The 70,939-nt window shown below is 44.9% G+C and overlaps 5 protein-coding genes across 7 annotated transcripts in view; 2 read left to right on the top strand and 3 right to left on the bottom strand.

Moving 5' to 3' along the window:
- LOC131729691 (vesicle-associated membrane protein 8-like) overlaps positions 1-4,209 on the bottom strand; it is a 6,570-nt gene extending 2,361 nt beyond the window's left edge. The window contains exon 1 of the mRNA XM_059019896.1: positions 3,839-4,209. Coding sequence (XP_058875879.1) covers positions 3,839-3,853 — 15 coding nt within the window. The 5' untranslated portion in view covers positions 3,854-4,209. The remainder of the gene's footprint in view (positions 1-3,838) is intronic.
- Positions 4,210-5,044: 835 nt separating this feature from the next.
- LOC131729690 (condensin complex subunit 2-like) lies at positions 5,045-22,834 on the bottom strand. The gene is made up of 18 exons (XM_059019895.1): positions 22,646-22,834; positions 20,848-21,099; positions 19,855-19,948; positions 19,391-19,483; positions 18,248-18,365; positions 17,207-17,349; positions 15,308-15,497; positions 14,680-14,771; positions 14,300-14,499; positions 13,515-13,660; positions 12,624-12,730; positions 12,102-12,221; positions 11,243-11,350; positions 9,918-10,094; positions 9,358-9,468; positions 8,532-8,602; positions 7,656-7,731; positions 5,045-6,250 (listed from the first exon to the last, which is right to left on the bottom strand). Exons 2-18 carry the CDS (start codon positions 21,090-21,092, stop codon positions 6,191-6,193), a joined length of 2,151 nt encoding a protein of 716 aa, XP_058875878.1. The 5' UTR covers positions 21,093-21,099; positions 22,646-22,834; the 3' UTR covers positions 5,045-6,190.
- A 2,167-nt stretch (positions 22,835-25,001) lies between these two features.
- Positions 25,002-26,510, bottom strand: LOC131729689 (inositol 1,4,5-trisphosphate receptor-interacting protein-like 1). Its single transcript, XM_059019894.1, has one exon. It carries the CDS (start codon positions 26,508-26,510, stop codon positions 25,002-25,004), a length of 1,509 nt encoding a protein of 502 aa, XP_058875877.1.
- An 11,922-nt stretch (positions 26,511-38,432) lies between these two features.
- Positions 38,433-49,929, top strand: LOC117397894 (pituitary homeobox 3-like). Its single transcript, XM_034912455.2, has 3 exons — positions 38,433-38,747; positions 45,724-45,926; positions 49,393-49,929. Exons 1-3 carry the CDS (start codon positions 38,684-38,686, stop codon positions 49,903-49,905), a joined length of 780 nt encoding a protein of 259 aa, XP_034768346.2. The 5' UTR covers positions 38,433-38,683; the 3' UTR covers positions 49,906-49,929.
- A 4,509-nt stretch (positions 49,930-54,438) lies between these two features.
- On the top strand, positions 54,439-68,619 carry LOC117966084 (protein transport protein Sec24C-like; the record flags this gene model as incomplete). Of its 3 annotated transcripts, none has more annotated exon segments than XM_059019898.1 (20): positions 54,439-54,711; positions 55,753-55,968; positions 56,692-56,892; positions 56,969-57,037; positions 57,297-57,408; positions 58,037-58,164; positions 58,370-58,508; positions 58,961-59,130; positions 59,559-59,674; positions 60,488-60,679; positions 61,344-61,437; positions 61,589-61,699; positions 61,893-62,060; positions 62,526-62,622; positions 63,716-63,867; positions 64,491-64,629; positions 64,777-64,898; positions 66,412-66,591; positions 67,058-67,237; positions 68,530-68,619. In XM_059019898.1, coding segments are annotated over 19 exon segments (2,466 nt in total), but the record flags the coding sequence as incomplete, so codon positions are not given.
- Positions 68,620-70,939: the final 2,320 nt, after the last annotated feature.

Below are 70,939 nucleotides of genomic sequence, written 5' to 3'. Positions count from 1 at the left end.
CGGACGGACAGACAGATGGATAGACAGACGGTCTTGTTTGTCTGCCTCCCAGGGATGCAAACAATACATACATACATACATACATACATACATACATACATACATACATACATACATACATACATACATACATACATACATACATATATATATATATATATATTACATGTGTCACTCTGCTGAACCAGAGATTCAACACCAAGACAGGCAGAGCATGTGAAGAGGAGCAGTGAGAGAGGGGGGTGTTTGTGAGATCCAGGCCAGTCCCAGATTCACAGAGACCAGCTAGCTGAAGCTTTCCTACCAGTACAGGGATGGGAATCAGACTCCTATTGCACAGCAGTGTCACCCATTCCAGGTTTTACTAGCAGCTTGATCAGCCCCAGTGTGTCTAGCTAACAAGCTCAGGTGTGTCTTATTATTAAACTCCTAGTGAAACCAGGAATGGATCTGCTATGCAATGGGAGTCTTATTTCCATCCCTGTGATAACCAACATTATTATTACAGGGATTGAAATAAGACTCCTGTTGCACAGCAGTGTCACCCATTCCAGGTTTTACTACTAGCTTGATCAGCCCCAGTGTGTCTTGGTAATAACAAACTTGTTAAACTCATAGTGAAGCCAGGAGAGGATGACACTGCTGTGCAACGGGAGTCTTATCGAGTAACTGTTTATTGTTCTCGAGTTAAACCATAAAACCCTCAACTTCCCCAAACCAGCACGACAAGAAAAAAACAAACCAGAAAAGACAATTTCCAGAAACGGTTGGTCTTCTAAAAAGGGAAGGAGCGAGTCATACAAGTTTGGGGAAGGTTTGACAGTTATCATGTTCCCCGTGTAGAGTGACACAGGCGGACAGGCAGACAGACGGACAGAGAGACAGACGGACAGACAGGATCAGTGCATCAGAGTCCCTAAAAAGACACAAGCTGCATAAAGACTTCTATAAAAGGGGCTTCGTTTAATACAAGGTTTGCAGTGCTGTCGAGTTTGGCTTTATGCATGGTTATTTCATGGAAAAGTTACATTGCTTCACTATAGGTGTATTATACAGAGGGAGTTCTTAAATCTTGTATTGTAGTCAGAGGTGTGTGCCAAGTGTCCCGCAGCGTCCCCACCCCCTCCCCCGTTTCTAACGCTCATGTTGTGTGTCCCTCGAGACCTGCTTTACAGCGAGGGAGCTCTGTGTGTGTGTGTGTGTGTGTGTGTGTGTGTGTGTGTGTGTATGAGGGGGATACACAGGCTGGCTATTTCTGTGTGGCGCTTTTGTAATACCTGGTGAAGCAACACACCCTCTCTGCTTAAGTAAAGCACACGTCAAACAAAGACAGAGTCAAACACTCGAGTCAGGGCTCCCGAGTGTCTTTGTGTGTGCGTGTCAGTGTCAGTGTGCGTGTCAGTGTGTGTGTGTCAGAGTCTCAGTGTGTGTGTGTGTGTGTCAGTGTCTCAGTGTGTGTGTGTGTGTCAGTCTCAGTGTGTGTGTCAGTGTCTCAGTGTGCGTGTCAGTGTGCGTGTCAGTGTCTCAGTGTGTGTGTTTCAGTGTGCATCAGTGTCTCAGTGTGTGTGTGCGTGTCAGTGTGCGTGTCAGTGTCTCAGTGTGTGTGTGCGTGTCAGTGTCTCAGTGTGTGTGTTTCAGTGTGCATCAGTGTCTCAGTGTGTGTGTGTGTCAGTGTGTGTGTGCGTGTCAGTGTCTCAGTGTGTGTGTGTCAGTGTGCGTGTCAGTGTCTCAGTGTGTGTGTGTCAGTGTCTCAGTGTGTGTGTCAGTGTGCGTGTCAGTGTCTCAGTGTGTGTGTCAGTGTGTGTGTGTGTGTGAGTGTCTCAGTGTGTGTGTCAGTGTGCGTGTCAGTGTCTCAGTGTGTGTGTGTCAGTCTCAGTGTGTGTGTCAGTGTCTCAGTGTGTGTGTCAGTGTGTGTGTGTGTGTGAGTGTCTCAGTGTGTGTGTCAGTGTGTGTGTCAGTGTCTCAGTGTGCGTGTCAGTGTGCGTGTCAGTGTGCGTGTCAGTGTCTCGGTGTGTGTGTTTCAGTGTGCATCAGTGTCTCAGTGTGTGTGTGTGTCAGTGTGTGTGTGTCAGTGTGTGTGTGCGTGTCAGTGTGCGTGTCAGTGTCTCAGTGTGTGTGTGTCAGTGTGCGTGTCAGTGTCTCAGTGTGTGTGTGTGTCAGTGTGTGTGTGTCAGTGTGCGTGTCAGTGTCTCAGTGTGTGTGTCAGTGTGTGTGTGTGTGTGAGTGTCTCAGTGTGTGTGTGTCAGTGTGTGCGTGTCTCAGTGTGTGTGTGTCAGTGTCTCAGTGTGTGTGTCAGTGTGCATGTCAGTGTCTCAGTGTGTGTGTCAGTGTCTCAGTGTGTGTGTCAGTGTGTGTGTGTGTTTGAGTGTCTCAGTGTGTGTGTTTCAGTGTGCGTGTCAGTGTCTCAGTGTGTGTGTGTCAGTGTCTCAGTGTCAGTGTGAGGTGTGTTGGGATCCTTGTAATGAAAGGTGATATAGAAATGCCAGTCCTATTGTAATGTAAAGTAGATCTGGTCTTTGTATTGAGTTTGACACTGTATTATACAAATTACAGCCACCAGCAAAGTGAGTTTAACAGTTTGAACAAATAAAAATAAAAAGATCTTCAGGACTGACAGTGGGGGGTACTGTGTTGACCCAAAAAGCCATACAAAACCGAGAAATGTGCAATCCTGGGTCGGTACAGGTCCAACCTAGTCTTGCTCGACAGGTACTGAATGCCAGCGCATTGTTTAGCAAGCGCGTCACACAAAGGCTGAGAAGGTGAGGCGATGACGTCATTCCTGATCATCACTAACAAAGCCACCTTTGATACAAGCGGCAAAGAGAGCGATAAACAACAGCAACGCTAAGGACGAATGCGCTTATTCAATGACGCGAAAATACACACACACATATATTTATATATATACACTTTATAACACGTCTATTTTTACACTGACTAAAGTATCTCTTGGTTGGATAACTGCCCGTACTAGGTGGCCACTTGTCAAACGGCCGTGTTTATAATGTACACACCCATTAATTAGGCTGCATTAATCAGGTACCTCTGAATAGGATGTACAGAAAATGCGTTGTAGAGTTACTTAACCAACACCAAACGAATATAAAACACGGATTTATTTTTGTATTAACCATCAACACCCTTTACCGTTGTTGTCGCAATATTAATGTTATTATTCACTGTATTGATACGTTTGAATAACGCGGTATTATTGTAAACAATTCATTATTTTAATAACAACATACATACAGGAAATGCATGCATCCAGTATTGAATAATATTAATTAATACATGCTGTAAATTTGTAAGGGGAGAATTTAGCCACGACTTTTACAATTTTGAATCTGCCGCATTTTCAAGAATAGCAAACAAAATATCAAGATTATGAATTATGCTTCAGTTAATAACAATATTATTATGAATAATAATAATAATAATAATAATAATAATAATAATTTTAGCATTAACCTCTCATCTGTTTAAAATGACACTTATTTGTACAGCTTACAAACTGATACTTAAAACTGCTTTTTAAAACTTTCAAGCGACTATCAAACTCTGTAACACTGCACATAACCGTCCGGTAAGTTCAATCCTCTTCTCAACGCGCGGCATATTGTATTTTGTATTGCATAAAAGACGCCGGCGTTTTGTCTAACAAAGCAGAGATCCGGATTCCGAAGAAACGTTTAATCTTTTAAGCACAGACCCTCCATTTTGTAAGTTATTATCACATTTCCTAGTTGACAGGCCGTTCTTAGTGTATCTTACCGCCCTCGACTTGCAAACACACATACAAAATGCAATATGGTGCTTTTCATAAACTAGGACTTACCGCTTTCCTCTCCATCGTCTTTATCTTAAAAACAGAAACTTCTTTCGAGTTATTCGCTCTGTTCTGCTTTCACAACACCGGACTGCTACACGAATCGATGTTCAATACTTCTTGTGTTGTTTTTTTTAAAAGGACAGACCCTTCTCGCTCGCTTGACTTCCTGGTACGTTTTATTTCAGTCGCATTCCTTCGTTCTTGCACGGCTCGATTTCCTGCTTCCTCAAACGCCTGCGTGAAACTGCCTTGTCTTGAACCCGGTCGAGTCACCTGTAGCGCGTACCAGCAACCGCGACAGGCGTGGCTTACCTGAGCGGCCAGGTGTGAGCCGCGCTCTTCCGTTAACACGCTAGGGGGCGCGCTTGCTGACTTAACGCGCAGGTAACGACTTCTACGCAGGTCACCTTCTGTTAAAAAAAAAAAAAACAGCAGACACACAGCTAGCCTGAATCCTGTTAGCTGAAGCATTTCACAAAACCATCAATAAAAAATTCTTCAACTATTCTTACCTCGGTCTCCGTGTTTAAAGTTATATTTAGCCTCATGCTTCCTATGCCGAGTGTTTGCGTGTTGTTTTAATTTCGCAGCAGTGTCCCCCCCACCTGGGATTGAACCCACGACCCTCCGGTCAAGAGTCCAGAGCCCTGACCACTACTCCACACTTCTGCCATGTATATATATTTTCATAATTCGCATAACCAGAGGTTTGATTACCGATGTCAAAGCTGCAAAACAAACGGCGCTGCGCGAATTATGACTTGGATGGATTTTACATCTATTTTTTAATTGTTTAAAATCTGCATTAAAGTCCATGGAAATGCCCCTCGCTAATGTGTTTTGTAGCTGAACACATTCTCATGAGCTGCATTGGCCGCGGAGTAGCGAGACGGACTGGCGGAGCTGGTGATGACGTCACGGCCAGGACCCTCAGCCAGGGTGCAGGGATGGGGGGTAGTATTTGGATCAGAACAGCTCCGGTATCTTTTGGATCTGCCGCTGCCCCGGTTTGCACAGAACAGAGGAGTCGGAACCAGCACAGCAGTCATTTTATTAGCAGGTTCTTTGATTGGGAAAGCCATTTAAATAATATCATTGCAAATCGATGATCTGAAGTCTGATTAACTGTATGAAGGACACGTGTTATTCAACCCCACAGGTACCTGGTTTAAAATGAAGGTTTAATAAAAATAATATTTAAAAAAACCACCATCACTTGAAAATAATTTTTATTAAGGGAGTAAGATGCTTTTAAGAGGTGAAATACTTTTAGGAAAACTGTACAGCTGAGAATAAAACTTTAAAAGCTTAAAAAAGGGGGGGGGGGGGCATTTCATACAAACCCGACTCAGAACAAAGCAGTCAAGTTAAAACACAGACATTAAAACAAGAATACAGAAAGTGAATTTTCTTAAATAAAAGGAGGACAGTCCCACAATATTGATCGTTTGCAAAGCGTTGATCTGGGTTATTTCTTTTAAGTGTCACCCTTTCACGCATATCTGTAATTCTACTGAGTGGGTGACGATCTCCTAATTAAGGAAGACTGATTCAAAAACATTCCTACAATGCAGAATTGGCTCTACAGAGCAAGTGAGAGAATGCAGGATTCGACCTTACAGAGACCCGATGCAATGCCTTTAACACGAACTAAACTATAATCACAGGCTTGAGAGACCTCAGGAGGTCTCCTTCAGGTCTAAGGGGCAGGATTTCACGCCAAGAGACCTTTGAGGTCTTGCGATTCCTTATTGTTCAGTTAGTTTAATAAAAAGGTCTCCTTCTCTTTGTCACGAAGCGTCTACCGTTTCATCTCTCAACGACCTTTTTGCTACAAAATACAGCAGAAACCGAAAAAGAGGAAAATAAAGATTTCAAACCAGACAAGAAACACGCATCTGATCTTGCTGAATGTGAGAATTGAACGCGGGTTTACCCTAGTGTAAAGAACGCAAGAATACAATAATAATCAATTAATTAAAAAAAAAAAAAAGACGGGAGAGAGGAGAGAGTTTGCGTTTCGAACATTAAAAAGATCTGGTTCTGTTCTGGGCTGTAACTTCACGATCATGGACCGCCTCCCTTTATTCGTTGTTTTAAAAGGGAGAAAGAGAGAGAGAGGAGAGGAGAAATGCTAAATCTAACAGATAGTAAGAGAGAGACTTCACGCGGTTTTATAGTTGGGTTATTTTTCTTAATTATATTTCGGAGAAGACAGCGATTGAAAAAAAACACATTTACGAAGACGTTAAAAGGTGTGTGAAAAAAAAGACATTAAAAAAAGTCATAAAATATTTAACATCCGTAAAAACAATTGAAAAAAAATACAATTCAAAAAACACAGTAATAAGACGTTTTTCAGTGGCCTTGTTTTATGAGAATGTCTGACAAATCTTCCACTTTCTGCAACTCCAGATTCTGAAAGAATAAAAATGAGAGAGTTAGCAGTGGGTTAAAACCAGCCTGTGTCTTACAGCCCCTTGGACTGGATCTCATCAGTATCAGGGTCTAGTGCTATATATTATAAAGACATTTCAGAGGGCTGGATCACATCGATATCAGGGTCTAGTGCTACATATTATAAAGACATTTCAGAGGGCTGGATCGCATCAATATCAGGGTCTAGTGCTGTATATTATAAAGACATTTCAGAGGGCTGGATCGCATCAATATCAGGGTCTAGCGCTGTATATTATAAAGACATTTCAGAGGGCTGGATCGCATCAATATCAGGGTCTAGCGCTATATATTATAAAGACATTTCAGAGGGCTGGATCGCATCACTATCAGGGTCTAGTGCTATATATTATAAAGACATTTCAGAGGGCTGGATCGCATCAATATCAGGGTCTAGTGCTGTATATTATAAAGACATTTCAGAGGGCTGGATGGCATCAATATCAGGGTCTAGTGCTGTATATTATAAAGACATTTCAGAGGGCTGGATGGCATCAATATCAGGGTCTAGTGCTGTATATTATAAAGACATTTCAGAGGGCTGGATGGCATCAATATCAGGGTCTAGTGCTGTATATTATAAAGACATTTCAGAGGGCTGGATCGCATCAATATCAGGGTCTAGTGCTGTATATTATAAAGACATTTCAGAGGGCTGGATCGCATCAATATCAGGGTCTAGTGCTATATATTATAAAGACATTTCAGAGGGCTGAATCGCATCAATATCAGGGTCTAGTGCTGTATATTATAAAGACATTTCAGAGGGCTGGATCGCATCAATATCAGGGTGTAGTTCTGTATATTATAAAGACATTTCAGAGGGCTGGATCGCATCAATATCAGGGTCTAGTGCTGTATATTATAAAGACATTTCAGAGGGCTGGATCGCATCAATATCAGGGTCTAGCGCTGTGTATTATAAAGACATTTCAGAGGGCTGGATCACATTTAACAAAACAATAACCCCCACACCACACAATGTACTGAGGGTCGTTTCAGTAGATTAATCCAGGGGAGTCAAACTCCGTTCCTGGAGGCCCACAGTGTCTCCTGGCGTTCGTTCCATCCCGAGCTCTCAATTACTTGCTAATTGCTCTAATTATTTGATTAATTGGGACACGTTTAACACTTCTCTCCAGGGATCAACATGTTTTCACAGGCAGTGTGTACCTTGAACGAAGTGCATTTTATGAACTCGTAAACTGTAAATGACCTTAAAAAAATATATGAACCGTGTCCGACTGAACAGATAATTAGATCAGTGAAGTTAGTTGGAGAGCTGCAGCTGGAATGATAAGCGGAAGAGCCCGCGTTCCTCCAGGGCTGGGGTTCGACGCCCCTGGGAATCATCTCCAGCACCCACCTTCTCGTTGGCTAGGTGCAGGAGCGCGGCGAAGGCCAGCGCTACAGACAGGTTCTTTGCCATCGTAGAGGGCAGCCTAGAGAGGAGAGAGAAACCAAGGAGACCCAAATCAGACAGCCAGGTTAGGCATGGGGGCGTCAGACTCTGTTTCATTTCCTAAACATTTAAAAACAGGACATCTCCCATCCTGGCCCTGGGTTTGTGTTCTAACTGGACACTAAAATTAATTACATTAAGTAATTTAAAGTACAGTTGGAACAAAAACCAGGAGAGACACCGGCCCTCATGGACCAGGATTGGATACCCCTGCATTAAAAGGAATAGCAAGAAGAGACTCCCATTCCATAGCAGTCTGATCCATTCCTGCTTTAGAGAAATGCATCAATGTTACCGTTTCAAAAAGTAAATAAAATCAAGACTTAAAAGTATTGGATAATAACACCTATATAAAATAGGGATATAAGTAAGACTCCCATTCCATAGCAGTTTGATCCACTCCTGGTTTCACCGAGTTTAATAAGACACACCTGAGCTTGTTACCTAGACACACTGGGGCTGATCAAGCTGGTAGTAAAGCCTGGAATGGGTGACACTGCTATGCAGCTGGAGTCTTATTTCAATCCCTGATATTTAAAAACGTTTAAACTTAAACATATCGCATTCATAAAATGCATCAACAGCTCTGGCCAAAAGCATTGCATCCCCCTATAGAATGAACTCATTTTGCTTCAAATGAAAGCTGCTGAATAATGTGACGTTAACATATTGAATTACACACCGCTTTGGAGTTTTCCAGATACTTAACAAAAAAAAACTGACAAAATGGAAACATGGTGACAAAAAAGTGCATCGACATGCTTTAAAATAAAGTCTTACCTGTGTAGAAGTCCCCTGGTTGATTTACCGAAAGTCTTCTCTCCCGTCACCTCTCTCTCCTCCTCGTCCTCCTGTTTCATACAGAAGACAACAGACTGTCAGGACAGACGCTCGCAAACACAGCGCTGAGATCGCAAGCCAGTTCGATCTCAAACAGCCTCGTCAAACCCCAGCCCTGGAGGAACGCGGGCTCTCCTGCATTTCACTCCAACTTCAGCTCTCAATTAACTTCAGTGATCAGATTTATTTGACATATTTAATATTTTTTTCAAGGTCTTTTACAGTTGATTTAAAAAAAAAATGCACTTGATTCAAGGTGTACTGCCTGCGAAACCGGCTTGGGAGGGTGAAGACGAACACACGCTGTCCTCCGAAGCGTGTGCCGTCAGCCGACCGCTTCTTTACACGCTGCAGACTCACCGTGCAGCCGCCTCAGAGCTACAGCGTCGGAGGACAACGCAGCTCTGGGCAGCTTACAGGCAAGTCCGCAGGCACCCGGCCAGACCACAGGGGGCGCTGGTGCGCGGCGAGCCAAGGACACCCTGGCCGACCTAACCCTCCCTCCCCCCAGGCGACACTCGGCCAATTGTGAGCCGCCCCCCGGGAGCTCCCATCCTCGGTCTGCTGTGGAATAGCCTGGTCTCGAACCGACAACGTCCAGGCTATAGAGCGCATCCTGCACTCCACACGGAGCGCCTTTACTGGATGCGCCCCTCGGGAGCCCCGTTAAAAGCTTTTTGAGGAGCGATTGATAAGCGGGGTGCGAGGGTATGGCACCTGAACCGAATAAAGGGTTTGTAGTTTGAACCCGGATCTCTTGTCTCACCTCCACAGCCTTGTCCTCCCGGTCTGTCAGCAGGCACCACATGCTCCTCTTCAGCCTCCTCATGTCCATCTTTTTCGCTGTCTTTGCGTAATTGAGCTCGATTTTATTCACCTGCACGGGAAAGAAAGAGGCTCATAGACGGAAGCATTCCCCTGTAGAATGAACGGATTGTGCTTCATGAAGTGGAATGAAAGCCGCTGAATAATGTGACGCTAACATATTGAATTACACACCGCTTTGGAGTTTTCCAGATACTTGACGAAAACCAACATGTGACATTTCGAAATCTCACACGAAATACTACTGTACAGCTATTAGGGCTTCCGGGAGACTTCATGCGATATCATTTTGTAGTTTCTTTTGATTACATGATAAAAAGATCTAAAATGATGTTCAGTTTTTTGTTATAATTTGATGTCTCAAATCATAATTTGACACAAAACTTTTGGCCACAGCTGTACAAACATCACAATAAAAACCACGTGTTGTTCAACACACTTCGCTGTGCTTTCACTGTGGGAAACTCTTCTAAGTGAAGTGCCACGCCTCCCTTCCAGTACCTTTTGTGGCTCTGCCACCAGGTTGTCCTCCCCGTACGAGGTGATGTCCTGCCCGCTGGCGCTGCCCGGCAGCCCGTTCTCTCCTGCGCTGGGGTGACCAGTCATCTCAAACATGCCGTCCGGACCCCTGAAGCCACTGTGGTCATCATCATCATCATCATCATCACTGTCTCCCATCTACACACAGAGTCAGAACTGAGCAATGCAATTTTTTTTCTGCCAAGGTATGAAGCATCTTGCTGTAAAAGTAATGACCAACAGCCATGGTGATAAGCCTGCTGTCTCTATTGTAATAGATTACTGCAGGGAGGGTAATAAGGCTCCTGTTGCATAGCAGTGTGATCCAGTCCTGGTTTCACTAGGACTTTAATAATCAGACACACCTGAGCTTGTTACCTAGACACACTGTGATCAAGCTGGTAGGAAAACCTGGAACGGGTGACACTGCTATGCAAGAGGAGTTTTATTATACTGCAACTCGTTTTAGTATCTGTGTCCGAGTTTGTGTGTGCGCAGCATTGCACTGCATATGGAAAAGGAAATTAAATCAGGGATAATAAGACTCCTGCTGCATAGCAGTTCCATCCGTTCCAGGTTTTATTACCAGCTTGATTCGCCGCAGTGCACAGGTAACAAGCTCAGGTGTCAAACTCGCAGCAAAACCAGGAACGGATCAAACTGCTATTAAATGGGACTTATTCCCATCCCTGTATACAGAAACCAAATCAGACTGCACTGCGCACTACCATGTAAACATAAAAGCTGCAACACCGATATTTGTCCAGAACATTTTCGATGACCGTTAACACTTTTTGTAAGAAATGTTTTCCTCTTGGATAATGTTTAACCTCTAAATTATTTATTTTAATTATTTTTTATTGTAATTATTACATTTGTTCGGGTTTTTTTTTTTTTACAAACTTTTACAGCTTTTTACCAAAGGTTTTCTAATTTTACAATTCAAACTACACTTCTCATCTCAATTTCTGTTTTATTAAATGTTGTAATACTGTTTTAATGTAATTGTTTAATTGTTCCTTGTCGAGTGAGTGAGTGAGTAAGAGTGAAGTGAGTGAGGTGAGTGAGAGTGAAGCAAGTGAGAGAGTGAAGAGAGTGAAGCGAGTGAGTGAGAGAAGCAAGTGAGTGAAGCGAGTGAGTGAGTGAGAGTGAATGAATGAATGAATGAATGAATGAATGAATGAATGAAGCTCTTTGGGTTCCTTGTGATGAAAGCCGTTACAGAGAATTATATTGTCAATTATTACCACCCCTGACGCTGATAGTGCAGCTAAATAAAATCACCTAATCCCCCAAAATCAGCTCACCTGCACCCCTGGACAGAAGTTTGACGTGTCGTTGGGGTTGTTATAGTCGTACTCCCCGATCCCGTCCTCATGCTCCCCAGAGAGACGCTTTTTCGACAATTTCGAGAGCTGTTTAAGGAAAAAAAATTAAAAAATAAGTTTCATCTTTTTTATTAAACAGCCAGTGGAAGAACTAGAACTGAAGTAATTTGCTGCCACTGTGAGAAGCTCATTCCGGAAATGTCACATTTTTAAATTCCGCAGTTTTTCATTAAGTATACAGGAAAGCTCCAAAGCGGCGTGCAATTCAATATGTCACCATTATTCAGCAGCTTTCACTCCTCTTCATGAAGCCAGATTAGTTCATTCTATAGGGAGATGCAAAACCTTTGAAGCTGTCTCCACTAAATTGACTACTGAAGGTAATTCACCCTGAATACACAATCACTAAGGATGGATTGATGCAAAACTTTTAGCCATAGATACAGCTATATAAACTGTAGAGTGGCGTTGAGGAGGGCTGGGGCTGGCTACAGCCGCGTTGAGGAGGGCTGGGGCTGGCTACAGCCGCGTTGAGGAGGGCTGGGGCTGGCTACAGCCGCGTTGAGGAGGGCTGGGGCTGGCTACAGCCGCGTTGAGGAGGGCTGGGGCTGGCTACAGCCGCGTTGAGGAGGGCTGGGGCTGGCTACAGCCGCGTTGAGGAGGGCTGGGGCTGGCTACAGCCGCGTTGAGGAGGGCTGGGGCTGGCTACAGCCGCGTTGAGGAGGGCTGGGGCTGGCTACAGCCGCGTTGAGGAGGGCTGGGGCTGGCTACAGCCGCGTTGAGGAGGGCTGGGGCTGGCTACAGCCGCGTTGAGGAGGGCTGGGCGGTCCCCTCTCACCGTGCTGGCTGGCTTCAGGCTCAGTCTCAGGAGCCGGTCTGGCTCGTAGTGGAAGTCTGCTGGCAGAGTCGTCTTCTTGTTCGGCTTGTCCAGGGCAGACTTGGCGAAGGTCGTTGCTGCCTGGAGGGATACAAAAAAATAGAAACTCCTGTCTTTACATGAGAAGATACTGGGACGCCATCATCATCATCATCATCATCATCATCATCATCATCATCATCATCATCATCATCATCATCATCATATAAAAGCCAGACACTTTTACACTGTAAAGCAAAGTTGCAGGGATGGGAATAGACTCCTATTGCACAGCAGTGAGATCCATTCCAGGTTTTACTACCAGCTTGATCAGCCCCAGTGTGTCTTGGTAACAAGCTCAGGGGTGTCTTATTATTAAACTCACAGTGAAACCAGGAACGGATCAAACTGCTGTGCAACGGGAGTCTTAATTCCATCCCTGAATACGGCGAGTATAATCTCCTGCAGACTTGTCCCAAAACAGGAGGAAGTGACGACACTGACCCTGGTGACCCGGAAGTAGACCTCGAAGTTGACGTCTTCGTCGAAGTTCAGCTCGAAGACTTTCTTGGCTTTCCTTTTCTTCTTTTCCTTCTCCGGGACGTCATCCTCTGGATAAAAAAACCCCAGAAAGAAACGTTATTTGTCTGCAACGAAAGAGTTCACGAAAAGATTAGCAGCGCAAAACTACGAGTGCAGCTGTGCAAAGTGTTTGACTGCCCGAGAAATAAAACTGACCTGACCTGACCTGGTGCAAGCAGGAGTGGTCTGGTCATACCGTTTGACACACAGAGATCAGCCAGCAACTAAGCTTTGCATGCAAAGTGGTGTCGAGACTGCAGGTACATTCAAAAAGCATTAAGATCCTCCACGAACACACAACAGAGCCAACTGCTTCGTCAAGAAATGAGAAACCAGTATAGTTGCTTAATTTCTGTTAATATTGTTAGTATTATTTGTTTATTTAGCAGACGCCTTTATCCAAGGCGACTTACAGAGACTAGGGTGTGTGAACTATGCATCAGTTGCAGAGTCACTTACAACTACGTCTCACCCGAAAGACGGAGCACAAGGAGGTTAAGTGACTTGCTCAGGGTTACACAGTGAGTCAGTGGCTGAGGTGGGATTTGAACCGGGGACCTCCTGGTTATAAGCCCTTTTCTTTAACCACTGGACCACACAGCCTCCTTATAATAACTAGCAGCCTTGTTATTGTGTGTAATAAGCTGTAAAAAAAAGTATTTGATTATTGGAATCAATGAAGGAACCTTGTTATTCTGTTTAAATCTTGGGTGCTCCTTCACACTCGGAGGAATGCCTATATAATTTAGTTTTCTTACACATCCCTAACTGTGCTGAACGGCGTTCAGTTCTGGACGGAACGAAAAGTCTTACGCTTGTGTCGCGGTTTGAAGCGCCAGTGGCCGGGGCCTGCCCACATCGACATGGTCCTGGGGCTGAAGTAGGAGTACTCCCCGGGTTTGGAGGACAGCTGCAGGCACATGGTCCCGATATCCCCCTCCCCGATGGGGATAACGTCTCTGGAACCACAAAAAAAACAAACAAACGAGGAACAGCATCAGACACCACGATAGGAACTGACATATCCCCCCAGGTCAGGGATTTAAACAAACACTGTGTTGCACATCAGTAACGTCACTGACGGTACGATAAAATACAGCTCCAGCCAAACGTTTAGCATCACCCTATAAAATGAGCTCATTTTGCTTCTTAAATTTGAATGAAACCTGCTGAATAATGTTCCGTTAACATACTGAATTACACACCGCTTTGTAGATCCTCCCCTCCCCCAATCTACTTAATGAAAAACTGACATTTTGAAATCTAACGTGAAATACTACTGTACTACTATTATGACTTCAGGTAATAAGAACATAAGAACATAGGAAAGTTTCCAAACGAGAGGAGGCCATTCAGCCCATCTTGCTCGTTTGGTTGTTAGTAGCTTATTGATCCCAGAATGTCATCAATGTAGACTTTTTGCAATATCAATTTCTAGTTTGATTACATGATTCTAAATAAAAGATTATGTTCATATAATATCAAATCAATTCAAGCAGGTTTCATTCGACTTCACGAAGCAAAACTCCTTTCACTCTCCAGGGCGATGCTGCAGGTCTGTCCCTGGCTGCGTGGGGGTTTGGCCGCGCGGTTCTCACCGGTGGCGCTCTCTGGCGGTGCAGCCCTCGCGGCGCTCCTCGTCCCGGCTCACGTCTCCCTCCTTCCCCTCCTCGCAGGCGTCGGCGTCGAAGTCCTCGTCCCCCCCGGGCCCGCAGTCCCACGGCTCGCTCTCCGGGTCCGCGTGGACGTCGAACACATGATCGCCACGCTTGTGCTTCTCCAGCATCTCCGACACGTTCTGCACGGCAAACAGAAACAGCGAGCCAGCGTTAACCAAGGGCTGGGAATAAAAGACTCCAATGGGTACATTTCCACCGAGATCGAGAAAAACAAAATACAGCCTAATGCATGATTTATAATTATTATTATTAATTTTATTTTTATTAAAGTGTTGTCTCAGGTGGTAGGAAGGACGCACCTGGTTGTAAGACTCGCTGGTCCACTGAGTGAAGGAGAAATCTTCCAGGGAGGGGCAGATTGAGGCTTTCTCCTGGGCTTGCTGCAGGGAGGCTGGGAGACAAATAAAAAGAGGCAAGGGTTGTAAAGCACAGAGGTCTGGTAAAGCACAGATAGGTATGGTAAAGCATAGGGAAGCATTGTAAAGCACAGAGAGGTCTGGTAAAGCATAGGGAAGCATTGTAAAGCATAGAGAGGTCTGGTAAAGCATAGGCAAGCATTGTAAAGCACAGAGAGGTCTGGTAAAGCATAGGGAAGCATTGTAAAGCACAGAGAGGTCTGGTAAAGCATAGGGAAGCATTGCAAAGCTCAGAGAGGTCTGGTAAAGCATGAGGAAGCATTGTAAAGCACAGAGAGGTCTGGTAAAGCATGGGGAAGCATTGTAAAGCACAGAGAGGTCTGGTAAATCATATTAATGAACAAACCCTGGTAAACTAACCCTCATAAAAGTAGCATTGTAAAGACTAACCAGGCACGTTAAAGCATATTAACAAACATGGCAAACCAGGCTAAACTATGCTAAATGCGCAGAACAACTACAGAGAAAAACAGTGGGGTAAAGCGCAGCGGTAAGCCTGCCCCGGGGGTACCTCGGAGGCGAGCCACAGAGACGCGGGAGACGGGGGGCAGCTCCCTGGACGGGCCGGAGCGCAGGGGCGTGACGTCGGAGTGGAACAGCAGCTCGCTGTAGCAATCGAAACTGCGCAGAACCGGCAGGAACACTCCGGCAGTGCTGGACTCATCGAACGAGGACGCCATCTTCTGAAACATGGGGTCCACCTGCAGGAAGATGCAACAGACAGGGGTGGAAACCAGACTCCCACTGCACAGCACTTTGGTGAAGTGAAACACTATTTTAGCTCTGTTGTAAGGTTTGGCGTGAATATGCTGGAACGTTAGTTGCAGGGACAGCAATCAGACTCTAATTGCATAGCAGTTTCACCCAGCTTGATCAGCCACAGTTGTTATTCATTTCTTAGCAGACGCCCTTATCCAGGGCGACTTACAATTGTTACAAGATATCACATTATTTTTACATACAATTCCCCATTTATACAGTTGGGTTTTTACTGGAGCAATCTAGGTAAAGTACCTTGCTCAAGGGTACAGCAGCAGTGTCCCCCACCTGGGATTGAACCCACGACCCTCCGGTCAAGAGTCCAGAGCCCTAACCACTACTCCACACTGCTGCCCTATAGTGTGTCTAGGTAACAAGCTCTTATTAAACTCCTAGTAAAACCAGGAATGGATCAACGGGAGTCTCACGGCCATCTCAAATCAGTCATCGCGGTATTATCCAGAATTTGTTTAGTCCTGATTATTTACCTTATTGAAAAATGATAAATCGATTATTGTAATAAATCAGTATTAAATCGCCTTTCATCTAAAGCGTTAGTGGGATATACTGGGCTGAATTAAAAAAATGTTAAAACTAATTCAACGACAAACGTTTAGACTAGAAGCCTTTCTCAACGTCTTCAAATCAACGACAAACGTTTCAACGTACGTTCTCAAAGACATTGAAAAGGACTTCTGGTCGAAACGTTTGTCGTGGATTTTTTGTTTCAAATTCAGCCTAGTAGATCACACCAACAGCCAATACGATGATCAATGATTTATCAATACAGTAACTGTCGCTGAATTTGAGTTTGCTTCAGTATTTCTAAACACAATTGCCGCGTTTAATAGTTATGGATGACATACTACAGCTGTAGCCAACAGCACTGCATCACACTGAATTACACACCACTTTGTAGTTCTCCCATACATTTAAACGAAAAACTGACCAGAAAAAAACGTGACATTTCAAAATCCAACAAGAAATACTATTTTACTACTATTATGGCTTCCGGTAGACTTTTTTTTTGCGATATCATTGTGTAGTTTCTTTTATACAATGTGGTTTTTTTTATATATAAATTTAGTCGTTGCCAATTATTTTTTATTATTTTCTCCCCAATTTGAAATGCCCAATTATTTTTAGGCTCAGCTCACCGCTACCACCCCCTGCGCTGTCCTCCGAAGCGTGTGCGTCAGCCGCCCGCTTCTTTACACTCTGCAGACTCACCGTGCAGCCGCCTCAGAGCTACAGCGTCGGAGGACAACGCAGCTCTGGGCAGCTTACAGGCAAGCCTGCAGGCGCCCGGCCAGACTACAGGGGTCGCTGGTGCGCGGTGAGCCGAGGACACCCGGCTTACAATTGGCCGAGCGTCGCCCGGGGGGAGGGAGGGTTAGGTCGGCCAGGGTGTCCTCGGCTCACCGCGCACCAGCGCCCCCTGTGGTCTGGCCAGGCGCCTGCCTGCAAGCTGCCCAGAGCTGCGTTGTCCTCCGACGCTGTAGCTCTGTGGCGGCTGCACGCTGAGTCTGCAGTGTGAAAAAAAGTGGTCGGCTGACGGCACACGCTTCGGAGGACATAAGCTAACATGCGAGGCGGAGCTGGTGATGGAAGGACTCTCCCAGGAGCCGCCCGGCTTCCTTGCTGCTCGTACCTCACACTTCCTCTCGGACTCCGAGCTGTTGATGTTGTTCAGGTTCTGCTCCACTGTCTTCTTATTGGAGGATTTCTTTCGTTTTGGTTTCTTCGCCCCCTCGGACTCCCCGCCTTCCTCCTCCTGGGCCTCTTGCTCCCCCTCTTAAAAAAACAAAAAAACACAAAATAAATCTGTTTAAACTCTTGCATCCCTCAGTAACTTCACAGTAACTTTCCCCGTTCCACAGCAGTCCGATCTGCTCCTGGTTTCACTATGAGTTTAATAATCAGACACACCTGAGCTTGTTACCTAGACACACTGTGGGCTAATCAAGCTGGTAGTAAAACCTGGAATGGGAGACGCTGCTGTGCAATAGGAGTCTTATTCCCATCCCTGTACAAACCTCTGCAACAGCTGGTCAAGTATTGATCGCCATAGCTTTTATTTTGCGAGCCAGATTGACCAATTAAATTGCCCCAGTGCCCTTGCTAATAATGTGTTACTAACGCAAGCATGTTTTAATTTGTATTTGAAGGCTTTTGTGAAGCCAGTTTTCTTTTGGGTTATAAAATATAAGAACACGTGCTCCCGAGAGGAGGTCGTTCGACCCGTCTAGCCTCGTCCGGTTCCGAGCGGCCGAATGATCTCAGAACTTTGTCAAGCCGGGTCTTAAAGGATCCCAGTGATTCTGTCTGATCAGCACGACTCTAACCTTGGTAATCCATTATCGCTATTAATTAGACAGTAATTTAGCAGACGCTTTTATCCAAAGCGACTTACAGAGACTAGGGGGGGTGAACTATGCATCATCAACAACTGCTGCTGCTGCTGCTGCTGCAGAGTCACTTCCAATAGGAGCTTGTTTGTTTTACGTCTCTTCCGAAGGACGGAGCACAAGGAGGTTCAGTGACTTGCTCAGGGTCACACACAGCGAGTCAGTGGCTGGGATTTGCACCTCCTGCTATCAAGCCCTTTTCTTTAACCGCTGGTACGCCACACCTCACATAGTTATCCTGTTGTAATTGTGCTCTGGACAGTGCCAAGCTGTTTGGTGCCCACCTGGCCCTGGTTTGGAGTCCTTTCCCAGTCCTCCCAGCACTCTGTATGTATCTGCGTGGACCGCATCGACCCGCACTGCGTAGATCTTCGCACTGGCGTCCAGGGTACCTGCAGCTACCTGCACACAGGCAACACACACACAGAGACAGAAGCAGGGCTGTAAATCCAGTTAAGAAACACAACAACCACACCAGAGATCCTGCAACTGTTTCTCTTAACATTTAACTACCTGTTTACTCTGCACTTCTAGATCTCCTGATCCGTCCCTCCTGCTCTGCACTGGACTCGCCTGACCTCAGCACCACGTTACTGGATCCTCAGCTGATGCGCTATCCTTGCACTATTGCACTGCTAACATGTCACTGTAGATATAACTTGCTGTGATCCTAACTGGCTGCATCCTAGTTCATTATTATTATTATTATTATTATTATTATTTATTTCTTAGCAGACGCCCTTATCCAGGGCAACTTAGAATTGTTACAAGATATCACATTATTTTTACATACAATTACCCATTTATACAGTTGGGTTTTTACTGGAGCAATCTAGGTAAAGTACCTTGCTCAAGGGTACAGCAGCAGTGTCCCCCACCTGGGATTGAACCCACGACCCTCCGGTCAAGAGTCCAGTCCCCTAACCACTAGTTCATATTGTATTCTAGCAGTATTATTATTATTTGCACTGACTGTAAACTACACTGTTTAAATATGAAGCTTGCATTGTAACCCTGTGCTGCCCTGGAACACCTGCGAGTTATCTTGGGTAAAGACATCTAAGTATTTATTTCTAAGCAGATGCCCTTATCCAGGGCGACTTACAATTGTTACAAGATATCACATTATTTTTACATTCAAATGCCTAATAATAATAATAATAATAATAATAATAATACTTATTCCAAAATGTAAAAAAAAACATAAATATGAATTGATCAGATTCTACACGCATGCAGTATTCTATTGCAGTAGTGCATCGAGTTGCTAGCAACGATTACAAAAAATAATTGAAAGATTCCCACACCTATGTTTTTAACGTTTAACCGTTGAGATAAAAAGCATTAAAAAGCGTTCAGCACTCCTCCTTGCAGTTTAAAAAACACAAAAACATAAAAACCAAGTTCAAAACACTTGCTCCTCCCACCTTGAAGTTGGTGAGCTCCGAGTCCTTCTCTCTCAGGATGTCGGACATGTAATCAATCAGGTGCAGCCCAAACGCATTCCGGGTGGTGATTTTCTAGCAAAAAGCGACACAGAACTTCAGGAACACGCAGGCAAACAGCTGACCTCGATCAAACACAATTGTCTGTGCAATTCGCAAACGAACCGCAACACCAGTGTAACTAATTGTAATGGAACCTCATCACACACACCTGCGTAATTGTAATTATACCATCCAATTACATTTCAATTACACCCCTTTCCAAGTGGAACCGTTCACATGTTTGCATATACTGTATGTAGTTGATTATGTATTTATTTTTAATTATATTCTGTCTCGTCTCAATCCTAAACTTCTAGTTTGATGCGAAACCTTTTTGGCCGTAGCTGTGTGTGTCAAATCAACGCTCCAAGTATATTTGTAAAGCAGCGCTCCACTCCACTCACATTCTCGGTTGACAGTTTGATGCAGGTAGAATAATGTTCAGAAATCTGTGCGTTGGACAGCTTAGGGACAGATGCAGGCGTCCCTGTCACACTCCTAAGAGGAGAAAATACAATAATAATAATAATAATAATAATAAGATTTAATTCCACCTAAACATACAGACACAAGTTGCCTGAACCCAGGAGAGTACAGGGATGGGACATCAGACTCCCATTTCATAGCAGTTTGATCCGTTCCTGGTTTCACTAGGAGTTTAATAATCAGACACACCTGAGCTTGTTAGCTAGACACACTGGGGCTGATCAAGCTGCTAGTAAAGCCTGGACTGGGTGACGCTGCTGTGCAATAGGAGTCTGATTGCCATCCCTGCTATCTGAGGTGTTGTTATTTATAGTACAATATACTCAGTCTCGCTTGACAAAGAGAACGGAAGATGTTTCTATAAATAAAATGACTAAAGACGCATTAATCCAGTAACTGAATTATCTGGTTAATTGAATTACTGAGTAGCACATTTTCTATACAGGGAAAAAAAAACTAAAATACTATTTTAACTCTGTTGTACGGTTTGACTATGCTGCAGACTCCTATTGCACAGCAGTGTCACCCATTCCAGGTTTTACTACCAGCTTGATTAGCCACAGTGTGTCTAGGTAACAAGCTCAGGTGTGTCTGATTAAACTCATAGTGAAACCAGGAATGGATCAAACTGCTGTGCAACGGGAGTCTAATGGTGTGTGTGTTTCTACATGTACAATGCACTGGGTCAATACACACCCATTGACAGATTAATGCTGTGTCTGTCTGATGCCTCTTACAGTATTCCCCTCCCTGACTTGAACAGATGCTGAACACGCTTATGAGCAAAAGCACATGCAATAGTAAAACTCATCCGGTGAAGGATTTTGGGGCAAATCTCTATTTCTGCGTGACTGTCTCTCTCTCTGTCTCTCTGTGTCTCTCTCTCTCTCGCTCTCTCTGTCTCTCCTCACCGCTGTGCCGGGGACTCTGCCAGCGAGGTGTCCAGGCTGCTGAGATGCAGGTCGATGACCCTTGACCTTCGCCGCTGCCTTCGCTCCAGCTCGTCATCGTTGCCGGGGAAGCCGGCGAGCAGCGGGGTGCTGGTCTGCTGGACGTGCCGGCGCTGGGTGGACGGAGAGACGAACCGCGTCTCCGAGACGAGATCGGCCACGACGTGCGAGCGAGGCCCGGACTGGGGCGTCGATGAGACGCTCATTGCAGCGCTGGGGGGGGGGGGGGGTGGGGGGGAGAGAAAATAAAACAAGAAATAGCATGAGAGAGCAGTTCAGGGATGACAATAAAACTGTGTCTCTCTGACTGTCTGACTGTGTGTCTCTGACTGTCTGACTGTGTGTGGGTCTGTCTCTCTCTCTGACTGTGTGTGTCTGTTTGTGTGTCTGTCTCTCTCTCTCTCTCTGACCATGTGTCTGTGTCTCTCTGACTGTCTCCACACATGGTGAACATGATAAGTCTTTCACTTTCTGGATGGCAATAAGACCCCTGTTGCACAGCAGTGTCACCCATTCCAGGTTTTACTAGCAGCTTGATCAGCCCCAGTGTGTCTAGGTAACAAGCTCAGGTGTGTCTGATTATTAAACTCCCAGTGAAACCAGGAATGGATCAAACTGCTGTGCAACGGGAGTCTTATTCCCATCCCTATCAGTTACAGAGTCCCATATATCTGTTAACTTGATCTGGGCAAATTCATGTCCAAGTCTAGTTAGATCAGAGATCAGCAGTCAGTGTGTGTTAATGTTTGAAGTCTTAGTGAGGTATGACGTCAAAATGCTGGATCGCTTATTGAAGTGAACCTTAGTTTTGCATCACCTAGAATTTTAAGATTGAGACAGAATTAAAAACTACATGAACACACACACACACATATATATATATATATATATATATATATATATATATATATATATATATATATATATATATATATATATATATCGCAAAAGTCTACCGGAAGCCATAATAGTAGTACAGTAGTATTTCATGTTAGATTTTGAAATGTCACTTTTTTCCATTTTGTCACTTTATGGGAAAGCTATCAAGCGGTGTGTATGTAATTCAATAGCCTAACATTATTCAGCAGGTTTCATTCGACTTCGTGAAGCAGAATTAGTTAACTGCATAGGGAGATTCAAATCATATGGACTTAGCTGTAGCTTAAAATGATCTTATTATTAAAACAAACCTATCCAAAATGAGCCGTGTGTCGATCCTGTTCAATAAATGCGCTGTCAAAGAGCTTAATACTGGTACCGCGATACTGTAGTACAAGTGCCCTATTTATAAACTACTGAAGAATTGTTTTCACAATTTCATTGTGCAATTAAAGACTCTTAATAATAATAATAATAATAATAATAATAATAATAATAATAATATATTTTAAACATCGCAGGCGGGCGTGTCTGAAATGAATCTGCAGCGCAGTAGAGTTTTATCGATGTTACACACTCTGAAAACACTGTTATCAATTAATATAAATCATTCACAAAGACAGACAAACGCAGGTAACACGAAATACTAAAATAATTATGAAGCGCGGTGCTACCGTACAGGAAGTTACCGTCAGATGGCGTTATTTATTTGTAAAACGGCAAAGTCTAGTCCAATATTACAACCGAAGTTGATTATAATATTGATTATGACCGAGCCACGTCTTAACCATGTTAAAAAATAAATAAAACTCTACGCGCCTGAATCACTTTTTATTTAAAAATGCGTAGCGGAATTTATCAACAAAACGCAAAGACTTACCTTATTGTTTCTGTCTTACTCGACTTCGGGGAATCTCGTATCCGGATATATATCAGTAAAACAATATATCACAACAATTAATAACGAGCGTGTTTAAATATAAACATACTGCTTTATTTAAGATCTCTTTTGTCGGCCACTGGCTTCACTGTTTTTAAATTTTCGCGCCGATACGTCTGCGCACGCGCACGCGCGCGTCAGCTCGACGTCGCGAATCGAACGCCCTGCGCTCGCTCTATTATAAAGCAGGATAGGACAGTCGATCCCGTGATGCAGTTCGGCGCTCCCTTTGCAGGCGCCATTTCTGGAGCCCACTCTGTCCTGAATATGCATTGCGGCGGTGCTGTGTTGCAGCGCCAGGGTATACCGGTAGTTGTTTTCAATAACAGTAATATAAAGAGACTGACTGTTATTCATGCGAATTAATGCTTGATTATGTTAAGAAACATTTTGCCAGGGCAAGCGCGCTGTTAAAGTTCTCTACGGGCTCCAGAAATGCTGCGCTGTTTATTAACTCCGCCCACTTGTGACATCATTTTCCTATCCTTCTTTATATCGTCCTAGGTCCTGAACCCCCTCCGAGCCCCGTGCCTGGACGTATACACGCACATTTTGGGCAAGTGAAGTGAAAACTTAGTATGGGAATCTCCCGAAGGGTCCCATGTTTACTGATGGCAAAGTGAACGCTTTACTTTTCGCAAAGCCTATGGTAAAGTTAGCATAATTCATTGATGATTTTTTTTTTTTTTCAGAAGAACAAAGGGTAAAAATATATCGAGTAAGAATATTATTTTTAAAAAATATTGAGATCAAGAAAAATAGTCAAAAATAGGGAAGGTTTATATAGTAATTTACCTTATAAACATGTCCTATAGTAAAAGCAAAGCAAAGTGTAATACAGCACAGTGACAGCATGGTAAAGCATAGGGAAGCATTGTAAAGCACAGAGAGGTCTGGTAAAGCATAGGGAAGCATTGTAAAGCACAGAGAGGTCTGGTAAAGCATAGGGAAGCATTGTAAAGCACAGAGAGGTGTGGTAAAGCATAGGGAAGCATTGTAAAGCACAGAGAGGTCTGGTAAAGCATAGGGAAGCATTGTAAAGCATAGAGAGGTCTGGTAAAGCACAGGGAAGCATTGTAAAACACAGAGAGGTCTGGTAAAGCATAGGGAAGCATTGTAAAGCACAGAGAGGTCTGGTAAAGCATAGGGAAGCATTGTAAAGCACAGAGAGGTGTGGTAAAGCATAGGGAAGCATTGTAAAGCAGAGAGAGGTGTGGTAAAGCATAGGGAAGCATTGTAAAGCACAGAGAGGTCTGGTAAAGCATAGGGAAGCATTGTAAAGCACAGAGAGGGATGGTAAAGCATAGGGAAGCATTGTAAAGCACAGAGAGGTCTGGTAAAGCATAGGGAAGCATTGTAAAGCACAGAGAGGTATGGTAAAGCAGAGGGAAGCATTGTAAAGCACAGAGAGGTATGGTAAAGCAGAGGGAAGCATTGTAAAGCACAGAGAGGTCTGGTAAAGCAGAGGGAAGCATTGTAAAGCACAGAGAGGTATGGGAAAGCCTCGCTCAGTGGTTAAAGACTGTTAGATTTATTGTGATAGTCTCGCATCAGTCTCTTTGTTGTTTGTTTGTCTGTTTGTGTTTTGCTGCAGCATGTCCTGTCGCGCTCCTCGATGATCGTCTGTCTGTCGCGATTCCCGACTCCCTGATGTTCTCATGAGGTAGATACTGAAATCTTCTGAGTTGACTGCGTTTTCCAACCTTCTCTGTGTTTGTGGTCCCTGAGTAACGGGGCTTGGAGGGGGCTGGAATGGGTGAAACAAAATACACAGAGCATCCTGCAGGGGGAGGTAGAGTGCGATATGAGAATTTAATGCCCACCCCGAGGGGTAGGATGCTACGTTATTCAATTGTCATTTATCACACACTATCCCATGCAGTATTGTTTATAATCTCTGGTGAGCATTTTTTTTTCCTGTGTTGCTTATTGTGGAATTCCTTTCAGCTTGACGGCTCGCTGGGGTCGCGCTCTGTTAATGAGCGCGTGTTTCCGTTATTACAGGAAATATCAACTGGAAGAGCCCAGTGAAAAGAATTGCTCACCAGTTATTATAAATAAATGCAAATTTCAAAGACTTGCTCTAGTCAGGCCTGGCTGGATTTGTATAATGAACTAAAATAAAAAATAAATAAATAACAAAGTTTCCTTTTAAAATAATTAATTAATAATAATAATAATAATAATAATAATAATAATAATAATAATAATAATAATTAGAAGATGAAGAATATGATGAAGAATGAAAAACAAACACTTCAAACTCCTGAGTGATTTCCTGTCACCTCATCCAGTCTCACTGTCTCTGCTCCAGCTCGCTGCGTTGCTTCTCTCCCTGCGGTACCAGCGCCTTCGCTCTCGACAGGAGCTCTCGATACTCCACCAGCGCCCGCAGGTACAGACCCCGGTCGTCCAGCAGGGGGCGAAAGAGATTGACAGGCGGGGCGCGTCGGAGGGGGTCTCCCATCTCCCCAGGATGGACCCCGAACTGATGCAGCCTCCTCCGGTCCAGACACCTACCCAGCATTAGCAGCACGTCTGCCAGCTGCTCCGCCAGTCGCCCGCGAACCCACAGAGAGGCCGGCCTCAGCAGAAGCAGGTGCAGCAGGACCGTTTTGAAGTGGTACGACGTCAGGACGGCGGCGCCCTCTTGTGGCGGGGAGGAGGAACTGCGGTCCCGGAGGGCAGCCAGGATTCGGAGGCACTCCAGGTGGCAGCTGTGTCTCGGCAGCCGCAGCCTTGCGGCGTTCAGGTAATGGAGCTCGTAGACGGCGAGGGACAGGAGCCAGTCCACCAGGGGGGCTCGGAGGGGCGTGGCGCAGGGGTACACTTCCGAACCGGGGTAGCGCACGGCCGGGGTGAGGCTGATCCAGAGGGAGCGGCGGGAAGGGTGGGTCAGCTTGATCCTGCAGGGGGGGGTGCCGCCACCGGAGAACGACACCTCGAAATCGTATCTGTGGGCGACTTCGCCCCAGGCTCTCCTGAGTTTAGCCCCGAACCACACTAGGACCTTGGACACGTCCAGGTGAATCCCAGAGCAAAGCGAGGACTCCAGAGAGAGCTCGGGCTTTCCTCTGAGGAGCAAGGCTTTTGTGTTCCTGTGCACCAGACACAGTGCCCCCCCCAGGCTGTTGCAGGTACAGCCCCGGTAGACCGCGATCCTGCCGCGCAGCTCCCCCCCACTCCCGCTGTCCACAGCTTCGTGTTTGAAGGCGTACCCATCCGGGGCTTCGAGGGGGACCAGGAGGTCCCAGCGGGGCTCTGAACGGGACCCCCACTTCTCGAACATGCTCCCCACCCCCACGCAGCCCCCCGGAGCCGGGTCGAGACCGGGCCGGCACAGCCCGCGGAAGGAACCCAGCAGGTCGTCCACGAAGCCCACCACGAAATCGCAGCCCCCTAGTGGCGGCCCATCTTCCAAATCTTCTCCTTCTTCTTCTTCTTCTTCTTCTTCCTCGCTCGACTCCGACGGACCCTCCTCTTGGGGCTCCTGCCTCCACACCTCCATCAGAAGGAAAGCCCCCCCGACAAGCAGAGCCAGGGAGCTCCAGGGGCCCCAGGCTTCGACGCGCGGCGGAGTCGGCCCGGTAGTTGTCTCTGGCTCTGGGTTCGGGGTTTCGGGGACAGGGTCTGGCTGGCTGTTGAGGTCAAACTCCTTGTGCAGCCGCGCCATCTCCGAGCTCAGAAACCGCTCCTGCTCCGCCTGCCTCTGTGAGAATACAGGGTTGTCATGCACGTCTCCCACCAGCAGGGGGCGCTGCAGCCCACCGGACAGGAGCAGCAAGAAGGTGGTGAGGAAGGCCATCTCTTTCACTGCGCTGCATGGGGGGGCAGGGGGGGCAGGTGGGCAGGGGGGGTCGCCCTGGGACACAGAAAGGAGGGTTAATACTTTGCCTAGGCTGTATTTTTTCTTACAAATGGATATTGTACAATGATATCTTAATATGGGCAGCAGTGTGGAGTAGTGGTTAGGGCTCTGGACTCTTGACCGGAGGGTCGTGGGTTCAATCCCAGGTGGGGGACACTGCTGCTGTACCCTTGAGCAAGGTACTTTACCTAGATTGCTCCAGTAAAAACCCAACTGTATAAATGGGCAATTGTATGTGAAAAAATAATGTGATATCTTACAACAATTGTAAGTCGCCCTGGATAAGGGCGTCAGCTAAGAAATAAATAATAATAATAATGTAATATACACTGGACTCGCCTGACCTCAGCACCACGTTACTGGATCCTCAGCTGATGCGCTATCCTTGCACTATTGCACTGCTAACATGTCACTGTAGATATAACTTGCTGTGATCCTAACTGGCTGCATCCTAGTTCATTATTATTATTATTATTATTATTATTATTATTATTATTATTATTATTATTATTATTTATTTCTTAGCAGACGCCCTTATCCAGTTCCTTATGCATCCTAGTTCATATTGTATTCTAGCAGTATTATTATTATTTGCACTGACTGTAAACTACACTGTGTTTAAATATGAAGCTTGCATTGTAACCCTGTGCTGCCCTGTAACAAAGGCAGCTGCCTAATAATAATAATAATAATAATAATAATAATAATAATAATAATAATAATAATAATAATAGCGTCAATTACCTAAAGCAGGTTTCATTCGACTTTATGAAGCAAAATGAGTTCATTCTATAGGGGGAGGCAAAATTGACCAGAGCTGTACCACCTACAAGCTATACTACCTGTATGCAAGCCCAGTCTAGTCCTCTATGTGGTTATGCTTACCGTTCCCTTTCCTAATCCCAATCTAACGTTATACGCCTCCCCGCGATCGCGGTTCAGCTATAGACCGTCCTCTTCAAACTGTTGAATGCTGTTCCCTTCACCTCACCTCGCACCTTGACTGCTGCAGTCTGCAAAGAGGCTGAGTCTGTGTGAGGTACAGGAGGGGGGCGTGGTCACAACACGTGCGGCGCTGCGGACAATCCATTCTTGTGATGTCACTCCTCGGGGCTGACGTGGTTTTGGTTCAGGGGGTCCGGGGAGGGGCTAGGGAGGGGGTAGCTGTCTGGTTTTAAGGAGAAAGTTGCTGTGCGTTAATTACTCATCCCCGAAACGACAATAGGAAGGCTTTATTGATTTTTAAATAGTATCTAAATTTTGCATATTCATTTTTAAATAGTTGCTTTAAAAACGAATACGTCCTATGCCCGAAACGTCCTGAAAAAAAAACTTCTAAACCTTTTGTGTACGTTTTTTAAAAACATTTTCTTTCATATGCCTTCAATTTTGTACACTGCAGTTACTATCTATCTATCTATCTATCTATCTATCTATCTATCTATCTATCTATCTCACACACACTATCCAAACACACGTTCAAATTCTGTGCTTCATTGAAGCGATCTTTCCTTAAGACGTTTCTTCCAAATGAGGCGCAATTCTTCAGTTTAGACAGCAGAGGGCGACAGAAGCCCACTTATTGCACGTTGGTCGGTGATCTATTTACAGCCTGTATCCGCTATCCTGAGCACAGTGTGAAATAATAACGCCTGCGCGCCACCCTTCTTACACAAACTCATTCAAACCATTCATAAGAAAGAAAAAACACTTCCATTTGGAAATAGGAAATTCCTTACTGCCCCACCCCAATGCTGTATCTACCCCCCAGCCTGTAAGTGGCTCTGCTAATGCACAGGACAATGGAACCTGCCCCCATGTCTAGCCAGGACAGAGAGGGGGGGATTAGATTTAGGGGGTAACTGTACACCTCTGGCCATTTTTGGATTAAGGACAAATTCTTGTTCAGAATTCTCTGTGGAATTAGTGTAAAAGTGGGGGTGGGGGGAGAGGGGGGGGGGGCACGCTACATCTTAATTATTCTGGAGCATATGAGTATTTAATCTGAGAATATTAGGAGCTAGCGAGATTTACTAATAAAAAGTATTTAAAAAAAAAAGTAATATTTTTGTGTGAGAACTGAGAATATTGTATTAGGGGATAGCTAGATTTACAGAGATATTCGCTTCATTTAAATTATTAAAATAATCTTTAATTATCCCCGGGCTAATTAACAGACAAAGGGACTAGCAAGATTAACTCAATTATTATTATTATTATTATTATTATTATTATTATTATTATTATTATTATTATTATTATTATTCTTTATAATCTTAATTATTCTGGAGCATATGCATGTTTAAACTGAGATATTTAGTAGCTAGCTGGATTTCCAGCAGTTTAGAGACCAATCTGCTAATAGGAACGAAGCGAGCCCTGATTGGCCGAACGCCCTCCTCTCGCTGGTACGTGCTCTGGGGTTTCCTGCCTTCTTCAGGGCTTTGTCCGTTTTTTCAGGGACTTTTTTTTTCAGCCAAACCCACTCCCATAACAAAAACAAATGGCCTTAAAAGTGTTTACTCTGGTTCTGTACATTAATTACAGAGCAACGTGGAGTAGAGCACACAGTGCAGGTGTGGCACACAGTGCGGGTATGGTAGAGCACACAGTGCAGGTGTGGCACACAGTGCAGGTATGGTAAAGCACACAGTGCAGGTGTGGCACACAGTGCAGGTATGGTAGAGCACACAGTGCAGGTATGGTAGAGCACACAGTGCAGGTATGGTAGAGCACACAGTGCAGGTATGGTAAAGCACACAGTGCAGGTATGGTAGAGCACACAGTGCAGGTGTGGCACACAGTGCAGGTATGGTAGAGCACACAGTGCAGGTATGGCACACAGTGCAGGTATGGCACACAGTGCAGGTATGGTAAAGCACACAGTGCAGGTATGGTAGAGCACACAGTGCAGGTGTGGCACACAGTGCAGGTATGGCACACAGTGCAGGTATGGTAGAGCACACAGTGCAGGTATGGTAGAGCACACACTGCAGGTATGGTAGAGCACACACTGCAGGTATGGTAGAGCACACAGTGCAGGTATGGCACACAGTGCAGGTATGGTAGAGCACACAGTGCAGGTATGGCACACAGTGCAGGTGTGGCACACAGTGCAGGTATGGTAGAGCACACAGTGCAGGTATGGCACACAGTGCAGGTATGGTAGAGCACACAGTGCAGGTATGGCACACAGTGCAGGTATGGTAAAGCACACAGTGCAGGTATGGCACACAGTGCAGGTATGGTAGAGCACACACTGCAGGTATGGTAGAGCACACAGTGCAGGTATGGCACACAGTGCAGGTATGGTAGAGCACACAGTGCAGGTATGGCACACAGTGCAGGTGTGGCACACAGTGCAGGTATGGTAGAGCACACAGTGCAGGTATGGCACACAGTGCAGGTATGGTAGAGCACACAGTGCAGGTATGGCACACAGTGCAGGTATGGTAGAGCACACAGTGCAGGTATGGCACACAGTGCAGGTATGGTAAAGCACACAGTGCAGGTATGGTAGAGCACACAGTGCAGGTATGGTAGAGCACACAGTGCAGGTATGGTAAAGCACACAGTGAAACGGGGAAACAGGGGGAGCTGCCAAAGTACTGTGGAAAATCACTGAGCAAATATACTGGATACTTTCTACAAGGTAAACCTGTAACTGCAAGAATGCAATTAACACACACACACACACACACACACACACACTGACACACACACACACACACACACACACACTGACACACACACACACACACACACACACACACACACACTGACACACACACACACTGACACACACACACACACACGCACTCACACTGAGACACACACACACACACACACACACACACACTGAGACACACACACGCACACACACACACACTGACACACACACACACACACACTGACACACACACACACGCACACACACACACACACTCACACTGAGACACACACACACACGCACACACACACACACACACGCACACACACACACACACTGAGACACACACAGATCTAAGCCAGACTCAGAAACTCTATACTCTAAATCGTGACGTTCCTAAAACAACAAAAGCCTGTCTGCGGTCTCTCCTGGAGGGAGGGGGGGGGGGGGGGGGGCGTGGCCGTAGCAAGCAAACCGATAATACCCAATTAAGTGCCTAAGCCTCTATTATTTGGGGGTGTGGCGCGCTGGGTGAGCGGGGCCAGGCTCGGTGGGTGGGCTCACAAGTTGCACGCATGTTTGTAAATGCCGTCGCTCTGTGCTGTAGGAGCCGCTTGCAGAAGCGCGTTGGGAAAGTGGGCGGGTCGATCGCTGAGCAAGGAAACCTGACGCGTGGCGTCGAATTGCAGAGAGACGAACAGCAGCTTTGTGGATCGGTCAGCGATCTCCTAGGATAGGTAATAATCGAGAATGATCCGTGCCTGGAGGATTCATTCAAAACCAAGCAATGTGTATTCAATTATAGCTGAAAATGTATACATATTATCCCTTATACAAGTGTCCCACAGTAAAAGCACAGCACAGTGGAATACAGCACAGTGGAATAAAGCAGTGTAATTCAGCACAGAGAGGTGTGGTAAAGCATAGGGAAGCATTGTAAAGCACAGAGAGGTCTGGTAAAGCATAGGGAAGCATTGTAAAGCACAGAGAGGTCTGGTAAAGCATAGGGAAGCATTGTAAAGCTCAGAGAGGTCTGGTAAAGCATAGGGAAGCATTGTAAAGCACAGAGGTGTGGTAAAGCATAGGGAAGCATTGCAAAGCACAGAGAGGTCTGGTAAAGCATAGGGAAGCATTGTAAAGCACAGAGAGGTCTGGTAAAGCATAGGGAAGCATTGTAAAGCACAGAGAGGTGTGGTAAAGCATAGGGAAGCATTGTAAAGCACAGAGAGGTCTGGTAAAGCATAGGGAACACACGCACACACACACACACACACACGCACACACACACACGCACACACACACACACAGAGGTACAGACACACATGCACAGAGACACGCACACACAGACACTCACAAAAACACAAACTCAAAGCCATTCACAAAGACAGAGAGGCACAGGCGCACACACATTTCCCTGCTCATTGATTGGCAGCTGTCAGTCAGTGTGCAGGGCTGCCTGGGGACTCGGGGACTCTTCCAATAACACTGCAGGAATGTGCCGTCGTGTCCGAGCGCCGGGGGGGGGGGGGCGGTATGGGGGGGGGGGGGGGGGGTGTCTAACACCAGGCAGGCTGTCACACTCACCCCTGGTTCTATTGAATTCATTATATATATATATATATAGATATATATATGCAGCATATCCAGCAGAGATCCAACAGCACTTGCAATAAAGCACAGCGAAAGCACAGCACAGTAATAAACACAGTGAAAGGATAGAGAGAAGGATGGAGGGAGGGAGAGAGCGATGGAGGGAGGGAGGGTAAAGGAGAGAGCGATGGATGGAGGGAGAGAGCGATGGAGGGAGGGAGGGAGGGAGGGTAAAGGAGAGAGGGATGGATGGAGGGAGAGAGCGATGGAGGGAAGGAGGAAGGGAGCGATGGAGGGAGGGAGGGTAAAGGAGAGAGCGATAGATGGAGGGAGAGAGCGAGGGAGGGAAGGAAGGAGGGAGCGATGGAGGGAGGGAGGGTAAAGGAGAGAGGGATGGATGGAGGGAGGGAGCGATGAGGAAGGAGGGAGGGAGACCTGCACGTCGCTCTCGCTAATCCCCTAAAGCACTTCCACGTGTTTCTAAAAGGCCCGGCTGACAGAAAGGAGTTTTGGTCTGTTTGTTTAACACAAGCCTGCGGATGGGGGGCTAATTGGGTGCAGATCGGCTGTCTTAATTAGAACAGGCAGCCAAAACAGGGGGAGGTGGGACCGGGGGGGGGCAGGTTGTTTTTCCAGTTAATTGCATCATTAGGGAGGCTGATTATCACTCTGATTAAATATCTCAGGGTGCAGCGAGGGAAGGGAAACAATAACACCTGGAAAGGGGGCGTGGCTGCAGCTGCATAGAAGAGACTCTCTTCTAGTTTCAGTGGCTGTTTAAATTTTTGGATTTCTTCATTTTAAAGTTCATATTGAACCTGCGGCGTTGTCACAGCGTGCAAATGAAGTGGAGGCAGGCTTAGGACAGAGGGAAGGAGATACTTCCTCACACAGAGAGGGAGAGAGAGGGAGAGAGAGAGAGAGTGGTGAGGGGATGGAAGGGGCTACCATGGGTTCCTGAGTCACGCTGTTGATGCTGAATCACTGGGATCCTTTAAGACCCGGCTTGACAAAGTTCTGAGATCAATCAGCTGCTTGGAACTTTACAATGCTTCCTTATGCTTTACCAGACCTCTCTGTGATTTACAATGCTTCCCTATGCTTTACCAGACCTCTCTGTGCTTTACAATGCTTCCTTATGCTTTACCAGACCTCTCTGTGATTTACAATGCTTCCCTATGCTTTACCAGACCTCTCTGTGCTTTACAATGCTTCCCTATGCTTTATCAGACCTCTCTGTACTTTACAATGCTTCCCTATGCTTTACCAGACCTCTCTGTGCTTTACAATGCTTCCTTATGCTTTACCAGACCTCTCTGTGCTTTACAATGCTTCCCTGTGCATTACCATACCTCTCTGTGCTTTACAATGCTTCCCTATACTTTACCAGACCTCTCTGTGCTTTACAATGCTTCCCTATGCTTTACCATCCCTCTCTGTGCTTTACAATGCTTGCCTATGCTTCACCATGCTGTCACTGTGCTGTATCACACTGTGCTGTGCTTTTACTGTGGTAAGCGTTTCTTGTTTGTGTTGTCCTTCCAAGGCTTTCACAGTGACGGATCATTTTATGTTATTTTAAAAACAGAAGAAAAAAATAAATAAACCAGTGCAGACTTGACTTAGCTAATCCAGCCAGCCCATTGTCATAGGAATCCAAAAGCAATACCTCTACCCCCTGCCCCCACCCCCTATACACAAACACACCCGCCCACCCCACTTAACAGAGGCGTTTAATTCTACTGGTCTTAACTGGGATTATGCTGCAATCATACCTCCGACAGAAGGGGGGGAAGGGGGTGGGGGGGGGTCCTGGAATCTTAAAACAACCCCCGTGTTTGTCAAACCCCACCCAAGAGTCCAGAAATAGCCAAAAGAAAGCTCTGCCGATTTCTGCTGCAGTGAGATTCCACGAAGACGCGTCATGACAAACTGAGTTTGCTTTGGCGCCCAATTATCTTTCAATCCAATGCCAGCCTGTCTGCCCAACGTCGCCCTCATAACTTCGCCAGCCATGCCCAGAAGCGTTGTATCACGTTATAGAATTAGCAGATTAATTCCACACCGCTTTGTAGCTTTCCCAGATACTATGAGTGTGCCCGGGACAGGCTAGCCTGGGCTCTGTACATTATGAATGACTTCTACAGAGTTCTTCTCTGCTCTGTTTAGGAACGAGGGGGGGGGGGGGCGTGGGGGGGTCCTGGGTCGACAGGTGGGTGATATGTGCTTCTGTTTTCCCTGGGGGGGGCGGGGGGAAGGTTCTAGACAATCCAATTCCGCACAGCTGCACAGTTCACTTTGCCCAGCCATAACAGCTGCACCAAAGTTATTTTATTTAAAAAAAATAAAACGTTCTTTACCCTCCTGATGCAACTTGATCCAGGAGGTCCCCGGTTCAAATCCCACCTCAGCCACTGACTCATTATGTGACCCTGAGCAAGTCACTTAACCTCCTTGTGCTCCGTCCTTCGGGTGAGACGTAGTTGTAAGTGACTCTGCAGCTGATGCATAGTTCACACACTCTAGTCTCTAGCACAGAGATGTCTGGTAAAGCATAGGGAAGCATTGAAAAGCACAGAGATGTCTGGTAAAGCATAGGCGAGCATTGTAAAGCACAGAGAGGTCTGGTAAAGCATAGGGAAGCATTGTAAAGCACAGAGAGGTCTGGTAAAGCATAGGGAAGCATTGTAAAGCACAAAGAGTTATGGTAAAGCATAGGGAAGCATTGTAAAGCATAGAGAGGTAAATACATTTTAAATTTGAAATAGCCCCTAGCTCCCCAGATTGGATCCCAGGCCTCCAGAGGAAGGTGACAGGCTGGTCTAGTGTATTAACATTAACTCACTAGCGCCACCTCTAGCGGTAGCTGTAATCTATAGTATTATTACGTCACATAAAACGAGTCTCCACAGATTGCGAGGTATGAGAAATAAACCCCTCGTTTATTAAGCAGCATTTAAGAATATTAAGTGCGGACGGTGCAGAGGACACAAAGGAAGCGAGGGGGCTGTATAGAGTCTCAATCTGAGCCCCATTCTGAACAAGCCGCCCTCTGCAAACAACCCGACCCGCTCCCAGCCGCCCTCCCGTCACCTCACCGCTAATGAAGACTTCAGGGCAGGCAGGCCAGCTATAGAACAGCAAATGAGAGAGAGAGAGAGAGAGAGAGAGAGAGAGAGAGAGAGAGAGAGAAGCGAGTGACCGGCCGTGTTTTGTGGTGCTCTTTTCTAGCATGCCCGTGGTATAGGGTGGGGGGCTGTGGATTACACACGGTTTCAGAGTCAATTAAATGCGGATTTGTGGAGGTCAGCAAAGGTTACTGGCCATCGCCTAGAAATGAACAAATTACTGAACACTCAATAATAATAATAATAAGAAGAAGAAGAAGAAGAAGAAGAAGAAGAAGAAGAAGAAGAAGAAGAAGAAGAAGAAGAAGAAGAAGAAGAATAGTGTTGTTGTTAATAGTATTGCAATATATATATATATATATACACACACACACACTGAGACACACAGAGACACACACTCACACAGAGATACACACTGAGACACACAGATACTGAGACACACACACACTCACACAGAGACACACACTGAGACACACAGATACTGAGACACACACACACACACACACACTCACACAGAGACACACATTGAGACACACAGATACTGAGACACACACACGCACACAGACACACAGATACTGAGACACACACACACTCACACACACTCACACAGAGACACACACTGAGACACACAGATACTGAGACACACACACACACACACTCACACAGAGACACACACTGAGACACACAGATACTGAGACACACACACGCACACAGACACACAGATACTGAGACACACGCACACAGACACACAGATACTGAGACACACACACGCACACAGACACACACTAAGACACAGACACACAGATACTGAGACACACGTACACAGACACACAGATACTGAGACACGCACACAGACACACAGATACTGAAACACACACACACACACACACTAAGACACAGACACACAGATACTGAAATACGCACACAGACACACACACACACATTCACACACACTGAGACACACACGCACACAGACACACAGATACAGAGACACACACACAGAGAGACACTGAGACAGACACACTATCAAAATAAGCCATTGTACACTGTAAAATACACTAATGCTAAAAAGTGTTTCAATATTTACTTTCCAGGGCAGCAGTAATTGCAGGGGGTATAATTCTGCTTTTCATGTTTAGAGCACGGGGCTTATTTAAATCCAGGGCAGTTATACAGGCAGGTCGTCATACACAAAGATGGGCGAGTCTAACAACACGCATCACTGAAACCAGCGTGTAACCCCAAACCCAACCCGAACAGCCTTGTTGAAAACCCAAGACTAACCGATATCTATTGAGACCTTAATAACTAGCGTTACCCATACCTGCGGCTCAATACTCCTTAATTAAGCGCGATTAACAACTGTGTGGTTCTATGCTTATTAAACGGCCAAAGAAATACTGTCTGATCCTGAATACGAGCCCCATACAGTAGTTTTTATATTTAATGAATCCACCGCGTTCAGAATATGAAACTCTCCCGCCCTCTGCTTACAATGTAAAATTCTGAAACTCGTCGATGTTAAAACCGATCCCTTTTATAAAGGCGTTATTAATAAATGCGCGTAAGGCTAAGAGAAAGCGGTTTTGTAACAGGACGTGTAATAACTCGCTCTCTTTCACACGAGGAACGCAATACAAACGGAGCTGGTAATGGTTCTACACTGAAGAACGAAACAGCTCGTTTCTGTAACTAAGTTGATCCGCCTGTGCCGGGTGGATTATTATAAAGTACAAAGTTAATAGAAAAAGGGGGAACATTTCGGGGGACCTTTCTGCTTGAGAGACCTTTTCTCTTTAAAATATTGAGCATGTTTTTAAAGAGGAGACGATGATCTATTCTGGGATACCCGGGGATTTAAGTAAGGGGTCCGAGTGAGGAGACAGTAATACCATTCCCTGCACCCTATAGCCTTACTGGAAATGATTTGATATGATGTGTGTTACGGCCAATGTCCGAAGTCGGCCAATGACAGCACTGACCGAGCACTGACGTCATTGCCCAAGAGTAGCGGCCAATGACAGATTGACCGGGCATTGATGTCATTACCCAGTAGTAGTTGGTCAAGTTTGAAAAAAATTGTATTACTACGACTAAATATATATATTAGATTTTATACCGTTAGATTTTTTTTTTTTTTAAGTACACTTATTGGTACAATTTCGTTTTGCAAGAACTTTTTTTTTTTTATAACAACACAAAAAAATATATTTTCAGTGTAGGCCACTATTGCCGCATGACAGAGTCCCGTGACACTGAGAATGACATCCTTTATTAGCTAGCTTTACGCGTACACTTATTGATAACACTCCGTTTTGCAAGAACACTTTTTTATAACAACACCACCATTTAATTTTTTTCTTTTCAATGTCGCTACTTGCAGTATTGCAGCCTGACAGACTCCAATGCACCGCTATAAACAATGCTTTAGGACAGCATCCGCGGCCAATGACGTCAGTGGACAGTAAACAGTTCTATGTTTGGGTATTTCGCGTTTCTCGTGTTCATTTTTTAACACTAACATTTAAAACACATGTATTTCAGTGCCATGTTTGTACACCTCAGTATATATCGTTTCATATAAATACACTTGAAAACGGGGGCTTTTCGCTTATTGGCAACTTTCGGTTAATGACAACTTTTTGCTGAGAACCGAAAGTTTGTTAATAAGCGGCGTCTACTGTATACACACACACACACACAGATAGATAGATAGATAGATAGATAGATAGATAGATAGATAGATAGATAGATTTGATGTTTTTTTAATGATATACAGATATATCTAGATGAATAATTAGTTAATTGCAAGGATGTGAATCGGGCTAATTTAAGGACTGTTCTGCACACATCATTTGATTAGTTTTACTAGTTTTTGTTCAGTATTTGACCACCGTGCTCAGTTCTTTTTACTGGGATAAATGCAAGCGCACTTTTGCCATCGTTTTATACTGGTGCAAAAATTCAAACATAAACCTCATGGAACAGGTTATATAAACTCACTTTAGTTTCTATTATTATTATTATTATTATTATTATTATTATTATTATAGATAGATAGATAGATAGACAGATAGATAGATAGATAGATAGATAGATAGATAGAGAGAGAGAGAGAGAGATAGATAGATAGATAGATAGATAGATAGATAGATAGATAGATAGATAGATAGAGAGAGAGAGAGAGAGAGAGAGATAGATAGATAGATAGATAGATAGATAGATAGATAGATAGATAGATAGATAGATAGAGTATCACACAGTGTACATTATTACACTATCATCTGAGTATGGAGTTTCCGCACCGTTGCTCCCAAATTCCTTCTGATCCAATCAGAAGCCTGCATCACTGGCGTTAGCCACTCCTCGACCCCGTGCCAATCAAGCCCCGCCCCCCTGCCCACCCCCTCTGTTCCCACACGCTTTAGAGGCGCTCCTGCCGCGCCCCTCCCATACCGAACAGAACAGGACTATCAGAGCCGCGGCTCACCCAAGACTCGACACAAGTCTGCCGCAGGACGTCAAGCGAGCGTGGGAAGCGTCTCAATAACGCCGGATTTGGTGATTTTGTCCGGGACTGGCTTTCAGAAATACTCCCTGTATCGATTTGAGACAACGCGTTTCAACTTTGGCTCCCTATACATATATTTATATAAATTCTATTCATAAATATACAGTAGCTTCAATATTTATAATTTACTATAAGGAGGGCAGCTCTCAGGATGACAGAACGGGGCAGCGTGGAACTGAGAGAATTAACCGGGACGCCAAACAGTGAAAGCGGAGGTACGTATGAAGATACCAATATATATATATAAATAGATAGAAAATTATATCAATAGATAAATAAAGTATAAAGAATATGATGGAAGTAGCGGCTGACAACACAATGCTAACTGGCACGGAGCCTTCAGCCGTGAGCTGCCTGTACACTGACGCTACCTTTGTGTTATGATTTAAAATGTACCGCTCTGGACAAAAGTTCTGCATCCCCCTCTATATAGAAATAACTAATTTTGCTTCATGAAGTCGAATGCAACAAGCTGAATAATGTTAACATATTGAATTGCACCGCGCTTTGGAGTTTTCCCGTATACTTCACGAAAAACTGACACGTTGAAAAAATGTGACATTTCAAAATCTAACATGAAATACTACTGTACTGCTATCATGGCTTCCGGTAGACTTTATTTTTTAAGCTATATAATTTTGTAGTTTCTTTGATTACATGATGTAAAATAAAAGATCTAAATGATATCATTTTTTAAAAAAATATTGTCTCAATAATAAGATTCTAGGGGATGCATATATATATATATATATATATATATATATATATATATATATATATATATATATATATATATATATATATATGGATTGCTTTACTAGACCACACGTGCGATTCATTTAAAATAGTCAGAGAAAAGGAACACGGAGCCACAAGTGATAAAACGCAGGAGACTTTTTAGAAGTCGTTTAAGACGCCTGATTAAAGCACAAAGCGGTCCCACATTTTCACAATGTAAAAACCAGATAAGAGATGCGAAAGTTTAAAACGCACATAAACTGATTCGTTATCAAAGCTCGGGACGGTCTGGGCAGAAAGTTTACATCTCTAACCTCGCTATATACACATATATAATGGAGATTATAACATCACTCTTGTTCTCCGGATCCCCCCCCCCCCCCCCCCCCCCCCCCACACACACAGAGCAGCTCAGTTTATTAACTCTGTTTGCTCAGGGAGGTGGCGTTTCTTTTCATTCTTGTTATAAAATAACTTCGATCAGTTACTCTTCCCAGCAGTGGCGTGAATTTGGTTTCAAAAGTGTGTGTGTGCGTGTGTGCGTGTGTGTGTGTGTGTGTGTGTGTGTGCGTGTGCGTGTGTGTGTCAGTGTGTCAGTACGTGTGTGCGTGTGTGTGCGTGTGCGTGTGTGTGTGTCAGTGTGTCAGTACTGCGTATGCGTGTGTTTGCGTGTGCGTGTGCCTGTGTGTGTGTGTGTGCGTGTGTTTGCGTGTGCGTGTGCGTGTGTGTGTGCGTGTGTTTGCGTGTGTGTGTGCGTGTGCGTGTGCGTGTGCGTGTATAGCTGATGCATGCATACAGATTATTCGGTAACGCTGAATTTTAGAGAGCCTTTATGTGTGATTAAAAACAAAACAATGACAAACGTTTAATAACTGTATTGCAAAAAACAAAACAGCTACTGCAGAGAGACAGACAGACAGACAGGGCTAGAAAGACAAACAGACCTGAAAAGACAGACAGGCTATCTCTGTTACAAGCGATTATAAACAATAGCGCAAAAAAAAAAAAAATGACAAACGTGTATAATAATATTCTTATAGTTTCTATTCATATTCTATAATTGTTCATAGCATCATGAATAACATGTTTATAGATTGTTTATAAGCACTTATATCGGCTCCTTAAACTAAATTATTGTACCTGCAATAATGAAAGTGAGGGGGACATGTCTCCCCGTGTCTCTCGTGTCCCCGTGTCCCCCGTGTAAACTACGCCTATGCGTCCCAGAAGGTCCGGGCAGTTTTCTCTTGCAGGACGGTTACACTCAATTTTTTGAGCAGAGATTATTTTTAATTTCAAGCATCACTTTCTGAGGGCGCTTTGTTTGAGTATGCTGGCTGTGATCGCGTTGGTCTATCAGCGATCACAGTCACTGAATACGGGTTTGTTGCTACGCTGTGTTTTACAGAACTGAACGCGTTGAAACAGCGCTTCCGGTCCTTACCCTTCGGATGTGATCGTCGCTGAATCGGGGCCCTGTGTTGTGTTTTATTGCTCTGAAAATAGAGCAAATTGTTTTTAAGAATAATGCCTTTGTTTTGACTTTGTAGGTACTTAAAATCTCAGCCTTAATCAGGCTAAGCTTGTGGAAAATGTTCAAATGTGTCAAAGCAATTTATTTGGAAAAAAAGTTGTGGTTATTTAACATATATCAACAAAAAAGTAATTATTATTATTATTATTATTATTATTATTATTATTATTATTATTATTATTATTATTATTATTATAATAATAATAATAATAATAATAATAATAATAATAATAATAATAATAATAATAATAATACAACGTGGAGTGTTTTTTACAAACCTGAGCAAAACGCTGTGAAAATGGTTTTATTTCAGGAGACTATTGACTATATGAAAGCATGTCGTTTAAAAAAATAAAATAAAATTAAGAACATTCAGTAATGTACAAAAACATCGCAAGAAAAAAGAGAATCTATGAAAAAGAGAAAGAAGAGGAGAGGGAAGAAAGAATGAAAGAGGGAAAGAAAGAAAGAAAGAGAGCAAGAAAGAGAAGAGGGGGAAGGAAGAATAATGATTGAATTAAAAAGAGGAGAGAAGAGGAGAGACAGAGAAAGAAAGAAAAAAGAGATGGAGAGAAGAAAGAAATTAAAAGAAAAAAGAAAGAAAGAAAAGAGGAGAGGGAATAAAGAAAAAAGAGAGGAGAGGAGAGAAAGAAAGAAAGAGAAGAGGAGAGGAGAGAAAGAAAGAAAGAAAGAAAGAAAGAAAGAAAGAAAGAAAGAGGGAATAAAGAAAGAGGAGAGAAAGAAAGAAGGAAAGAAAGAAAGAAAGAAAGAGGGAATAAAGAAAGAGGAGAGAAAGAAAGAAGGAAAGATGTGTTAATTCAGTCTCATTAAATATGTCACCTTACCGGCGGTATCCACTGTATTTCGTACCTCAATAGAATTGCTGAAAACGGGCCGAATTCACGAATCTCTTTCCTGCCGCTAATCTTGCACTATTCCACACAACCTGCTTACAGAACGTGATGTCTGATTACATTTCATTAAAGCCTGGATTACTGGAAAAAACGGGTCTATTATTATTATTATTATTATTATTATTATTATTATTATTAACTATATATTTCTTAGAGTGTATGATCAACCATTATAAAACACCGATAATATAAAATGCATTACATAACTAATAATAATAATAATAATAATAATAATAATAATAATAATAATAATAATAATAATGAAATAGTTGAATATATCATTGTATTCTACATTTAACCCGCCATCATCCACACATTGTCATAAAGCAATTCTGTTGTTTATGATAGAAAACAACTCGTTAAAACTCGCTTTGATTAATTATTGACAGAAAAAAGAAACCGTCTTTGTTACCTTTGATGTGAGGATGAAGGTCTTTTCTTTCTAATGCACGATAACGGGGTTTTTATCAACACGGTTTTCAATGATAAACTACATTTTACTGCAGACTGATAATAGGCTGATATCCACGGGCGATGGTGCCAGGGCGTATCAATCGACCCAGAACTATGTTACTGCAAAAATACCCTATCGATTGATACACCCTGTCCCTAGCAAAATCACCATTAACCCTTTCATGCATTGAAACCACTGGAATTATTTTCATGTTTTACCATTATTATTAGTTTATTTAGCAGACGCCTTTATCCAAGGTGACTTACAGAGACTAGGGTGTGTGAACTATGCATCAGCTGCAGAGTCACTTACAACTACGTCTCACCTGAAAGACGGAGCACAAGGAGGTCAAGTGACTTGCTCAGGGTCACACAGTGAGTCAGTGGCTGAGGTGGGATTTGAACCGGGGACCTCCTGGTTACAAGCCCTTTTCTTTAACCACTGGACCACACAGCCTCCTATATTATTATTATTATTATTATTATTATTATTATTATTATTATTATTATTATTATTATTATTATTATTATTATTATTATTATTATTATTATTATTATTATTATTATTATTATTATTATTAGCAGCAGACGCCCTTATCCAGGTCGACTTACAGTTGTTACAAGATATCACAATACAGATAAGAGCAGCTATAAAATAATACAAAGTCAGTAGCAACATGAGCAAATTTAAATAAGAGAATATAAATACAGTAAATAATTATACGTTTGAGAGCGATTTTGACCAAGAGCAGTTTAACTTATAGTAAAACAAAAAAAAAATTGCATATAAATTCTCTTAAGATCAAGCAGTAAGTAAGAGAAATCTATAAGAACGATTTCAAATAAGAGCGATTACAAAAAAAACGTGAATACGGATCCCTTTCGGAATAAACGCCCTCGTATCCCTGAAGAGATCATCGTCTCCGCTTCAAAAACACGCGCGATATTTTAACGAGCGAGACGTCTCTCAAGCAGAACGGTCCCCCGAAATGTTCCCCCTTTAGAAAGGGGGTGCGGTGTTTGTTGCCCGATAACTTCAGACTACAGCCAAACGCTTTGTATCACCTAAAATTTTAAGATTGAGACATAATTTATTTAACATCATGTAATCAAAGAAACTACTAAATGATATCGCAAAAGTCTACCGGAAGACATAATAGTATAGTGCAGTGTTTCGTGTTAGATTTAAAAAGAATTCACATTTTTCTGTGTCAGTTTTTTGGAAAACTCCAAAGCAATTCAATATGTTAACGTCACATTATCCAGCAGCTTTCATGCGACTTTATGAAGCAGAATTAGTTTATTCTATAGAGTGACGCAAAACATTAGACCATATAGATTTGGGGGTCCAGTGGTTCATGCAAGGGGTTTGATACCAGGAAGTTATACCCCCCTTCCTCCCTCCCTCCTCCTCCTCCTCCTCCTCCTCCCCCTCCTCCTCCTCCTCCCTCCTTCTCCCTCCTCCCCGTGCCCCGTGTTTCAAACCACTTGTTAATTTTAGGAACAATACAGCCCTGTCAACTCTACCTTATTTGCCAGGACGCTCCCTTTTTTTTGGGCGCTTCTCCCAGACAACTCCCTCCCGGGACAGATTTTTCTCCGGTATTTTGCTCCGAACTCCAGTTTTAACTAACCCCTTTCACATCAGCAAACCTTTAATTTCTGCAAAAGGCATGCGCTGTCTGCAGGGAGTACGGTTTATGACCCAGGGGAACCATCTGGCAGGCATGCATTCAGCGAGTTGAGGCAAGATCACCCTTGACTATCTACGATAGCTGCACTTGAGACAAGCCCGCCCCGTCCGGTAAAATAAAGGACTGATTTTAACGGTGGGACGTTGGAGCAAGACTGATGACGTTTGTGGTAGGCAGGAGAGCTCACAAAACACCAACAAGCCAGCGACGAATCAGAAAACCAGCGCTTCAATAAAATATTTCGTTGCCAAAGGAAAAAAACAAGAATGTTACTCAGGCAGAAACCTTTACATGTCGCGACTAGCTCAGCAGATTCGCAGTGGATCCGTTCCCAGACTCACAAACTGCAAGTCACTCACATGGTGAAAGGCGCTTCTATTAGAATTTCAGCATCAGCACCGCTTTAGACATGAAGATCGATTGACAGCAGTAGTGTGTGCATTTAAAACAGAACAGATAGTTGACAGGTCACTGTTTTTTTTTCCCCATCAGGTATGTTAACTCTACTCGTAGACAATCCCTTCAGTATTAACTAAAGTGCAAAGCGTCCTCGTGTTTTTATTCGTTTTTTGAAAGAAAGAAAAATTAACACAGAACTGAAAAGAATGAAAGAATGTCTTTAACGAACTGACTATTTACATTTCTGCAACTTTTGTTTTCATTTTAAGTAAAATAATGATCCCAAACTTCATTTTGAGAGAATTATTTGTCTAATATAAACTGTATTTGTCACCTAATGAACTGGAGTCTCATCTGAAAACAAAACCTGTCCTGTCATAGTGGTCGCCAATTATTTTTTTATCTAGACAATTTTTTATCTAGACAATGTGGGGAAGCTATAAAAAAGGCCAACAAGATGCTCGGATATATTGTGAGAAGTGTTGAATTTAAATCAAGGGAAGTAATGTTAAAACTTTACAATGCATTAGTAAGACCTCTAATATTGTGTTCAGTTCTGGTCACCTCGTTACAAAAAGGATATTGCTGCTCTAGAAAGAGTGCAAAGAAGAGCGACCAGAATTATCCCGGTTTTAAAAGGCATTTCGTATGCAGACAGGCTAAAAGAATTGAATCTATTCAGTCTTGAACAAAGAAGACTATGTGGTGATCTGATTCAAACATTCAAAATCCTAAAAGGTATTGACAATGTCGACCCAGGGGACTTTTTTGACCTGAAAAAAGAAACAAGGACCAAGGGTCACAAATGGAGATTAGATAAAGGGGCATTCAGAACAGAAAATAGGAGGCACTTTTCTATACAGAGAATTATGAGGGTCTGGAACCAACTCCCCAGTAATGTTGTTGAAGCTGACACCCTGAGATCCTTCAAGAAGCTGCTTGATGAGATTCTGGGATCAATAAGCTACTAACAGCCAAATGAGCAAGATGGGCTGAATGGCCTCCTCTCGTTTGTAAACTTTCTCATGTTCTACTGCAGAATAGTTAGTATTGAGATGTAAAACATCCACTACAAGGCAATATCAACAAAACTAGCCATTGCTTATTTTAAAAGCCAACAAAAAAAGAATACCTTAAAAAAATGACATTACTTACAATGGGATGCACACAAATACTTAATTTATTATTATTTATTTCTTAGCAGACACCCATATCCAGGGCGACTTACAATTGTTACAAGATATCACATTATTTTTACATACAATTACCCATTTATACAGTTGGGTTTTTACTGGAGCAATCTAGGTAAAGTACCTTGCTCAAGGGTACAGCAGCAGTGTCCCCCACCGGGGATTGAACCCATGACCCTCCAGTCAAGAGTCCTAACCACTACTCCACACTGCTGCCCTAATTTGGAGCTATATTGTCGTGTTTCTAATAGCGTTGCTTCTCTGTTTAGACGGCTCGCGGTGCAAGTCGGGCTCCGAGTCGAGCTGCGACGAGGCAGCAGGGCTGCAGAAGAAACAGCGGAGGCAGCGCACGCACTTCACCAGCCAGCAGCTGCAGGAGCTGGAGAGCACCTTCCAAAACAACCGCTACCCGGACATGAGCACGCGGGAGGAGATCGCAGCCTGGACCAGCCTGAGCGAGGCCAGAATCAGGGTGAGACGCGTTTCCACTGCACCCCCCGTCCCGCGCCTCACCCACTCCCATTCCGATTTGTTTAGGCCAGTGCTGCCCAAACACAGTCCTGGGGAGCCCCTATCCAGTAAGTTTTGTAGGTCACCCTAAATCGCTAATTTCTAAAGATTGGGAACAGTTATTGATCAATTAAGCAAATAATTTGTTCAGTTAAGGGAACTGTGGTCATCGGGCCAGTTTACATGCTGGGAAAATGTCATGACTTGTTTACTGTCATGACTTATTTAAGGTGGTATGGTCTGGATTACATTTTTAGTTAGTTTTGGTTTATGTTTAGTTTATGTTTGAATACAAATGTAATACATTATACAAAAATCAAATACAACATGAAGTTTCAAAGCAGGGATTGTTAAATTAAACAAACCCAAATGATCTAAAATTATAATTCAGCCGTACCACCTTAAATAAGTCATGACAGTTGACAGATAAATCATGACATTTTCTCAGCATGTAATCCAGGCCATTGAGGGCTGAAAAGGGTAGTTCATTTTTTGTACCAAATGATCTCTAAATGACTTTGTTGAATAAATCACCTGCTTAATTGATCACAATGAAATTGTTCCAGCTGTTAAGAAATTAATGATTAAAGGTTACCTATAAAACATGCTGGATAGGGGCTCCCCAGGACCGGGTTTGGGCAGCACTGGTTTAGGCTTTAGTTTGGAGAAAACTACTCTGGAGGCCTGGGTTCCAATCTGGGGGGCTAGGTGGCGCTAGAGGGTTAATGTTCATGCACTAGACCAGTCTTTCAGCTTCCTCTGGAGGCCTGGGTTCCAATCTGGGGGGCTAGGTGGCGCTAGTGGGTTAATGTTACTGCACTAGACCAGCCTTTCAGCTTCCTCTGGGGGCCTGGGTTCCAATCTGGGGGGCTAGGTGGCACTAGAGGGTTAATGTTCATGCACTAGACCAGCCTTTCAGCTTCCTCTGGAGGCCTGGGTTCCAGTCTGGGGGGCTAGGTGGCGCTAGAGGGTTAATGTTAATGCACTAGACCAGCCTTTCACCTTCCTCTGGAGGCCTGGGTTCCAGTCTGGGGGGGCTAGGTGGCGCTAGAGGGTTAATGTTCATGCACTAGACCAGCCTTTCAGCTTCCTCTGGAGGCCTGGGTTCCAGTCTGGGGGGGCTAGGTGGCGCTAGTGGGTTAATGTTAATGCACTAGACCAGCCTTTCACCTTCCTCTGGAGGCCTGGGTTCCAGTCTGGGGGGCTAGGTGGCGCTAGAGGGTTAATGTTAATGCACTAGACCAGCCTTTCACCTTCCTCTGGAGGCCTGGGTTCCAGTCTGGGGGGCTAGGAGGCGCTAGAGGGTTAATGTTAATGCACTAGACCAGTCTTTCACCTTCCTCTGGAGCCCTGGGTTCCAGTCTGGTGGGCTAGGTGGCGCTAGAGGGTTAATGTTAATGCACTAGACCAGCCTTTCACCTTCCTCTGGAGGCCTGGGTTCCAGTCTGGGGGTGCTAGGTGGCGCTAGAGGGTTAATGTTAATGCACAAGACCAGCCTTTCACCTTCCTCTGGAGGCCTGGGTTCCAGTCTGGGGGGGCTAGGTGGCGCTAGCGGGTTCATGTTAATGCACTAGACCAGCCTTTCAGCTTCCTCTGAAGGCCTGGGTTCCAGTCTGGGGGGAGCTAGATGGCGCTAACGGGTTAATGTTCATGCACTAGACCAGCCAAGTCCTGAATTTGAGTTTTGATTGTCAGTCCCCCAATCCTACCCTGCTGCGGTTTATTTTTCTAATCCCAGTGGAACAGTTTTGCCGTCGGCGGTTGGCGCCAGTATTTTTTTTTTTTTTTACGGTTAGTTATTAAGTGAGACTCAAAAAAAAAAATTAACAAAACATTTAGCATCACCTAGAATTTTAGAATGAAGACATAATTAAAAACAACTATATAAACATAATTTTGATCTTTTATTTAACATCATGTAATCAAAAGAAACTACAGCATGATATTGCTGTGTGGTCCAGTGGTTAAAGAAAAGGGCTTGTAACCAGGAGGTCCCTGGTTCAAATCCCACCTCAGCCACTGACTCATTGTGTGACCCTGAGCAAGTCGCTTAACCTCCTTGTGCTCCGTCTTTCGGGTGAGACGTAGTTGTAAGTGACTCTGCAGCTGATGCATAGTTCACACACCCTAGTCTCTGTAAGTCGCCTTGGATGAAGGCGTCTGATAAATAAACTAATAATAATAATAATATTGCGAAAGTGTCGTAGTACAGCTGTATGTCACTTTAGATTTTGAAATGTCACATTTTTCCATTTTTGCTTAAGTATCTGGGAAAACTACAAAGCAGTATCTAATTCAATATATCAACATAACATTTTTCATGCAACTTTATGAAGCAACATGAGTCCGTTCTATAGGGTGATGCAAAACGCAAAAGTTGCGTCCCTTGCACCCCCCCCCCCCCCCTCCCTCCCTCCCTGACGCCTGCCCTGTCTGTAACCCAAAGGGATTTGGAAGTGATGATTCAGTAAATCTTCTTTCAGTGCCTTTGTCTTGTATGAAGTCCGTGCTAATCGACAATGAAAAGACAGCATTATATCTTCCACACATTCACTCACTCACCCACACACCTATCTACCTGGGCAGGGCAGTTTATAGAAAGAGACAAAACATGAAGTCATACCCCTTAAAGGTACAGCAAGAAACCATAACGACAGTTCATTATTTATTTAAACACGTCGCTGCCCTTCTGGAGGGAATCCAGCTGTCGTTATTAACTCAGTGTTCAGGGCCAGCAGTGTCAGGAGATTAATCCATTCGTTTTTTGTGGATTTTGAAGATTATTTTTGGCATCCTGGATATATCTGATTATAGCACACAGTAATTAGCAATACAACACTCCACCCCCAGGTTTACAAGAATTCTGTCAGCTTAATAATAATAATAATTATGATTAATTTCTTAGCAGATACCCTTATCCAGGGTGACTTACAATTGTTACAAGATATCACATTATTGTTACATACAATTCCCCATTTATACAGTTGGGTTTTTACTGGAGCAATCTAGGTAAAGTACCTTGCTCAAGGGTACAGCAGCAGTGTCCCCCACCTGGGATTGAACCCACGACCCTCCGGTCAAGAGTCCAGAGCCCTAACCACTACTCCACAGCGCTGCCCTTATAATAATAATAATAATAATAATAATAATAATAATAATAATAATAATAATAATAATAATAATAATAATAATAATAATAATAATAATAATAATAATAATAATAATAATAATAATAGCAGAGCAGTTTGACCCGGTTCTGGTTTTTATATAGACCCACACGAGCTTAATGCAGCAAACGACAGTAATAAACCAATTAAAATAGGTAAATTGAATGTGGGAGAATGTAAGATTCTTTATTTTGTTTGGTTTTTGGTTTTTATACAACCCAGACCCTATCCTGATTTACGTATTTCTGTTTGTCTTCTCAGGTTTGGTTCAAGAACCGCAGAGCGAAATGGAGGAAGAAAGAGCGACACCAGCCGGCGGACATCTGCAAGCCCGGGTTCAGCTCCCAGTTCAGCGGACTGGTTTCGCCTTATGACGACATGTACGCCGGATACTCCCCGTACAGCAACTGGGCCGCCAAGAGTTTCCATAGCAACAGCCTTCCGACCAAACCCAGCTTCCCATTCTTCAATCCCATGAACGTGAACGCGCTCCCGACGCACCCGCAGACGCTGTTCCCTCCCCCGCCTCCTCCCTCCCTCGCCTCCGCGATGCCGGCCTCAGTTCCCGCGGGACTCGAGGCTGCGCTCAGCTCGGCTGTCCCCACGTCCTCGTACGGCACGACCGCGTCTCCTTACCTGTACGGCAGTGACCCGACCAGCCTGGCAAACTTGAGGCTGCGCGCCAAGCAGCACCCGCCCTTCGGATACGGACTGATGTCGAACCAGGCGCCCAGCCTGAACCCGTGTGAATACAATATGGACCGGCCCCTGTAGAAAAACCACAGCGTCACACAGAAGAGACAGACTTATGTTTTTTTTTTTTTTTTTAGCATCAATATTATTATTTCATTAAAAAATAAATGTATTTTAGTTTTCAAATGAGCAGTGTTTCCGTTTTTTTTTGGCAAGCCGTACCATTGGGGCTGAGGAGTTTGTTGCCGGATAACTTCACTCAGACTTACAGGCTACAACCAAACATTTAGCATCACCTAGAATTTTAATAATGTGCAAATAAATAAATAAATAAATAAATAAATAAATAAATAAAAATTATATGAACTTAATTTACATCATCTAATGTACTTGTGAACATTTTTCTAGGTTTTTTTTTCGCCAGCGAAGAAGCTAGTCAGATGACTTTTTACATCACTTTCTTTGGCCTATGACGTAATGCTGCGTCTACAAAATCAATCCTTTTGATAAAGTATTGCTTTCATCATTCTTTCTAGCAACATATAGACTAGTGTCCCCTCGGCTTTCAGTCGACAACATACTTCATGTCACCTTCCCCTTACGATTTGCTGCCATCTACTGGTTTAAAATGTCAATGCATGTCACTTTCCTAGTATTGTGACAAACCGACAGATGGCGCTGCTGAGCACTCCCATTCCAGACAATGGGGGGGGATACTGATTGGGTCACGGGTGGATTTAATGCAGACTCGGGTGGGGGAAATAGTGATAGTGGGCGGCTCAGTTGATTAAGAGAATCCTTAAAATGAAACGCGATGAATTCACTGAAACTCGCTGCAATATGTCACTGTGCGTAAGCCTGTTTTATTGCACTAAAACAACATGGAGCAGGAAGATGCAGAACAGAACAGGGCAGCTAGGCAGCTGGTCCCAGGGTTTAATACCATATGAAACTTATGAGGATTCATCTTTATTATCAGAAGAAAAACAATCCTAAATTAAACAATTCAATAACCACACAAAACATTTACATTTGTCTGACGCCTTTATCCAAGATGACTTACAGGGTTTGCTAGAGGTTTTTTAAGAGTCTAGGGGTTTCCTGAAGGGGATGTGATCAGCCAATAAGAGATCTGCATTTCCCCCACATGTCTAAAACAACTATCAGACGCTAGAAAAAAGGGTATTCTCTGTTTCAGTTGAAGGTCTTGAGTGAGTTTAACCAATAGGCGAGTCGAAGAATGTCCTTTTTTTTTTTAGACAGGCGACCAATCAGGAGTGAGCAGAGGCGGGCCATAAATCTCCCAGGGTATTTTCTGCTTCACTTGAAGGCCCTGCTTTAGCAACCAATGGGAAAGTCAAAGCTCTGACAGCGACGACTCTGCTACCCCAGTCCACTGTGTCTTGACACGCCACTGAATGTGTGTTAAAATCACATCCTCGTGATTCAAATCCTTTTCTTCACTGAGCACAGCACCCCGCCTACAGCCCAGAGTGCTGGAACAGATCCCAGCCATCTACTAATTTATAATACCAATGTAACTGATATTTCCCTAATAAAACATTATTCTTAATTCTATGATTACAGGCTACTGGTGTCGACAGTGCTGTACTGTAATCCCTATTGCGACGTCAGTATTATACTGTAATCCCTATTGCGACGTCAGTATTATACTGTAATCCCTATTGTGACGTCATTGCTATACTGTAATCCCTATTGTGACGTCAGTGCTATACTGTAATCCCTATTGTGAGGACAGAACGCGTCGGTATTTCTGTTTACAGGCGTGATCTGACGTAAATCGAATGAACGTTTGGTAAAAACGTTTTGACAGTTTCAAAGTGCTTTGAAAGTTAAAGTAGACAATTTTCAAATAGAAAGCTTGTTTGTTAAATTAAAAAAAGAGATCCGTGAACTGCGACCTGTAGAAATATTTATTCATGCCTTCTTGAAACACAAGCAGCGAAAGATCTCTGAAATTCTGGCCGGTACTTCCTCTGTCAATCTGCAAGACCATGCCGGTAAACAAAACTACAGCGCCACCCAGAGGCCACCCACGCGAGTCACAGCCTCCGGAGCATTTTTGGGGCATAGCTGCATTTTTAACATCTCAAAAAGTCTGCGTGAAATTATATGAATCTGATGTGAGCCAAAAGAAAAATCGAAGATACTAACCGACAACGCCTAATTATTATTATTATTTTAAAAAAAAGCAGCTTGTGATTTTTAGTAAAGAAAAGATTTGTTTAATTTTTATCTGCTTGTGTTTCTTTTTTTCTGGTATTTTTCGAAATACAATACAAGCTACCGCGAATCAGATCGCATAATCCACTCGGAGTTCTGTGACATCATAAGAGGACTCGGGCTGCGGACTCGTCCTGTGTGACGTCACAGAACCCTTTTCGCTATCTGATTACGTACAGTAGCTCGGATGTTATTCTTTATATAGCCTAATACATAAAACCAACTGACACTCTGCAAGACACCAACACTAAACACACTTTGTATTTTTTGTTCTGTTTTTTAAAATTGCTGGTTTAGCTTGACCCAGGAGAAAATGAACCTATTTAACTTTCACCAGCCTAGAAAAGCGCCGGTGACCCCCAGTGGAGAGTTCTGCGCAGCTCTGTGTCTGTGAACTCTGGCTTCTCTGTGGTATTGAGTCACAGGCAGGTGATCAAGTGTGTGTTTTTGTCATCAGAGAGAAACTGATTTACATCGCTTTCCTTTCTGTCCCAAAGCTCTCGGATGATTTTACTAGAAAATCCGTTTAATGGTTTAAAAATGAATTTCCGCAGTGGTGTTTTTATCTGTCGGGTTAATTAAGGCCCTGTCCACACTTTCCCTTTAACACGTATTAGTTGCCTTTAAACCGTGCTAAATACGGTTAGCGTCCACGCTACGTTGAATACCGTACTCGATGCCACCACAGGGGGCAGTCTCGAGTCCGGTTCTAATCACATCAGGTAGTGCGGTTTATCTGAAGTGTGGACGCTGTGATACCCAACTGCATTGGTGTATTCTCCAATTATCCCTAAATGCTTTGTGGTGTATTTGCCGAAATCTTGGCGCCTGAAGGACTTGCTATCAGGGTATCCATTTTATGCTTTAAAATATTTATCTGTCCAGACATCTCTGTTAAATAGTGGAGAAAGTAACAAAAGCACACAAAAATGAAACGCGAGTTTAAAAAATAATAGGATCGGGATGAGCAATTCTCTGTTTGAAATAAAATTAAGGGGATCAGAATTAGGCGCGGGCAAGATATAAAGGTAAAAAAGCAAAGACGGTTTTGTAATTAACAGCTTTTTTTTCCTGAGTTTAATTATGAAAACAGAATCAGCGCAATTTGTTTAGAAGGACGTCACCCGATTAAAAATAAAACCTGAAAACTTCAAGCCCTACTTGTGTATGTGTGTGTGTGTCAGTGTGTGTGTGTGCGTCTGTGTGTCAGTGTGTGTGTCTGTGTGCGTGTGTGTCTGTATCTGTGTGTGTATCTGTGTGTGTGTGTCTGTATCTGTGTCTATCTGTGTGTGTCTGTGTGTGTGTGTATCTGTGTGTGTCTGTGTGCGTGTGTGTGTCTGTATTTGTGTCTGTATCTGTGTGTGTGTGCGTGTGTCTGTGTGTGTCAGTGTGTGTGCGTGTCAGTGTGTGTGTGTGCACCTGTATTAATATGAAGTATAACACATTATTTTAAAATAAACTACAATGCACGATGGGATACTATCGTATTAATTTGCTGTGTTCATCGCGCTGCTCGGAACTGTAACCCAGGTATTGTAACAGTGTGTGTGTGTGTGTGTGTGTGTGTGTGTGTGTGTGTGTGTGTGTGTGTGTGTGTATGTGTGTGTGTGTGTGTGTGTGTGTGTGTGTGTGAGCCCGACTAAACAAAAGCAGACAGAGGCGATGGGGTGTTGTAATACCCGTGTGCGTGCGCACGCATCCGTGCCGCTTCCAGAGGGGATTATGACTGAGAGTCTGGACTTGTTGAAAAGACGCAGCGCTCCCAACCATTCATTAAGAGAGATTTAAGGATTTGAAGAAGTGTTTGCAGAGAGAGAGAGAGAGAGAGAGAGAGAGAGAGAGAGAGAGAGAGAGAGAGAGAGAGGGAGAGAGGAGAGAATAATTTCAATTCCAAGTTGTTTTATTTTTCAGATCCTTCATTAATGATTCCAATTAAAATACAATAAGGTAAAACACAACAAAATTAAGATTCTTGCTGGCTCTGGAGACCAACCGAAACCTCCCCAGCACATCAGCACTAAAATCCCCCCCAAAAACACCATGTGTTCATTAAAAACAGATTTTAATTAAAAACACCAAGCAGTGATTTCTCCTATAAAACAGATTAATACCTAATTAATAAACACACTGTAAAAAACAATACAATCCAAATGAAAACTGAGCACAAGACGCCTCCCGTGTCCCACCGCTCCGAAAGCCCTGCAGCTTCCTGACCATTTTAAAATAATTAAAATCCTCCATCACCCGACTGACATTATATTAGTTATATTTTATATTGGCGCGTAATCTTTCCGCCCCGCAATGACGTCACTAGGAGTCCACGTATAGCTGAACCTGCTTTTAGAAACGTGTGTGTTACGTCATCAGGAGCTGGGAGGGGCGGAGCCGTGTTCTTTATTATAGGGCAGAGAGGCTCGTGATTGTAAAAGAAAATATATATACGAATTCATCCGGGGATTTAAAAAGAAAATAATCGAGCAGTTTGGGGAGGCAAAAAGCAAATCTGTACTTTATTAAAGAGGAAACAGGATTCGATTCTGCAGCACTAGAAAAACAGCGTGTTCTAAAACAAGCGACCGGGATGGGAAAGCAACGCGATCATCTCCCCGGGACAATAGCGCTACGATCCGGGGACAAACCACGGTAACCTGTCTCAAAACGTGCTGGGCTGGGGTGTCGGGGTGCAGAACCGATATCTAATATTATTAATAGCGTCTAAATAACATCCTCTGTGCTGCTGTGTACCCTGTGATCTAAATATCGAGACCGGACCACCGTATTATTATTATTATTATTATTATTATTATTATTATTATTATTATTATTATTATTATTATTTAGTAATTTAGCAGACGCTTTTATCCAAAGTTACTTACAGAAACTAGGAGGGTGAACTCTGCATCATCAAGAACTGCTGCTGCTGCTGCTGCAGAGTCACTTCCAATAGGAGCTCGTTTGTTTTACGTCTCATCCGAATACATTGCAGAGTCAGCACTCGAGTGCTCGCACGTTCACTCAAGCGTGCAGAGTTTTACTGAGAGGGCAAACTTAAGTTAGCATTGAAACTCACGCTTTTTAAAAATCAAATTTCAGTTATATTACCAGTTCGTTTTCGCTATTGGTGTTTGCTTATAATAATAATAATAATAATAATAATAATAATAGAATCACCTTCAATATGTAGCTCACACTTTCGTGTTAGAGGCCGGCTGTCCCATCACGTTCCTATTAATTTGTCAGGCAAATATAATCCCTCCAGTGTATTCCTCTGTGTATCTGGGTCTGGATGGAGGTTTGTTTGGTTCAGTTAAACAAGTTCGAACAGAGTTGGAACAAAGACCAGGACTGGAGCAGCCCTCCAGGACCGTGATTGGCTATGCCTGGATGAAGGCACAGTGGCCAACTCCGGTCCTGGGGACTCCCTGTGTCTCCTGGTTTTCAACCAGACCCTTCATTGAACTGATCATGTGCTTAATTAGACCTTTTTTCATTGTTCTCAGCTCTTAAACAGATTTCAACTTGGCTGTAACATTTTATCAGTAACTCTGCAACTGTTTAAGATCTGAAAACTCTTGGTATCAAGTCCTTTGCTTTAGCCACTGGACCACCAAGCAACGTATTGATTGTATTGTCTTTGAAATGAGTAAAAACATTTCAAGTGTTTGTTCTGAATTCCTCCAGCAGGGAGATCAAGCAGTTCTGAAGGATCCCTTGCTGTTCAGCCTTCTCCAATGTCGCACTGGGAAAGCCAGACCTCTGCATACTGGTCCTGCGCTCCCAGTTCAGAGGGATTGGGAACGGGGGGGCTGGCTCGCTCGATGGCGGGGCTGCATGCCAGCTCTTCGGACCCCCCCTCTGCTCTGACGCCCCCGCTCCCAGCGGGCAGCGTGGCTGATGCTGGTGGGCACTTTGTGTTTTGATGACATCGCGAGCGGCACTAGGTGGAAGCACGGCGAGATCCCTTAGAAATGTTTAACGCTGTATCTTTGAACAGAGTTTCTGCACAGAGTTTTTGCCACAGTGCTTCCCTATGCTTTACCAGACCTCTCTGTGCTTTACAATGCTTCCCTATGCTTTACCAGACCTCTCTGTGCTTTACAATGCTTCCCTATGCTTTACCAGACCTCTCTGTGCTTTACAATGCTTCCCTATGCTTTACCACACCTCTCTGTGCTTTACAATGCTTCCCTATGCTTTACCATACCTCTCTGTGCTTTACAATGCTTCCCTATGCTTTACCAGACCTCTCTGTGCTTTACAATGCTTCCCTATGCTTTACCAGACCTCTCTGTGCTTTACAATGCTTCCCTATGCTTTACCAGACCTCTCTGTGCTTTACAATGCTTCCCTATGCTTTACCAGACCTCTCTGTGCTTTACAATGCTTCCCTATGCTTTACCAGACCTCTCTGTCCTTTACAATGCTTCCCTATGCTTTACCAGACCTCTCTGTGCTTTACAATGCTTCCCTATGCTTTACCATCCCTCTCTGTGCTTTACAATGCTTCCCTATGCTTTACCCTCTCTGTGCTTTACAATGCTCCCCTATGCTTTACCCTCTCTGTGCTCTATTACACTGTGCTGTGCTTTTATTACTAAATAATTACTTTTCCTTTTTTTGAAGGTCGCAGGGAATATCAAGAATGGACTGACCCTTCCTTCTCCGGCCCAGCCCAGTTGCCGTGGAGACCGAGCGCTGTGCCGCCCCCCTCCCTGCCCCGCGGGGCACCCCGATTCCTGGGCTGCAGATCCCCACAGCTCCCTTCAGGGGCTTCCCTGCACCGGCGCGGACTCACCACCGGGGGGCAGCAGCGATCAGGACCAGGTGAGGAGCCAGGAGATGCTGCTGTCTGCAGACAGTTTGTTATTTGATTTTTTTTTAATGTCTCGTTTCCTTGCAGGCATCTCCTAAACCAAACTCAGGGACAGAATCGAAGTATGGATTGGATCCGGATTTGATTCCCAATGTGGTGAGTTCATCATCATCATCATAATAATAATAATAATAATAATAATAATAATAATAATAATAATAATAATAATAATAATAATAATAATAATTGTTCATGTTGTTTCTTGCTCTCTGTCTCTCTCTCTCTCTCTCTCTGTCTCTCTCTCTGTCTCTCTCTCTCTCTGTCTCCTCTCTCTCTCTCTCTCTCTCTCTCTCTCTCTCTCTCTCTCTCTCTCTCGTTTCTTCTCTCTTTTTTTATTTGTTCCCCTCTTTTCCAGGTGCAGGTTTTGCATGATGATGAGGTGCTGTGGGGGGCGCAGTTCTTTGTCACAGACACTAGGGGGCAGCTTCCTCCTCTCTCCAGCACACACTGCACAGTGCAGGACCGGGGTAGGCGTCGCTGTCACTGAAACACAGAATCATAATATTAATAATAATTGCACTGATGCATTTTGTCATGTAGTTATGGATGAAAGTGTTGATATAATAACGTATCCCTGTCTCTCTCTCTCTCTCTCTCTCTCCATCTCCCCCTACTCCTCTCTCCCTCTCTCCACCTCCCCTCTCTCCACCCCTCCCCTCTCTCCACCCCTCCTCTCACCTCTCCCCTCTCTCTCCTCTCTCTCCTCTCCCCTCTCCTCCTCTCTCTCCCCTCTCCTCCTCTCTCCACCCCTCCTCTCTCTCTTCCTCCTCTCTCCCCTCTCCTCCTCTCTCCACCCTCCTCCTCTCCCCCTCTCTCCACTCTCCTCCTCTCCCCCTCTCTCCACCCTCCTCCTCTCTCCTCTCTTCTCTCCCCTCTCTCCTCTCTCTCCTCTCTCCACTCTCTCCTTCTCTCCCCCTCTCTCCTCCTCCTCTCCCCCTCCTCTCCCCTCTCTCCACCTTTCTCCTCTCTCCTCTCTTCTCTCTCACCTCTCTCCTCTCTTCTCTCCCCTCTCTCCTCTCTCCCTTCTCTCCTTCTCTCTCTCCCCCCTCCTCTCCCCCTCTCTCCACCCTCCATCTCTCTCCCTCTCTCTCTCAGGCAATGCCAGCCCCCGATTCCTGCGCTGCACCTCCTACTCCTTCCCCAGCTCCCCCCAGGCGGCTCTCCTCTCCCAGCTGCCCCTGGCTGCCATCGTGCAGCCCTTCGCCAGGCTGGCTCGTGGGGAGGTGAGGCAGAGAGCCTTAGCACAGCTGCAGAATCGGAGTTGTGATTGGAATTGCAATGAGATCACACCATTGATGGACTGCAGTTCAAGCACACCCCTTTCCAAGCTGAATCACTCTCAGTCCCATGTTGTGTTTCACACCGAGCGATCCTCCTTCTCGTATCTTGTAATTGATTCCAAGTCTCTCCCCCCCCCCTCTCTTGCAGCCCCCCCTGCCTGTCTCGGACCCTGGTTTGGGGGGTCCAGTACGCTGCAGCAGTTGTGGGGCACACATGAACCCCTTTATGGACTTCCAGGACTGCGGACAGAGGTTCTACTGCCCATTCTGTGCCTCGCTGTCTGAGGGTCAGTCTGACACAACTCGGGGGGGGGGGGGCTGAGATCAATTAAAAAGCTCTAGTTAAACAAACGATCAGTTCATTTAAGGGACTAGTTAATTAATTGAGAGCTCAGTTAGAATGAAAACCAGGACCGGGGTTGCTAAGCACTGCTTTAGAGCAGGGGGGGGGTTTCCAGTCCTGATCCTGGAGCGCTGATCCGCTCCAGGTTTTACAGTTCAAATGAGACACCGAACGCCTTCAGGGTCTGGATGGAGGTTTAATGAAACTAACAGGGCTGGAACAAAGACCAGGAGAGGAAGCATGCTCTAAATTCAACCTCCATCCAGACCCTCAAGATTTTCATTTTATCTGTTAAACCTGGAGTGGAGTGGCACCTCCAGGACCGGGATTCATTGAAACCCAACACCCCCTCCGTGTTAAACAATAACCGTGCTGTTCCTGCGTTGCCCCCTGCAGTCCCCTGGCAGTATTACACCCACACGGACCGCAGCGGGAGGAGAGTGGATTGGCTGAGCCGTGCGGAGCTGAGCCGAGGCTCCTACGAGTTCCTGGAGCCACGCAGCCACGGAGCCACGCAGGAACCTCGCTGCAGTGCTGGACGCGAGTCTGCAAGGGTCCTTCACAGGGTAATATAATTCTGAAAACAAGCGAAAGCAGTCAAAGCTTGTCAGCGCTTGCCCGGACTGTGACTCTCACCCTGTGTTTGTGTGGGAGGCTTGCTGGGTTAAAGAAAGGGGCTCCATACCAGGAGGTTCAAATCCCAGCTCAGCCACTGACTGACTCCCTGTGTGTGTGAGACCCTGAGCAAGTCACTGAACCTCCTTGTGCTCCGTCCTTCGGATGAGACGTCAAACAAACGAGCTCCTATTGGAAGTGACTCTGCAGCAGCAGCAGCAGCAGCAGTTGCTGATGATGCAGAGTTCACCCCCCTAGTCTCTGTAAGTCATTTTGGATAAAGGCGTCTGCTAAATGACCAATAAATAATAATAATAATAATAATAATAATAATAATAATAATAATAATAATAATAATAATAATAATCATCATCTTCAGGAGGACGGAGCGCCAGCCTTCATCTTCCTCATCGATGTGTCTGTCCAAGCGGTCCAGCAGGGGGCAGTCTCCCTGGTGTGTGAGGAACTCCGGACACTGCTGGACAAACTGCCCAGGTCAGTTGTTATCTGTGACCTGAAAAAAAAATGGAAAAGTAATTATTTTGTAGTAAAAGCACAGCACAGTGTAATAAAACACAGAGAGGTATGGTAAAGCATAGGGAAGCATTGTAAAGCACAGAGAGGTCTGGTAAAGCATAGGGAAGCATTGTAAAGCACAGAGAGGTCTGGTAAAGCATAGGGAAGCATTGTAAAGCACAGAGAGGTCTGGTAAAGCATAGGGAAGCATTGTAAAGCACAGAGAGGTCTGGTAAAGCATAGGGAAGCATTGTAAAGCACAGAGAGGTCTGGTAAAGCATAGGGAAGCATTGTAAAGCACAGAGAGGTCTGGTAAAGCATAGGGAAGCATTGTAAAGCACAGAGAGGTCTGGTAAAGCATAGGGAAGCATTGTAAAGCACAGAGAGGTCTGGTAAAGCATAGAGAAGCATTGTAAAGCACAGAGAGGTCTGGTAAAGCATAGGGAAGCATTGTAAAGCACAGAGAGGTGTGGTAAAGCATAGAGAAGCATTGTAAAGCACAGAGAGGTCTGGTAAAGCATAGGGAAGCATTGTAAAGCACAGAGAGGTCTGGTAAAGCATAGGGAAGCATTGTAAAGCATAGAGAGGTCTGGTAAAGCATAGGGAAGCATTGTAAAGCACAGAGAGGTCTGGTAAAGCATAGGGAAGCATTGTAAAGCAGAGAGAGGTCTGGTAAAGCATAAAAGGCTCCCCTAGTAGAAGCACATGTATCATGATGCATATCATATCGTGATCTGTATTATACTGTGACATCACTATATCGTTACCCTCTTTTCTTCTGATTGGTTGAAGGGATTCCGGGATGGACGAATCGGAGCTGAGCGTGGGGGTCGTGACCTACGACAGGACGCTGCACCTGTACAGCCTAAGCCCCACCCTGTCCCGTCCTCACATGCTGGTCGTCACGGAGACAGAAGATCTGGAGCTCCCCCTAGTGGAGGGGCTGCTGGTGCCTGTCAAGGACTGCAGGGACATCGTTGACAGGTCTGAGACACTAACGCTGCGACAGGGCTGGGCGTTCCATTGGGGCAGTGACATCATCACCGCTGTGACATCACCGCAGTGACATCACTGCAATCTTTTCTCAGGAAAAAATGAGAAGGAGCAGACACACTCAAAAAAACCTCTTTGCATTGCAAATCAGAATGGTTTTAAGCAAGTCGAATGCACAGGGATTTTGCAGCACATCTTCAGCGGTCGTGTCTTAAGGAGTTTTTTTTTGAGTGTGTGTCCCATCCCGTCTCCACGAGTGTTAACAATTATTATTATTATTATTTATTTCTTAGCAGACGTCCTTATCCAGAGCGACTTACAATTGTTACAAGATATCACATTATTTTTACATACAATTCCCAATTTATACAGTTGGGTTTTTACTGGAGCAATCTAGGTGAAGTACCTTGCTTTGATGGAATTATTTTCCTGTAACTCACTGAAGCCCGTGTGTCGGTAACAATCTCAGGTGTGTCTGATTAAACTCCTATCGAAAGCAAGCCCGGTAATAAGACTCTTATTGCACAGCAGTGTCACAGTTTGATCGGTGTGTGTGTATAGGTAACAAGCTGTATTATCTGGCCTTTGATAACCCCCCTGTGCCCCCCCCCGAATGTAACCCCCCTGTGTGTGCCCCCCCCCCCATCCCCCCCAGTCTGCTGGCTCAGATCCCGTCGCTCTTCGCTGACACCCGGGAGGCTGTGGTGATATTTGAACCCGCGCTGCAGGCTGGCATGCAACTACTGAAGGTGAGACACACAGGGGGAGGCTGGGGGGGTGGGGGGGGGGGGGGCATGGGTTAATTTAGTCAATTTAATAACCCCCCCACCGCCTTTCTCTCCATCTCTCTCTCTCTCTCTCTCTCCCTCTCTCTCTATCTCTCCTCCCTCTCTCTCTCAGGATGCTGGCTGTCCAGGGAAGCTGCTGGTTTTTCACACCACGCCCCCTGCTGGAGACAGTAGGCCTGGCAGCAGGACGGACTCTGGGATCTTCGGCGCAGCCAAGGACAAGGTAAACAAACCGGACTGTCAGCAAGGCCTGCTTCCTGCCGTCCATTCCTTTGGAGAGTGTAAGCTTAAAAGAAATAAATAGCAAAAAAGATCTCCCTCTCCCTCCCTCTCTCTCCCCCTCCCTCTCTCTCCCTCTCCCTCCCTCTCTCTCCCCCTCCCTCTCTCTCACTCCGGTCCCTCGTCCCGTGTCTCAGTCTGTCTTCCAGCCCTGTGGCTCCTGTGTCTCCGTGGCTGAGTCCTGTGTGGCTCACGGCTGCAGCGTGGACCTCTTCCTGTTCTCACAGGAACCTGTGGGTGTGGCCTCGCTGGGACACGCCTCCGACATCAGCGGGGGCGGAGTCTACATGTACAGCAGCTTGCAGGTAACTCTATTATTATTATTATTATTATTATTATTTATTTATTTATGTATTTATTTGGCAGACTTTGTTCAAGGTGTTCCAGGGCAGCGCAGGGTTACAATGCAAGCTTCATATTTAAACACAGTGTAGTTTACAGCAAGTGCAAATAATAATAATACTACTAGAATACAACATGAACTAGGATGCAGCCAGTTAGGATCACAGCAAGTTATATCTACAGTGACATGTTAGCAGTGCAATAGTGCAAGGATAGCGCATCAGCTGAGGATCCAGTAACGCGGTGCTGAGGTCAGGCGACGTTTTAGTGTAATTGGAATTATTATTGGACTTACTGCAGTGTGATTGTCACGGCAACTATAATTGAACAGAATACATCGTAATTGCAATTTAAAACAACCCTGCAGTCACTGCTATTAGAATTGTGATTGTCAGTGACTCCCGTGTTTGTCGGGTTTGTGTTCCCAGGAGGAGGCGGACCGGGAGCAGTTCCGAATGGATCTGTGGAGGAATTTCCAGAGAGAGATCGGGTTTGATGCGGTGATGAAGATCCACGTCAGTAAAGGTAGAATTGATTTCATTAAAAAAAGAGAGGGTGTTACCTTTAGAACTGTCATGTGTTCAATTAAAGGTGATGTGCTTTTACTATACAAGCACAGCAAAATAACTGCAGTGAAACACAGAGAGGTCTGGTAAAGCATAGGGAAGCATTGTAAAGCACAGAGAGGTCTGGTAAAGCATAGGGAAGCATTGTAAAGCACAGAGAGGTGTGGTAAAGCATAGGGAAGCATTGTAAAGCACAGAGAGGTCTGGTAAAGCATAGGGAAGCATTGTAAAGCACAGAGAGGTCTGGTAAAGCATAGGGAAGCATTGTAAAGCACAGAGAGGTCTGGTAAAGCATAGGGAAGCATTGTAAAGCACAGAGAGGTGTGGTAAAGCATAGGGAAGCATTGTAAAGCAAAGAGAGGTATGGTAAAGCATAGGGAAGCATGGTAAAGCACAGAGAGGTCTGGTAAAGCATAGGGAAGCATTGTAAAGCACAGAGAGGTCTGGTAAAGCATAGGGAAGCATTGTAAAGCACAGAGAGGTCTGGTAAAGCATAGGGAAGCATTGTAAAGCACAGAGAGGCCTGGTAAAGCATAGGGAAGCATTGTAAAGCACAGAGAGGTCTGGTAAAGCACAGTGAAGCATTGTAAAGCACAGAGAGGTATGGTAAAGCATAGGCAAGCATTGTAAAGCACAGAGAGGCCTGGTAAAGCATAGTGAAGCATTGTAAAGCACATAGAGGTATGGTAAAGCATAGGGAAGCATTGTAAAGCACAGAGGGGTCTGGTAAAGCATATTAAAAAACATGGCTAACCATTATGGAAATAAGACTCCTATTGCACAGCAGTGTCACCCATTCCAGGTTTTACTAGCAGCTTGATTAGCCACAGTGTGTCTAGGTAACAAGCTCAGGTAAACTCATAGTAAAACCAGGAATGGATCAGACTGCTCTGCAGTAGGAGTCTCATCCTCATCCCTGCGTTGATTACTATGGTAAATGCACAGTAGAGCCATGGGTAAAGCATGGGTTGAAAACTGTATTGAATTCTTATAATGGGACCTCTCCACACAGGATACCAGATGGCAGATTGCTCTGCGTTCTTCTGTTTCAGGTCTGACGGTGTCTGGCTGCTTCGGGCCCCTGAGCGTGGGGACAAGGGGCCCCAGTGAGCTGGCACTGGGAGCCATCGACTCGGACAAGGCTTTCGCTGTGGAGTTCACTCACCAGGGCCAGCTTGACCCAGAGAGAGGGGTGGTGATCCAGGTAACACAGGGGGAGGGGCTAGAGAGGGGGGGTGATCCAGGTAACACAGGGGGAGGGGCTAAAGGGGGGGGTGATCCAGGTAACACAGGGGGAGGGGTTAGAGTTGGGGGTTGGGTTGGGGTTGGGGTTGGGGGTTGGGTTGGGGTTGGGGTTGGGGGCGGGGTTGAAGATGTGGTTGAGGGTGGGGTTGGGTTTTGGTGTGGGGTTGAGGGTGTGGTTGAGTGTGGGGGTGGGGGTGAGTGTGTGGTTGGGGGTGGGGTTGAGGTTTGGTGTGGGGTTGAGGGTGTGTTTGAGTGTGGGGTTGAGTGTGGGGTTGGGGGCGGGGTTGAAGATGTGGTTGAGGGTGGGGGTGGGGTTGGGGTTGAGGTTGGGGGTGGGAGTAGGGTTGAGGTTGGGGGTGTGGTTGGGGGTGGGGTTGGGGGTGTGGTTGGGGGTGGGGTTGGGAGTAGGGTTGAGGTTGGGGGTGGGGTTGGGGGTGTGGTTGGGGGTGGGGTTGAGGTTGGGGGTGTGGTTGGGGGCGGGGTTGGGGTCTTAACCCTGTGTATCTTTTTTCCCATGAAGATGAGTGAATAAAAAATATATAACTAAATCAATTCCAAAACTTTCCCCTCTGTGCCCTGCAGTGTGCCTTGTCCTACACCGCCCCTAGTGGCCAGAGAAGGACCCGCGTCCACACCCTGTCTCTGAACTGCTCCTGCCACCTGGTGGACACTTTCAGGAACAGCCAGGCAGAGACTCTGCTCGCCTTCTACTGCAAGAAGGGTGAGTGCGGCCGGGGAGCGGAGAGGAACAGCCTGCATTGCAAACTCTGCTGAAGGCAGTTTCGTTTATGAATGTTTTTTCGATGTCTCTCCATCCCCCTGTCACACTGCCCCTGTTTCTCTGTCCTTCCTGTCTCTGTCTCTCCAGTGTACTCGGCTGTGCTGCACTCCTCCCCTCTCTCTCTCCGGGACGCCCTGCTCTCTGAGCTCACTCGCACCCTGGCCAGCTACCGGCAGCACGGCTCCACCAGCGCCGTGTCAGCAGGGCAGGTAAGAGGACGTCCTGTCCCAGAACCAGCACTCGGAGTACCAGCCTTGCACTCACACGCTGTCTCGCACACTCACACACACACTCGCACTCACTGAAAAAGACACTGAGAGACTTCCAGTGGAAACGTTTGTTGTTGAATGTAAGTTTGTGCCAGTGTGTGTGTATTCTCAGTGCAGTGTCAGTGTGTGTGTATTCTCAGTGCAGTGTCAGTGTGTGTGTATTCTCAGTGCAGTGTCAGTGTGTGTGTATTCTCAGTGCAGTGTCTGTGTGTGTGTGTGTATTCTCAGTGCAGTGTCAGTGTGTGTGTATTCTCAGTGCAGTGTCAGTGTTTGTGTATTCTCAGTGCAGTGTCAGTGTGTGTGTATTCTCAGTGCAGTGTCAGTGTGTGTGTATTCTCAGTGCAGTGTCTGTGTGTGTGTGTGTATTCTCAGTGCAGTGTCAGTGTGTGTGTATTCTCAGTGCAGTGTATGTGTGTGTGTGTGTATTCTCAGTGCAGTGTCAGTGTGTGTGTATTCTCAGTGCAGTGTCAGTGTGTGTGTGTATTCTCAGTGCAGTGTCAGTGTGTGTGTATTCTCAGTGCAGTGTCAGTGTGTGTGTATTCTCAGTGCAGTGTCAGTGTGTGTGTATTCTCAGTGCAGTGTCAGTGTGTGTGTATTCTCAATGCAGTGTTAGTGTGTGTGTGTATTCTCAGTGCAGTGTCAGTGTGTGTGTGTATTCTCAGTGCAGTGTCTGTGTGTGTGTGTGTATTCTCAGTGCAGTGTCAGTGTGTGTGTATTCTCAGTGCAGTGTCAGTGTGTGTGTATTCTCAATGCAGTGTTAGTGTGTGTGTGTATTCTCAGTGCAGTGTCAGTGTGTGTGTGTATTCTCAGTGCAGTGTCTGTGTGTGTGTGTGTATTCTCAGTGCAGTGTCAGTGTGTGTGTATTCTCAGTGCAGTGTCAGTGTGTGTGTATTCTCAGTGCAGTGTCTGTGTGTGTGTGTGTGTATTCTCAGTGCAGTGTCAGTGTGTGTGTATTCTCAGTGCAGTGTCAGTGTGTGTGTATTCTCAGTGCAGTGTCAGTGTGTGTGTATTCTCAGTGCAGTGTCTGTGTGTGTATTCTCAGTGCAGTGTCAGTGTGTGTGTATTCTCAGTGCAGTGTCTGTGTGTGTGTGTGTATTCTCAGTGCAGTGTCAGTGTGTGTGTATTCTCAGTGCAGTGTCAGTGTGTGTGTATTCTCAATGCAGTGTTAGTGTGTGTGTATTCTCAGTGCAGTGTCAGTGTGTGTGTATTCTCAGTGCAGTGTCAGTGTGTGTGTATTCTCAGTGCAGTGTCAGTGTGTGTGTATTCTCAGTGCAGTGTCTGTGTGTGTATTCTCAGTGCAGTGTCAGTGTGTGTGTATTCTCAGTGCAGTGTCTGTGTGTGTGTGTGTATTCTCAGTGCAGTGTCAGTGTGTGTGTATTCTCAGTGCAGTGTCAGTGTGTGTGTATTCTCAGTGCTGTGTCAGTGTTCTGCTCTCTCTGCTTGTTCTGCTCAGCTGGTGCTGCCCCAGTTCCTGAAGGTCCTGCCCGTCTATCTGAACTGCCTGAGGAAGAGTGAGGTCCTGCTGCCGGGTCCTCACAGCGCACTGAGTGACAGAGTCTACCAGCGCAGCCTGGCCATCGCCATGGACACCGCCGAGACCGCCGCCCACTTCTACCCCAGGCTTCTCCCCCTGGTGAGTCACAATGCAGGAGGGAGTCTCTCTCTCTGTCTCTCTGTGCCCTTTGTGTCTCTCTGTCCGTCTCTCTCCCTGTGTCTCTATGTGTCTCTCTCCCTGTCTCTCTGTGTGTTTCTTTCTCCCTGTGTCTCTGTGTTTTCTCTCTCCCTGTCTCTGTGTGTCTCTCTCCCCGTGTCTCTCTCCCTGTCTCTCTCTGTGCTGCTCTAACCCTCCCCTGTCTCTCTCCCCGTGTCTCTCCCTGTCTCTCTCTGTGCTGCTCTAACCCTCCCCTGTCTCTCTCCCCGTGTGTCTCTCCCTGTCTCTGTCTGTGCTGCTCTAACCCTCCCGTCTCTCCCCGTCTCTCTCTCTGTCTCTCTCTGTGCTGCTCTAACCCTCCGCTGTCTCTCCCCGTGTCTCTCTCCCTGTCTCTCTCTGTGCTGCTCTAACCCTCCCCTTTCTCTCTCCCCGTGTCTCGGTGCCCCAGCCCGTGTCTGGCCAGCCCTGGTCGGCAGTGCGATGCTCTCAGCGCAGTCTGGCCCCTGACCGCGTGTTCCTGGCGGAGGACGGGCGGGGTCTCTTCCTGTGGGTGGGGGGCTGCGTGCCTCCCCAGCTGGTGCAGAGCCTCTTCAACGTGCCCTCCTCCCGAGACCTGCGCTGCGGAGCGGTGAGCAGCACGGTGCAGGAAACAGCCTCCCACACCCTCACCCACACCCACACCCACACCCTCACACCACAGACCCACAGTATTTAACAGTGATACATTACAGCCTCACAGTCTCTCACACTAGTCTTGCACACTGGTCACACTCCCTGAGCAAACCCAGCACAGCCTCACAGTCCTTGCACACTATGTATGTCGACCCAGGGGACTTTTTCGACCTGAAAAAAGAAACAAGGACCAGGGGTCACAAATGGAGATTAGATAAAGGGGCATTCAGAACAGAAAATAGGAGGCACTTTTTTTACACAGAGGGTCTGGAACCAACTCCCCAGTAATGTTGTTGAAGCTGACACCCTGGGATCCTTCAAGAAGCTGCTTGATGAGATTCAGGGATCAATAAGCTACTAACAACCAAACGAGCAAGATGGGCTGAATGGCCTCCTCTCGTTTGGAAACTTTCTTATGTTCTTATGTATGTAAGGAAAAATTTATGAAAACTGAAAAACAATATTAGTGGAAGTCAAAAATATATGTTTATTGCTGTAATACAAGAACAGAACTATGGTACAGAGTTGCGTCACTCTGGGCCGCAGTGAGATTGGTAGAACTGAGCACCACACAATGCATTCACTTCAGTTTTGTAGATTCCAAAACACACCCTTTTAATGATGTCATTTATGACCTCTCCTCACTATACTGTGTGGGCTGTGTGGTCCAGTGGTTAAAGAAAGGGGCTTGTAACCAGGAGATTCCCGGTTCAAATCCCGCCTCAGCCACTGACTCATTGTGTGACCCTGAGCAAGTCACTTAACCTCCTTGTGCTCCGTCTTTCGTGTGAGACGTAGTTGTAATTGATCATGCAGCTGATGCATAGTTCACACACCCTAGTCTCTGTAAGTCGCCTTGGATAAAAGTCGCTCAATGTCTCTCAATTGAATGTACCATACATACAATATTCTATTATTATTTATTTCTTAGTTGACGCCCTTATCCAGGGCGACTTACAATAGTTACAAGATATCACATTATTTTTGAATACAATTACCCATTTATACAGTTGGGTTTTTACTGGAGCAATCTAGGTAAAGTACCTTGCTCAAGGGTACAGCAGCAGTGTCCCCCACTGGGGATTGAACCCACGACCCTCCGGTCAAGAGTCCAGAGCCCTAACCACCACTCCACACTGCTGCCCATTCTAACAATATGAATATGGACAATCAAATTTGCTTACAATGCCTTGCACGCTCTCACTCTCACTCTCTCTCTCTCCATGCTCTCCTCCCCGTCCCCCGCAGTGCTCCCTGCCTGTCCTGGACACCCCCCTCTCCCGCAGTGTGAGGGGCACCATCCAGACCCTCCAGGAACACAGAGCGCGACACATGAAGGTAAAGCACAGGCTCACTTTTTTAACCGTCTCAGTCCTGGCCTGATCTCAGCGCTGTATGTTAACACACGCTGTCTGAAATCACGCTGGAGCCTCCCAGAGCTCCCAGCTCCCAGTCTGAGGCCGTCTGGAAATATCTGTGCCTTTTTATTTTGTTTTTAGTCCTCATGTGCACTCAATAAAAAGAGTTTCTGCTTCAGCTCGACAAAAATAATTCAGGACTCAAAAGAAGGAAGCGCTTTTTTTTTTTTTTTTAAGCGATCAGGCAACAATAGAAACTGAAGACTTAAACATTAATTGAAAACATGAATGTTAATTAATAATAATAATAATAATAATAATAATAATAATAATAATAATAATAATCATTATCATCATCATCATATTTTTTAAACGTTGTTCAACTTAGATGGTTTTTCTTTTCAATTTTGAATTTGTAAAACCCACTTTTGGAACATTATCATTCCCTCTCTCTCATTCTCTCTCTCAACCTCTCTATCATTCTCTCTCTCTCCACCTCTCTATCATTCTCTCTCCACCTCTCATTCTCTCTCTCCACCTCTCTATCATTCTCTCTCTCTCCACCTCTCTATCATTCTCTCTCCCTCCCTCTCTATCAATTCAATTCAATTCAATTCAATAAGCTTTATTGGCATGCCAGGAATAAACAAGTTTTGCCAAAGCAAAATAAACCTACAAACAGACAGGTACAGTGTATAAACAGACACAATGAAAAGACAATTTTCAGTGCAGGTTAATTTGTTTCTCTTAGACTGTGGCAGGCAGTCACATATTCAGCAGCTAGTGCACATGTTATCCCCACCTCTCCTAAAAATATTTGTAGTTTTTCAGTTTCTGTGAGGTGGGTGAAGTCACTGATGTGACTCGTGAATTTGGGTAAGAATGTGTCCCTGAGCAGCTTGTATTTGGGGCAGTGCAGTAGGAAGTGGAGCTCTGTCTCTATGTGGTCTAACTCACAGTGCTCACACAATCTCCTCTCTCTGGGTCTCCACGTGGCTCTGTGTCGACCCTTTTCGATTGCTAATGTGTGGTCGCTCAATCTGTATTTGGTCAGTAGTTGTTTTTGTTTTTGGTCTTTAACTCTGACCAGATATTCTGCCAGGGCGTATGGTCTGTTTAAACTCTGGTAGCACTCTAATTTATGCTGTGACTTTACTTGGCTCTCCCAGTGTATCAGGTATTTGTTTTTCAGGGTGGTGGTTATTTTAGATCTCACTGGGGCCTGATTAGAGCAGCTCTTCTGAGGCTCTGTGATGCTGATCTGGTTCTCCTCACAGAGCTTCTTCATCATGTAGTTGATGGTCTTTTTATTTGGGTAGCTCTCCTGGCTCTTTAGGGCCTTGAACTGGTAGGAGTCGGGGTTGCTTTGGTTCAGGTGGCTCCAGTACCTCAAAGCTCTCTTTTGTACAGTGAGCAGTAAGGGAAGACGTCCTAGCTCAGCTCTACAAGCATTGCTTGGAGCATTTCTGTGCAACTGCAAGATGTTTTTGCAGAATTCTAAATGTAAGATTTCTGTTGGACTTTTGTCCCAATTACTATATTCACAATTTAGAGTGGGACCCCAAACTTCACTGCCATACAAAAGGATTGGTTGTATGACTTGGTCAAAGAGTTTGAGCCAGACGGTGATTGATGGTTTTAGGTTATACAGCCGTTTCTTTATTGCATGAATGGCTCTGCTGGCTTTTTGTCTCAGTGCACAGACAGCTGGGTTAAAGCTCCCTGATGCACTGATCATTAGTCCCAGGTAGGTGTAATTTGTTGTGTGCTCTAATGTTTTGCCAGTGAAGGTGAACTGGTATTTATTTCCCTGAATCCTGGCTTTTTTTTGGAAAATCATAATTTTTGTTTTGTTCATGTTTATGTTTAAAGCCCATGTTTCACAATACTGCTCCAGCAGGTTCAAACTCTGCTGCAGCCCATGCTCTGTGGGAGATAACAGAACCAGATCGTCAGCATAGAGCAAGCATTTAATCTGATTGTCATCCAGAGTTACTCCTGGGACAGAGGACTGCTCCAGCACTGTAGCCAACTCATCCACATAGATGTTAAAGAGAGTTGGGCTCAGGTTACACCCTTGTCTCACTCCCCTGCCCTGTGTGAAAAACTCTGTCCTTTTGTTCTTAATTTTGACACTGCTTTTATTTCCTGAGTACATTGATTTAATAATATCATACACCTTGCCCCCTATGCCACTTTGGAGGAGTCTGAAGAAGAGACCAGGGTGCCAGATTGAGTCAAAGGCTTTTTTAAAGTCGATGAAACAAGCAAACACTTTTCCTTTGCTGGTCTGATTGACG

Source organism: Acipenser ruthenus, unplaced genomic scaffold (assembly GCF_902713425.1).
Source record: "Acipenser ruthenus unplaced genomic scaffold, fAciRut3.2 maternal haplotype, whole genome shotgun sequence".
Classification (NCBI taxonomy): domain Eukaryota; kingdom Metazoa; phylum Chordata; class Actinopteri; order Acipenseriformes; family Acipenseridae; genus Acipenser; species Acipenser ruthenus.
This window is presented reverse-complemented; position numbering and strand designations above follow the sequence as displayed.

Excerpts from the sequence above, each read along its gene's own strand:
- LOC131729690 (XM_059019895.1), bottom strand. The coding sequence starts at position 21,092 with ATGAGCGTCTCATCGACGCCCCAGTCCGGGCCTCGCTCGCACGTCGTG. Across the intron at positions 13,661-14,299 it reads ACCGCCAGAGAGCGCCACCG|AGACGTTATCCCCATCGGGG; the intron begins GTGAGAACCGCG and ends TTGTGGTTCCAG. Across the intron at positions 12,731-13,514 it reads CTTCAAACCGCGACACAAGC|AGGATGACGTCCCGGAGAAG; the intron begins GTAAGACTTTTC and ends TTTTTTATCCAG.
- LOC131729689 (XM_059019894.1), bottom strand. The coding sequence starts at position 26,510 with ATGGCCTTCCTCACCACCTTCTTGCTGCTCCTGTCCGGTGGGCTGCAG.
- LOC117397894 (XM_034912455.2), top strand. The coding sequence starts at position 38,684 with ATGACAGAACGGGGCAGCGTGGAACTGAGAGAATTAACCGGGACGCCA. Across the intron at positions 38,748-45,723 it reads GCCAAACAGTGAAAGCGGAG|ACGGCTCGCGGTGCAAGTCG; the intron begins GTACGTATGAAG and ends TTCTCTGTTTAG. Across the intron at positions 45,927-49,392 it reads TGAGCGAGGCCAGAATCAGG|GTTTGGTTCAAGAACCGCAG; the intron begins GTGAGACGCGTT and ends TTGTCTTCTCAG.